Source organism: Diabrotica undecimpunctata, chromosome 6 (genome assembly GCF_040954645.1).
Source record: "Diabrotica undecimpunctata isolate CICGRU chromosome 6, icDiaUnde3, whole genome shotgun sequence".
NCBI lineage: Eukaryota > Metazoa > Arthropoda > Insecta > Coleoptera > Chrysomelidae > Diabrotica > Diabrotica undecimpunctata.
In genome coordinates this window covers 98732996-98805084 of record NC_092808.1, presented here as the reverse complement: position 1 = coordinate 98805084, position 72089 = coordinate 98732996, and the positions used below count along the sequence as shown (strand labels likewise).

The following is a 72089-nucleotide window of genomic DNA, read 5'->3' as shown; positions in this document are numbered from 1 at the left end:
TGGGGTATCTTCTAGTGGAACTGGATCATCAGTAGTTCGTAACTCGCTGACACTGTGGACCATTTCAGAACAGTTCTGATGTTCTGCTGAGTGACTAATATAAATTTCTGTGTCGTCTAAAATAAATTTGTATTAGTTTTTGCTTTAATCTAAATATACTGAAATGTATTCTCAGAAATTTATAACTACAAATTATACTTAATTACCTACCTAAATGATCTATTTCTATCTCTTCAATAGGAACAACATCTTGAGTAATGGTATTTGTACATTCTAAAAAAAATATTATGAGTATATTGTAATGTAAACAAATTTTTACCACCTGCCTTCATAAAACGAAGTACTGGAATCATACACATTTGGGAGGGGTTGAAATTGTTCTTTGAGTGCTCCCAACAATTTTTCCTCACCAGGTAATAATATGGTTGTAGTTTGCTCTGGACCACCTCCTGTTTTGTATTTTTCTACCTACATAAATTTTATTGCATCCATTAAAAACCTATTTAAAATGATTGTTATATTGTTACCTTTTCTACAGCTTGTTTCTTTTTAATCTTTCTTTTGATATTTTCGTAAAACATTTTTATTTGTTTCGAGGTACGATGCGTATTTACGTTCATGGCATTAAATTCTTTGGTAATGTTTTCCCATGCAATGGCTTTTTGTTTGTTTGTCACACCATCCGTTTGCTTATTTTCTATAATAAATTTATATTTAATTGCTACATCTAAAATTATGTCTTTCTCTAAACTAGAGAAGTGGCTTCCTTTATTTTCCATCTTAAGTAAACACTACACACACAAAACTGCAAGAAAACAATGTTATTATAACTTAAGCGTCTATATTCTTTGATAATAGTTCAACAATGTTCAATTGGGTTGGCATGACCTTACAAAACTTTCTTTGTTGACAATATTTTTGACAGATCACACTCCGATTCGAATGAAATAATCAAAATAATCTGTACTCGTTCAATGTTGCCACGTATAAATTGTCGGTTTGTAAACCAATAGTTTTTTAGAATGGTGCAACTCCTTTGAAAAATCTGTGACTGAGGTGAGTAAGCACATAAGTCAAATTTTCCGAATTTTTTTTTTTGATAAAAATGTGTAGGTGATTTGTAATACTATCATCGGATCTAAGCACTTTAGTCTACTATGCATTTTTACAGCTGTTATTGCGAAGTGTGCATAATGACCATACTGAGAAAATACCGACTTGAGTTTGTGAATAAACACTTAAGTCGACTTATGTGAAGGGAGCCAGTTGGATCTTGTTGTCTCGTGTCGTCCCGTTGGTGACTTATGTTACTAGGCGCGTATGAAACGTTACATGCAGACAAGAATTAACCTAAAACAATTCAGTTTGGTTTGATATTGCGACTAACACGTGTCCAGAAGTTTTCTGTTTAAAGTGTCTGGTTATTTATATATTTGTGTTTCTTTCATTTGGAAAAATATTTGTGTTTCTTTAATTTGGAAAAATATGAGTGGATTTTCAAGTAGATGGGAAAAAATTAAAGAAGCGTTGAGAAAAAGAGAAGAAAAAGAACTTAATGTTTCTAGTAAGAGCGATTCTTGTGGCCTGGTTATTTCTGAGAAGAAAGGTAAGTTTTTCAGTTTATTATATTTAGAAAGATAGATTGGTTAAAATTTTGATGTTATTTTAGATGATGGTGGTGATTACATGAGGCTAGAGCCCAATACTAGTTTAACTGGGATCATTTTGAAAGAAAGTGTAGAATATACCCTAGATTCATATGAGAAGCACTTTGTACCAGAGCCTGGCTATAATGATCCCTGCTGTAGTAATGGTACTGGTAATTAAATCTTAGATTTTTTTAATTTGAGTTGTTGCATAACCTAACTTACATAATTCGGCTATAAGCTAAATGTCATTCTGGTTACAGAGCAAAACTGCATATCGGAATATTTTCAAAGCTCCAAGGATGAACCAATCATCATTCAGGAATTAACTTCATCATCAACGTTTGTTCAACCAACAAGCTGGTTATCGGAATATATTGGAAGCGCTGAGGATGAACCAATAACTATTCACGAATTAACTTCTCCATCAATGTCTGTTCAACCAGGACAACACATAAACTCAAGCAGTACAGACGGAATATTATTTTCAGAAGGTTGGTGATATTAATATAAAATTACTTGAGTGTAAACATATTTTATTGTTCCAGATCAAAATTCAACTTCCCTGGTAAAACCTACAAATGAGTATAGTTCCGATGATGAGTTGATAGCAGATCCCCATTACATTCCTGAAAACAATTCTGTTTTGATGACAAATAATAATAGTACAAGCAAAAGCACTTTAGAGCGTAAAAAATCACGTCAACAGCTGAAAAAAACACCAGACACTAGAAAGGCTAGAGAATTACGAAAAAAAAATCGTAATTCGGGTAAGTCATATGTTACAAAAAATGGTAAAATAATTCCAGAGAGACCATTTCAACCTCTGCCACTATGCCGAGCAAAATGCAAAACAAAAATCACTGAAAGTCAGCTGAAGGCAATTTTTTCCGAATATTGGAGTTTAGGCAGTTACGACAAGAGAGCAGCTTATATAGCCAGTCTTTTCACCATACATGACAAAAAATCGCAGAGACCTCGTACAGACGATCCAGACAAAGAAAAATTTCGCCTCAAAACCTACAAATATTTTTTACGAATAGATGGTAGCCATATTTCTGTTTGCCGTAAATGCTTTCTTGTGACTTTCAATGAAACAGACAATTTCATAAAAGTTATCGCTTTAAAAAAAAGAGCATCACCTGCGGAAACAAAGACTGATTCTGCCCAAGGAACGAATATTCCACCAAACAAGTGGTCTGAAGAAAAATTAGAAGAAGTCAGTAAGCATATTTTGAGTTTCCCGAGTTACGAAAGTCACTACTCACGCGCCCAAACAAATAAAAAGTTTCTACCATCACATTTGACTCTAGAAGCAATGTATTCGCTGTACAAGGAATCATACCAAAACCCTGTGTCGTATCCATATTATAGATCTGAATTCCATAAATTGAATCTGTCGTTTAAAAAGCCTCAGACGGATACTTGCCATAAATGCGACAAGTTTGTTATGCTACTGAAATGCAGCGATGGAACAGAGAAAGAATCTGCAGAAATAGAAAAGGAAAATCATATGATTTCTGCAGAACAGGCATATCAGAATAAAAAACAAGACAAGCTTTTAGCTCAAAAGACCAAAGAAATGAAATGTTTTACTTTTGACCTCCAGCAATGTCTACCAACTCCTTTATTAAAGTCTTCAGTCGCTTTTTACAAACGGCAGCTATGGACATTCAACCTCACTGTAATGGATGAAAATGGAAAATCAAAACATTTTATGTGGCACGAATGTATTGCAAAACGAGGGGCCAATGAGGTTGGATCATGCTTGTATAAAGTGTTTCTGGAATTGCCTCCTGAAGTTACACATGTTGTTCTTTATTCAGATACATGTGGAGGGCAAAATAAAAATTCACATATTTCATCCATGATTATGTCAATATTACAGAGTTCAGATGTAAACGTGCAAGTAGTGGATCATAAGTTTATGGTACCTGGGCATACCCACATGGAGGTAGATGTAGCACACTCTATGATCGAGAAAAAAAAGAAAAGATCGCATATAGAAATTTTTCTTCCTCATGATTGGTACCAGCTGGTCAGATCAACAAGTTCAAAATTTGAAGTAGTGGAGATGGCCCGTAAGGATTTTTTCGATTTTGCTTCTCTGTTAAAGGGGCCATTGGTGTCTAGGAAAAAAGATGATCAAGGAGAACCTTTTCGCTGGCATGACGTGCAATGGCTACATTATAGAAAAGAGAATAATGGGAAAATATTTTTCAAAAAATCCTTAAATACAGAGGAGCCATTTAAGGAAATTTCTTTTATTAGACGAAATGGGTTGGGAAATTTAGTTCCCCCGTTGAAATATAAGGCGGATGTGCCAATAAATAAAGAAAAAAAGAAGGATCTTCTTGATTTGCTTCCTTTAATCCCTACAACTTTTCATGGGTTCTATGAAAATCTTCCATCGAGCGAAACAGCGTTGCTGGACTATCCAGGTATCGACGAAGATATTAATTAAATAGTAATTATGTTTAAGTGTTTCAGTTTTTTTTTTCGGTTTATTTTTTTATTAAACTTTCTTTTTTATAACAAATAAAAAATACTTTGTTTATTAATAATATTTTCATAACCCTTTTCTGTAAGTGCAATAACACATAAGTCATGGACACACTTGGGATCAAATAACATAAGTCACGAATTTCACTTTTGACATATTTTTTATTTCATTAGCGGTGGAAAGTTTGGAGAATGTTCTATATTAGTATAAGACATTTACATAGATAATTATAAAAACAACAATTAAAACCAAATAAAGTAAGTAACACGTAATTGTGGACCATAAAACGGATTTAGAGGTTCCCGGCGAACTTTAAATCGCTTCTACTGCAAAACTAGGCAAAATGACTTATGTGCTTTCTCACCACGGTCAAAGAAATAACCATTGATCGTTGATTTAAATCGTCGAATTGACGGTTAGCAAATCAGTTGATTTACAGTCTGTTGGTGCAACTGGGCATAAGTATTAAATTAAATTATAACAGTGTAATTAGTGTTAAATTATAACAACTAAAATATATTTTTGGACGATTTTCACATTTGGTCCCATTGAAGTTAGCTATAATGAGCCGTCAATTTAAGATCACAGAACAAATTTTTGACGTTTGGCAGTGTTGCCATGTCTTTTTAATAAATCGGGAAAGTGCATATATTAATAAAAATTCAATATATATTTCTTTTCAATATATTTTTTCTAAATTAAGATTTAATTTAAGTTCAAAAGTGCAAAATAACTTAAATTCTGTTGTTTTTATGTCTTTTTAATAAATCTGGAAAGAGCATGGGATATATAATTAATAAAAATTCAATATATTTTTTCTAAATTAAGATTAAATAAAGTTCAAAAGTGCAAAATAACTTAAATTCTGCTGTTTTTATGTCTTTTTAATAAATCGGGAAAGAGCATGGGATATATAATTAATAAAAATTCAATATATTTTTTCTAAATTAAGATTTAATTAATAATTTTCTAATTATTTTACATTAAAAGTCATAAGAAACGAAACTATTTGTAGAGGACTAAAATCTGTATTAAAAACAAATGTTTAAACTGTTCTACGAATTAATTGTATTCTGAAATTTTGCAAGAATATAATACATTTTTCAGGCCACCCCTTAAAGTTAGGCCACACGAGGTACAAGAACGTGTATGTGACAGGTTGGGCTTGGTCATATTGATATTGTTGATAATTTATTTAACAATATTTGAATTGCCAAAATTTTAATTTTGTGATTTATTGTTTAAAAACAATATAGTTGATTAAGAACTGTATTCAGTTGAGGAGAAAGTAGCGATAATAAAAATGTTTTATTCAGGCAATAGTAATAAGATATCCCAATAGATAAATTCAAAGTCATTCAACAATTCAAAGGATTTTACAAAATTTTAAAAATACTGGGACCGTGTTTTCTAATTGTACCTGTACAAACAATATTGATGAGATACTAAGAAATTTAGAAAATCAAAATGAAGTAAATGTAGCAGTTGTAGAAAATCCTAAAATAAGTTGGATCTTTGCAGACCAGTTTAATATTCATAGTTCCACGGCTTTAAAAATTTTGAAAAGAAATAAATTCCGTTCATACAAATTTCAATGTCATCAGGATCTAAGAGAATAAGAAGCTGAGCGACGAGCGGAATTTCGTTATGAAATTTTAGATCGGGCTAATGAAGACAGACAATTTTTAAACAACATTTTGTTTAGTGACAAATGTACATTTACATTCAATAATGAACGAAATGTTCAAAATCATAGGATTTGGTCGACACAAAAGCCTGAGGATATTACTGAAAGCTATATCCAATATCGTCGAGAAATAAATGGTTAGGAATATTTAAACACAATATTATTGGACCATTTTTCTATGACGAAAAGTTAAATTCAAAAAAGGTTTTAGACTTGATACAAGAAGAGATTTTACCCAGACTTGCAGAAATAGCTCCAGATGAAGAAGAAATTTGGCTTCAAATGGATTGGTGCTGTACACACAATAACTGGGAGGTCAAGGAATTCCTTAAAAACAGCTTAAATAATTGTTTGATTGGACCTGCCTGTAATATTAAGTGGCCCCCGAGATCGGGTGATCTAGCTTCAAACGATTATTTTATCTGGGGGCATCTAAAATCAAAAATCTATTCTGACCAACAATTTACAGATATTGAAGCAAAAAAATGCGAATTATTGAAGAGTGTGCAAAAATAACGCCACGCATTCTAGCTAATGTTGGACGAGAAATCTACAATCGAGTGGGATACTGCTTAGTACAAAATGGCTTATTGTTTGAACAATACTTATAGTTTTATGTTTAGAAATTATAATTATTTTTAAAAATTATCACAATAAAACTATATTGAAATTCTTTGAATTGTATAACCTGGAATTGAATTAGAGTGTTTTATGATATGTTAAATAAAGATCTGGCGGTGCTCGCACTATTGCCCAAATACAACATTATTGCGATTTTTCGTGAACTGAGTAGATTTCATTAATTTTATTGGTTTTTAAACAATATAATTTATTTTTTACAAAGTACTATTTATTGTTCACTAGTAGTATTAGTGAAAATTTGCTTATTTTAGTATTTGTGTATAATTTAATCATAAAATAAGAATATTGACAATTCAAATATTGTCAAATAAACTCGGTTCGCTATTGCCAGTCCGAACTGTCTAGTGAATTTAGTAATTATTTTTTTGCGAAGTTAGTTACTTTTGACAGACTAAAAGTGGCTGGAAATTACTATACAACCAAGCACACGTACTCATAGCCAATATTAAGAGTAAACAAACTAAATAGTAAATAAAATAGAACTTTGTGAATTACTGACAATCAATATTTATTTATCTGCACCATATAATAAATAGTTATGTTAAATTATAACAACTAAATATATATTTTTTAAATATATACTACCCAAAATTTGATGGGTTTAGTATACACTTCGACTATTTAGAATAATTCTTCTTTTTTTAAGGAAAGAAGTCTGTAATAATAGGATACTTGAGGTATTAATACTGAGAAGTAGGAATTGTTGTGTTGTAGGTTTCCGACAATGAATCTGTCAAAATATGCCCGAGCTAAGCGAATGGAGTTTATATCAGAATCATCAATATGACCAAACGCAACATGTCATACACATTCTTGTACCTAGTGTGGCCTGCCTTTAAGAGGTGGCCTTAAAAATGTATTATATTTTTGCAAAATTGTGGAATACATTTAATTCGTAGAACAATTTTAACATTTGTTTTTAATACAGATTTAAGATTACCTATTTGTTAATTAATTATATTAATATAAATATACATAGATATATATATATATATATATATATATATATATATATATATATATATATATATATATATATATATACATATATATATATATACATACATATATATATATATATATATATATATATATATATATATATATATATATATATATATATACATACATATATATATATATACATATATATATATATATATATATATATATATATATATATATATATATATATATATATACAAATGCAATAAAATAATTACAAATTGTCTAGTGCTAATAGTATATTTTTAGTTGAACTTATAGCCATCAAAAAAGCTCTATACCTAATTATTATAGAATTAATTCAAGAGAATAATATTAAAAAACGGTGCGTGGCACTTGGGGAGTGCAGACAGAAGTGAACACTTCTTATAGCGCCCTATTACTATATGCGGGTCAAATAAATTTTATCTCTACTTATTACTGAATTGTTAATATTTGTTTCTAATAACATCACATATTAAAGTTCTTTAAAACTTAAAAAATCTTGTTTGTTTTAAAAGTTTAAAATGTTTAAACATAAACCTAAAAAATGTTTTTCTAAAAATTTTGTTTAATGGTTTTTAGTAATATTGAAAATTTGTTAAATATAATAAGTATAGAATTTATTTATCGTTTACATTCTCGTTAACACTTATACGTGTTATACTTTTAATAAAGGCTTATTGAAAATTTGAAAATGGCAAATTTGCCGAAACATTTAAGCAATAGTTAAGTAGTTTTATTTACAACAGACCGACAAACCCAGGAAATAAAAAAAGTTTCTATTGTAATTTTCTAATTGTAAATAAAACTCCTTTTTTTGTACGTCTCTATATTTCGCTAATTGTTTGTTAGCTTCATCAGAAGAAACTACGATATAACATATATCATTATAACACAGTATAAAACTGATTATTTCTATTGTTTGTTAAATGTGTACTTTGTTTTTTATGTTTTCTTTTTGTGTTTTTAATCACTAATTATAATTATACACTTTGTATTAGTAGAAGTGATATTTGTCTGTCAGTGAGTAGGTAGGTAGGTCCTACTGTTTTGAACATTGAACTGTTTAAAAATACTCTTAATTCTGTAAGTTTAATAATTTATAATATTGTTCTTTTTATTTATAATTATATCGTAGTTTCTTCTGATGAAGATAACAAACAATTAGCGAAATATAGAAAGAAAGAAAAAATATACGACAGACTGCATACTTGCTAATTCACTACAAAATGTTTTGTTAATAATACAACCAGTTTTGCTATATAATATATATATTATATAGCATATATATATATATATATATATATATATATATATATATATATATATATATATATATATATATATATATATATATATATATATATTGTATATATTGCAATGTATAAAGAGGATAAGTATTACACTACACTTAGAAGGAGTCCTGTTCCATCTTTATCCCCTCCTAATGGACCAACAGCACAGCTCCTCACTGACATCTTAACTAATACTTATAATTTCAACAACAATTTTTACATTAAAGATTTATTTGATTTTAGGTCTTTCATTAATAATTTCCAATTACCACAAAATTATGTTTTAGTTTAGACAATGTGTTGAAAACCAGATGGTTCAGAAAACCCATGTGTAGTAGTAAATTTATAAGCTATTACTCTCATCATCCAAATAAGATGAAAATGAACCTTATAACAGAATTAAAAGCACATGTTTTAAGGCTTTCTCGTCCACATTATCTACAAGAAGATCTTCAATTGTTAAAAAAGATTTTTATTGAAAACTCCTATCCTCCAGATATGCTACATATGATGATTTTTTCTAATATTGTTAATATACATAACTTAACACCAGTTTTTGCTAAATCTCAGAACATTACATATAACAATCAGAACATCTATTATCATTTACTACCTTTAATACCATCATTAACACCTAAATTAGTACAAACACAAAAGGTTATTGACAATATAAAAATAGCAACAAAGAACATCAGAACTATTTCATCTTTCGTGCCAGTCACATGTGAGATTAAACGAGCGACAAGAAGTATTCAAAAGAAGTATTCAAAAAAGTATTCAAAGACTTCAAAAAGCTATGATAATAACACCGATTTCAGTTCATACAAATCTTTATTATTTTATGCAATATAAAAAAATTGTCTAAAGTGGAAGTGGTATATATACGGACAAAAAGACATGTCTATATAATAGGTAATCAGAGAGTGGACTGGCTGGCCAAAGATTACATAGCAAAGGGTGAGATTTTAACTCAGATGCTCATCAAGTGATGCAATAAATAACGATCAAGCTAGAATAATATACAGTATGGGAAAATTATGGAACCATATTTTAAGCATGTCATATAAATTCATATTTTTCTTTACATCAAGAACTTCCATCAGCACCTAATTATATATTTAAATATAACCTGGGCGATATTTCTATTGGTGTGAGATTAAAAACTCGACACGAAAAATATGCCACACATCTGCATACATTAGGAATAGTTCATTCACCTGTTTGCTTTTGTTATAATATTTCAAGGAATTAGAGATTTTATTCTATTAATGTTCCCTGGAATTAATACAGAATAAAGTTTCCATGAGATGAAAATAATTAACATACTGATTGACTATTTGAAAGAAATAAACATAATGAAACAGTTTCAGTAATGAAACAGTTATAGATATAACAAAACTTAATTAAAGAAAATAAACTAAACTTAACTAGAATAAAATAAACTAAACTACACTAGTTTTGGTATTTTTTTACATCACTAAGGATTGGTAAAAATGCGCATTTTTTGGATTTAGCCTGAAAAATGGAAATAGGCAAAATTTTCGTGTTATTTATTACGAAACATAAGAAAAGTGTAATCATGTTAAAAAACATTATAAAAAGTAGAAAATCCAAAAATTAGCAAGAGGAAAATGTTATCAAAATACGAAAGAGCCTTAGTTACATAAAGTATAGACATTGTAAATACCAATCATTTTTCCCCTTTAAATTATACAAAAATATACAATATTGTAAAATGGACAAAATTCATTCGATTTTAATAAAACTAGACAATTTTAAACATTCTAAAAAGCGCATTTGCGTACAATTAATACATTATAAAATATTCGACACATGTTCAATGTTGCCACATATATAGTTGTTTTTTGCGGAGTAAATATATTGAATTTGAGTATAATTTGAGTACAGTTGATAAGAGTATATCTAGTACATATTAGTAATAAGAGTTCTCGTTACTGACTATTTAATAACAAAATAAAACCTAACCTAATCCAGTCAAACCTAAAAAGTTAAATTAAAATAAGTTAAATAACCAATGCAACCAATGAAAAACAAAATGAAATTGCACTCATTCGCAAAAACTCGTTTATTGGTAACAAAATAAAACCTAAACTAAAGAAATCCAATCAAATCTAAATGAACATAAGTTAATGCATTAAACTCAGTTATATGAATCACTCTATTATGCCTTTATGATTGTAATCGAGAATTAGTATTTTCGCAATAAACAATATCTCTGAAAAGTGCGGCAACATTGGTTAAAAAATGTACACAACGAACACGCATGTCGTTGTGAGCAGCTATAAAATGGCGGCTGCAGTTTAAAATTTATGTCAAATATCAGTTTTTGAATAAAAAATAGCGGAAAACTACTACTAAGCGGTAAAAAATGTACTATGTAATATATATATGTAAGTCAAATTTCAGACTAACCTGACTAGCCTTAGTAATGTAAATAATTCTAAAGTTAACTAACTACTAACTAAAATTACTATTATACTAAATAAATTTAAACTAAACTACATATTGTTCCGTAACGCAAATCAAAAACTCGGAGAACTGGTTACTGTTTTTTACACGTTCTCTCCATAAAAACTCATCTAGATATGACTGAAACAGTTCCCTGGATGTTCCGCACTGTCTACGCAGCTTTTTTTTGCCCGCATCCATACACTTTCGATACTCTGTGTATGAACACTGTCGTCATCCGGATCAACAAAGTGTTGCTGATGAACAACAACCCTATGTTCATACACATCACCGTCCATGCGACCGATATTTGCGTAAGCTCTCCATCCATCCGAATTAATGATGGTTCCCGGTAAAATCATTCTAAAAAGAATATTACTTTATTCCCTGAATATATATTTTAACAATAACATACCTGGATATAATGGGCAGAAGTGTTTGTTCATCCCTTGCTTCCACCTGTTCAATAAAGACTGTCCCACTACCTCTCTCGACACCTCCAAAAACCCATTTTCCGGGCCTAAAAGCGCCTCGGTGGTATTTTCTGTGAAAGAAGTACGATTCATCTATTTCCACAGTTAGCGGTTGACCGTTCTCATTAAATCCTCCAATTTCTACAGGATGCTGAGTTACAAACGTCGTGCAAACCTCTCTGCAAAAATTGTACCAATCGACAATAGTTCCACTTCTCGCACTGATTCTTGCTTCCTCCCTGATTTGCAGTTTAGTAAAATCTTTGGCAAATCCATACATAATGGTCACTATCTGCTTCAACGACAAATTACTTCGCGAGAAGAAGGATTCATTGCGTATCGAACTTGCCTCACCACATCTATTACAAAACCACTTGTATCCGTCCCCGCGGCTGCTTCGCTTAATTAAATTTTTACTAATGTTACATAAATTGCATATTATGCTATTTTTTATTAGGCGCCGCAACGCACACCACACTAGCCACTGAAACTTATCAGTAAATGATAAATCCGCTAAAGTTATTCTGTCTTCCTTCATTTGCGCTACATTAAAGAGCATTTGAGGGTCCACAATATTAACTGGCATTTTAAAAAATTAAATTCAAACAAAATTGAAACAACAAAACAAAATTGAAAAAAAATCCAATAAATCGATTTCACAACTAACACTGAACGGTAACAATCTAACAGTAAGTAAGAAAGAAATTCTTTCAAAGAATAATAAGAATAGTATTCACATTCAGGTACTTTCTTTACCATACCATACATCTGGTGACCATCTGTAACAATCTGGCAACGGGTGATTTGAGGATTGCCAAATCTATCAGCTTATCTATCAAAGGCAAAAATTTGTAATAATTAACTGCAAATAATATGAGAAGAAACGAGTTTTTATTCGTTTGTGTTGTATATAAAAAAAAGTAAAAAATAAAAACATTGCATAATTCATATAATAATATAATAAAAATGTATTTTTGAAAGCTTTTCTATTTGTAATTGAAGCCTACAACACATACATTATAAAGACATGACAACACAGTCAAATGTCAAAAATTTGTTCTATGAACTTAAATTGACGGCTCATTATAGCTAACTTCAATGGGACCAAATGTGAAAATCGTCCATATTTTTCATCGAACTCGATGATATTTTTTAATATATACTACCCAAAATTTGATGGGTTTAGTATACACTTCCACTGTTTAGAATAATTCTTCTTTTTTTAAGAAAGAGGTCTGCAATAGTAGGATACTTGAGCTATTAATACTGAGAACTTGGAATTGTTGTGTTGTAGGTTTCCGACAATGAATCTGTCAAAATATGCCCGACCTAAGCGAATGGAGTATAGATAGGGATTACTATTGTTCGAATATCTATGACCATGATACTATAACTAACATGTTTGTTATATATCATGACCTGCCTATAACAGTTTTCTATAACTATTTTTAGTTTTTATTATGTAGGTATTATTTTGTTTTCATTCATGCATAAGTTAAAGATTTTTAATGTTAAAAATCATAAAATAGGATGCTAAATAGCCAGTGGCTGTATGCCATTGTTAATAATATTGAGTGATGAGTAATGCTTAGACAAGGAAAGAGAGGTGACGTGTGTCGATGACAGCTGCCATCTGTTGTTGTCATGAGAACGTGTTGTAATCAAAACAAACAAAATATAAATACTTCATTAGATAAACTACTGAGGATTATTTAATATATTTATACTTATAAATAACATGGAGCTTACAGTAGAAATGCTAAGAGAAGTTAATAAAAGAATATTTCGGTTAAAACCTGTAAAATCAAATGGGTATGTGTTATTTTGATTTTCTCTAGTAATATAGAAGCAAAGAATATAGACGCATATACGTCTTTGGCAATGGTCTGCTTATTTTATGCTATTCTGGATACATTTTTAAAATCTCAAGTTATCAAGATTCCATATACTAATCCTTCATAAAACTGAATCACGAAAAGTTTAATTAAAGAAAAAGTTTGTACACTAGGTTTATTGTTTAATAGTAGACAATTACTTAGTAAAAATACACATACCTACATATTCCTGTGACTAGATCTCTGTGACTACAAGATAATCTATTGTCTTCTTATTTTCTGCAACTTTTGTTATATTCTCTTATAAATTACCTAAAAAACTCACCTAGTTCATATCAACCTTATTATTACCAGTAACTATGACAGTTTCATCCACTATTTCAGCCCAAAAGATATGTCATTTAGTAGCAAATAACCTTGTGTTATATGGAAACTTTTTTACTTTAATTCTGTCTAACTATATCTAGCTACATTAAATACTACACAATTGTCCATACAAAATCTATTAATTTTACTAGATGAAACTATCCTGATAATGTATGTGTACAAATATATCTTTTTTTAGCTTAGTTCTTAAGGTACATCACACCTTGATCAATGCAAAGCTTAGATTTATATATTGCTGCTCACACCATACAAGCAATATTACAGCATTAGCAGACAACCAAGGAAATGTATTTCTTATTGACTACTCCATTGGAAAAGTTTGGGGACTACCAAAGTTTTCTTCATCAACACTTATAGAATTTTCACCACTAAACCATGACCATTTGTTTATTGGAATAGAAGGAGGTGACATACTTATTTGTAACAGTAATTCTGGATATATAGTTGAAAAACTTATGGGTCATCACTACAGTGTTTTTAGAGTTTCTTTTTCAAAAGACAAATTATTATCTGCTTCGAAGTATGAAGCTATAACATGGGATTTGGAAAATTTCTCTAAACTACAAGTTTTAACCTTAGAAGAGGATTGCTTACTGAAGTATGTATGTACTTTAACTGATAGTATTTATTTATTATAAAACTTATAGAATCTTATTTTCCTTTTAATTTTTCAGTTAGTCTAGCTAAAGTCGCCATACTTGGAATTTACTATATTTTTCATTTACAATGTATATTCACTTGGTTGAAGTTGAATATTACTATTCTCTCCGTGTGTAACCATGGTAGGGGTACGTTGAAACGATGCCAGCATGAATAGCGGAGAAATATGACAAAATTGGACCTATCTTTTTACCCATAAATTTTATCAAAAATAGGTGCAAATACATGTTGTTTATTTAATTGTGCTAATAATAGCAAACATAGTGAGTGTAGTTTTTATAGGTTTCCAAAGATTACATATAAATTAGAGAAAAGAAAAAGATGGATTCATGCTATTAATATGAAAAAGTAAATATCACATAATTTCATTTTTATGCAATTGAAATAGAAAGAATTTAAATAATATACCTTAGATATATCATAAGGCTTCAAGCTTATCTGCAACCTGCCTGATGACTTTAGCTTTTATATCATAACTTTTACTATTATTGTTTTTAATTAGATGCTCTTCCACATGACAAACGTCATTTGGCAGTAATAGATTTTTCTTTTCTTTTCTTTTTGGGGTTGAAACGATAAATTATGATGAATTTTTAGAAACCCAGTTCTTAATACTACATTCATTTTGTACATAAACTGAAAAAATATAATTAAAAAACTAATTATTAATAATTGTCAATTTCCTATGTATTTAACATATGTTTAACCTCAAATTGGTAGGTTCAATAACTCTATTGACCTGTTATATTAAATTTAATGATTAATTTTTTCAAAAATCAACATCTTATTTTTCTATTTCTTAGTTTTTTAATTACGTTCTAAGATGTCAGTTATTTTAATTACAAATAAAACTTATTGTATATTACTTTTTAGGTGACATTTGTTCCAAAGTCTGGTATTATTTTAGCATGTTTTCAAGATGACTTAATTCAGATGTGGTCCCCTAATACATATGAGACAATAAAACAATTTGCACCTACTAATTGGAAAAATTGTCTAGTTAAATCAGTTAGCTTTACCAGGTAAAATCCTGCAATAAATACAGGGTGTTTCACGACGTTTAGACTACCTCTACAGGGTGTTTCATAAAGGTATGTCATAAATTAAATCACACATTGCAGGGACAAAAATAAATTGATTGAATCCAACTTACCTTAGTACAAAAGTATATACAATTAAAGTTACAGCCATTTGAAGTTACAAAAGAAAACTTGTTTTTTTTGCAGTATCTCCTAAACAACTTGACATTTTGTAATAAAAATGGACACATTCCTTTCTTGTTCTGAAAGCATTTTTCATAAAAAAGAAACAACAAAATCTAATCGCACAGAAAATTTTAAGGGGGGTTTGCAGCCATAAATCCGCTCAAACTTTTGAGTATGTTCAAATCAAATGAATTTTGTGGCATCATTAGTTAGCAACACATTATTTTTAAAAATTTTTTGCGTCATCACCTTTTTCAAATACAGTTTTTATTGAATTACGGCCCTTTTCATTAACCTTTAAAAAATTATGTGCAACTAAATAAATGGCTTAAATGAATTAACAAGTACAAAAAATGTCTAAAACCTCTATAAATATGATATTACAATAAATGTTTAAAATGACCCCCATTTTCTTCAATACACATTCGGTATCGTTTTAATGAGGAAAACCGAATGCGCTAAAAAATCATATTTTTCTGACGAAATTGATTTGCAGCTTCAATTATTCTAACCCTCAATTGTTGTTCGTCCTCTATTGTTACAAAATATACTGTCACTTTCATAAACCCCAAAAGCAAAAGTCCATGGGATTAAGACCTGGACTTCTGGGTGGCCAAGAAATAGGTGCGTCACGACCCCTTCCAATCCACCGACCAGGATATTGACTGCAAATGTATTCCCGGACTTCATTACTGTAATGCGGTGGAGCGGCATCTTGTAGAAATCACATGTTTTGCCTTATTGCAATATTCACTTCTTCCAAATAGTCTTGTAAATCGTTTGCCAAGAACTGCAAATAATTATCACCATTTAAATTGTTGGGAAAAAATACTGGACCTATTATATTGTTATCCACAATTCCTGTCCAAACATTAACTTTGAAAGTTCTTTGGTGATGAGTCGTTTTTTTGGCGTGAGGATTTTCGTCGGCCCAAATGTGCTCGTTATGATAGTTTGTAATTCCATTTATACTGAAGGCAGCCCCGTAGGTAAACAAATTCTTTCTAATAAAATTAACATTTCTAGTGTTTTCCATTAAAAACCAATCGCAAAATCCAATCCTTTTAGGATTATCTTCAACCAATAACTCTTGTACCGTTGTTAAGTGATAGGGTTTAAGCAGCTGATCCTTCAAACGCCTCCAAACTCTTACGTGAGGAACATTAAGTTGAGCAGCTATTACCCTTTTACTTGTTCCAGGGACTTCTTCAATGATTTCTAAAATGTCTTCATCAGTTGCATCCATTACTGGACGACCACTATTGCCAGCAACTTGCGGTTGGAATGTATCCATTTCCCGTAAACGACGATCAATGGTCAGAAATAATCGTCTATCGGGTGTATTTTGATTGGGGTATTTTAATGCATAACGCCTTGCGGCTGCTGCATTATTTCCTTGACATTCACCTACGATATTCCCGATAGTTTATTGAAATCATAATTTAATCTGATCCAACTTACCCAAACGCATATCTGCCATTTCCTTAAATGTGTAGGCCATTGTCATATCAACATTTTTAATATTAATCTTATTCACACAATAAATGATAGCTTCAAATTATTGACTATTATTGATGGAACTGTTTGTAATTATTGTATCCGTAGAAACTAATTGTAATTTTATGGCCAACTAGGAAAAAACTAGTTTTTCGAAAAACTGAGTTTTAAAAGTTTTAAAAATAATGTGTTAAACTAATGATACCACAAACTTCATTTGATTTGAACGTACTCAAAAGTTTGGGAGGGTTAAGGGCAGCACACCCCCCTTAAAATTTTTCTGTGCGCTGAGATTTTGTTGTTTCTTCTATATGAAAAATGCTTTCAGAACAAGAAAGTAACGTGTTTATTGTTATTACAAAATGTCAAATAGTTTAGGAGATAATGCAAAAAAACAATTTTTATTTTGTAACTTCAAAGGGCTGTAACCTTTTTGTGTACACTTTTGTACTAAGGTAAGTTGGATTCAATCCATTTATTTTTGACCTCGGAATGCGTGATTTAATTTATGACATACCTTTTTGAAACACCCTGTATATAGGAAACTATTTACACGATATTTTTAAAAATTCCTTGTTGGGGATTGCAAATTACGACGAACTTAAAAGAAAATATTTTCACAGACAGGTATAACGGAAGTGAATTAGAACTTTGTTATTTTAAATGAAACACCCCGTATAATATTGCATATTCAGATTTAGATTTTCCGTAAAATTCTAGATAAGATTTGTATAAGGTACCATAGGTTAAAACTCTATAACATATATTTTCATAAATATCTTGTAAATGGTTTCCGATATATAGGTAGTGTACGCTCGTCATGAAACACCCTATATATATATATATATATATATATATATATATATATATATATATATATATATATATATATACATAAATGTATACAAACTAAACAGTTTATTAGGGCTGCAGTCAGAAGGTTTGGCCGGGATGTTACAGAAACACTCTTTTGCCTTTTGGTCTAGCTTTCGGAATTGTTTTATTCTTTTTTCAAGGCACTGTAATTAGAAGAATGTGTATATATTTACAATATATCACAAATTGTTAGTGCAACTTACTAGTCGTTGAGATTATTTATATACAGCTATGACACTTAACATTAATAACACACATATAAATTTTTACTATCATAACTAAATTTTAAAATGTATTTTGTTCATTATTTTAAATGTTATATTTTATATGTGTGTTATTAATGTTGAGTGTCATAGCTTTATATAAATAATTTCAACGACTAGTAAGTTGCACTGAGAATTTGTGATGTATTCTAAATATTTTCACATTCTTCTAATTACAGTGTCTTGAAGAAGGATTAAAACAATTCCGAAAGATAGACCAAAAGAAGTCAGAAGAGTGTTTCTGTTAACATCCCGGCCAAACCTTCTGACTGCAGCCCTAATAACCTGTGTTGTTTGTTTATATCGACAGTCAATAATATCCAGTATTTCGTATATATATATATATATATATATATATATATATATATATATATATATATATATATATATATATATATATATATATTGTTACGAACATGCTTTCGAGATGGCCCAGGTAACGGTTGCATTGAATCTCTAATACCCTTCCAGAAGCTTCTCCGTGTATCGAGTGCGAGAGAGAACAACAGGTCACGTAGGCAAATTAGAGGTGGGACAACTCCCGAATGTTCTGGAACTTAATACTTTTGGTATATATATGACGCGATTTTAGAAGTAGAGTTAGTTGATAATAGAGTACCGAACTGTAAACTTATAAATAAATATATGTATATAAATTCGAACCGCTCGTTTTATTTAATCTCGCTACAGTTGGTGTCCGGTGTGAGATTTGCAAATAAATTCAGCAGTGACTTTTGAAAAAGACTTTTGAACTTTTGAAAAGTATTGTTCGTCGGGAACATCCGCGTAGTTAGTACATCCGGTAGTGTCCTTTGTACGAAAGAACATTTAAAAAGTACGTGTGTGCCTGACCAAAGATGCTGCTAGTACAACTTTCAGTAAAACAGTTGCGTGAGCAACTGGAAGAACGCGATGAAGATTGCAGCGGGTCCAAAAAGATACTTCAAGAACGTCTGAAGACTGTTCTCAACAAGAATGGAGATGACCCAGAGACATTCCAGTTTCAGTCAGCGGAAGAAGCAGTTTTAATGAAGATAGAAGAAACTTCTAAAAAAATTGAAGAAACGTCTAAAAAAACTGATGATAAATTCGAGACTGTTTCCAAAAGATTCGATGAAACGTCTCAAATGATCGAAGAAACTTCTCAAATTATTAAAGAAACAGCCAGACAAAACGACGAGAAATTCGAAAATATGTCTAGAAGATTCGACGAAGTATGTAATCAAAACAATGAGAAATTTGAAGAAGTCTCAAGAACATTTGATAAGATACAGAAAAATGTTAACGATAAGATAGAAGACGTAGAAGAGAAGATCAAACAATTAGAGACCATGATAACTAACACAAAAGTGCTACCACCAGTTAATACAATAGCCTTAGATCCGGTAGTGAAAGAAGAATCACCCAGAGACGAAACTACACATAATATGAGATTCAAATTGCCACCATTTGATGGAAAGTCTGCTTGGTCCATATACCTTAGACAATTTGAAGCTATTGCGACAGCCAATCATTGGACAGAACAAGAAAAAGCTGTTTCCTTGACTGCTGCTTTACGAGGTGATGCTGCAGATATCCTAAGATCGATTCCTAAGGGTCAAGAAAAATGTTACCAGACCTTGTTTACCCGACTAGACAAACGTTATGGAGATGCCCATCTACAACAAGTCTACAAAGCGCAACTAAGAAGTAGAATTCAACGAGCAAGTGAAAATTTGCAAGAGTTTGAAGCAGATGTTGCTCGTATAGTGCGGTTGGCTTATCCGGAGGTACCAGACAACATTTTAGAAGAAATTGCTGTAGATACCTTCGTCAATGGGTTAAAAGAAAGTGAATTACAGAAAGCTTTACGACTAGCAAGACCGAAAGTTCTAGATGAAGCGCTCGCTATTGCCTTGGAACATGAAACAGCTAGTCAAACTTCACGGAGTCATCGAGTAAGAACCATTGAAGAAGGCGACGAACCAAGCGATGAACGTCTGGAAGAAATGGTACGAAAAGTAGTTCGTAACACGATGCCGAAGAGACGCGAGCCCAGATGTTGGAATTGCGGTGACTTAGGTCATATTCGCCGTAATTGCAAGAAAATGATACAACCGTCGGAAAACTAGAACGGGTCGACAACAAGGGGCAACTGCCGACCTCGAGAAACACAGCCCCCATAGTAACTGTGAACATTACGTCCTCAGGTGGAATTCATAGCTTGTACATAGAGGGTCGTATCAATAATAAAAGTAGATCGTTTTTGGTAGATACAGGTGCAACGAGAACTATTGCACGGCCAGAAGTAGTACGAGGCCATCTTAAATTATTGCCTGCAACAGTAAAGCTTAGAACAGCAACTGGTGAGATAATTAATACATATGGCGAGGCTAATATGTCAGTATCCATTGGCCAGACCACAGTGAAACATACAGTATTAATTGCAGAGATCTCCGATGAGTTCATATTGGGGATGGATTTACTAAGGAAAGTTGGGGCTGTATTGAATGTCAAAGATGGAGTTCTCGAGATCAGTGGTGAAGAGTTGCCGTTTCATGAAGACAAAGAAGATGTTATCAGCTTAATAACTACTTGTGACGTAACAATACCCGGTAATAGTGAGAAAATTTTGATGACCAGACCTGATGGTTACTGCCGAGAGGGAAGTTTAAGGATGGTCGAAGATGTGAATAATGCCGAGTTCCTAACGGCAAAAGCTTTGGTGAGAATTCGAGATGTCGTTCCTGTAAGAGTTATGAATTTAAAGGGAACTGCTATTAAGTTAAGTAAAAGAACTTTGATCGGACAGTGTGTTCCCGTGGCTTCGATTTGTTCCATAAATACTAATGAGAAACCGTCGAAATCTAAGTATCCAAAGGAGCTTGTTGAGACGATGATTAAAACGTGCCAAGATCTTGATGATGAACGAACTAAAAAAGTGAAGTCTATGCTGATAGAATTTCAAGATGTTTTTGCCATGGATAAGAAGGATAATGGCAAAACAAGCATAGTAAAGCATAAAATTAATACCGGAGACGCTCAGCCAATCAGACAACAACCTAGACGACTTCCATTTGCGAAAAGAGATGAAGCCGAAGACATCATCAAAGATATGAACAAACAAGGGGTAATTGAACCATCAAACAGTCCATGGACATCACCAGTAGTCCTAGTAAAGAAGAAAGATGGTTCAACACGTTTTTGTATTGACTACCGACAGCTCAATGCAGTAACTAAAAAAGATAGTTATCCTTTGCCCAGAATAGACGATACTTTGGATACACTTTCTGGTTCTCGTTGGTTCTCCACACTCGATCTGAAAAGTGGATATTGGCAAGTAGACATGGAGCCAGCTGATCGTGAAAAAACCGCATTCTCCATAGGATCAGGGCTTTGGCAGTTCACAGTTATGCCCTTTGGTTTATGTAATGCTCCGGCCACATTTGAAAGATTAATGGATGCAGTTTTAAGAGGTCTAACATGGAAAACATGCCTGGTTTATTTGGATGATGTAATTGTAGTTGGAAGATCCTTCGATGAACATGCCAATAATCTATCAGAAGTCTTTCAACGATTGCGGGCAGCGAATCTGAAGTTGAGTCCGAAGAAATGTCACTTGTTTCGACGAGAAGTGAAGTACTTGGGACATATTGTAGCAAGTAATGGTGTAACAGCTGATCCTGAAAAACTTGCAGCAATTAAGGATTGGCCAATACCAAGAGATAAACACGAAATTAGAAGTTTTCTTGGCCTATGTACATATTACCGCCGTTTTGTCAAAGGATTTGCCAATATCTCCAAGCCATTAACAAAGTTGACAGAAGAAGGCAAAGAATATACATGGAGCGAAGAGTGTCAAAGAGCTTTTGAACACTTACAAGTGGCTCTGATAAGCGCACCGATTTTAAGCTACCCTAGACAGGCAGGAAAATTTGTGTTGGACACCGATGCAAGCAACAGTGCAATAGGAGCTGTTCTTTCCCAAATCCAAGATGGGCAGGAGAAAGTCATCGCTTACTTTAGCAAAGTCTTGTCAAAACCAGAAAGAAACTATTGCGTTACCAGAAGAGAATTGCTAGGCGTAGTGAAGGCTTGTGAGCATTTCCATAAATACTTGTATGGCAGAAAGTTTCTCCTTCGCACGGATCACGCTGCTCTAAAATGGCTCCTACAATTTCGTAATCCAGAGGGCCAGATGGCAAGATGGTTAGAACGATTACAAGAATATGATTACGAGATCGAACACAGGGCTGGCAGAGTTCATTCCAATGCTGATGCCCTTTCGAGACGACCGTGCAGTGCAAATTGTAATCACTGTCTTAAATTAGAAGAACGACTTTGCCCCGTGAGACGAACCACCGTCATTAATGAGCAATGGCAGCCTCAACAGCTACAAGACGCTCAAGCAGATGATCCATGTATAAAAAGAGTATTGGATTGGATGCGTCGAAGTGAGAGACCTTCTTGGCAAGACATTAGTGCATGTAGTCCAGAAGTCAAGTGTTACTGGAGCCAATGGAATTGCCTAGTGCTGAAAGATGATCTTCTGTATAGAACCTTTGAGAACGATGATGGTACAGAAACTAAGCTTCAGTTAATTGTACCTAAAAGTAAAGTGTCAGAAGTATTGCGTCAGTTGCATGACGGTGCATCAGGTGGACACTTTGGTATCACGAAGACTCTGCAAAAGGTTCGAGAACGGTTCTATTGGGTGAACTGTAAAGATGATGTAAGAAGATGGTGCCGGAAATGTGAACTGTGTGCAACCAGTAATGGTCCAGCTGGTAAAAAGAGGGCACCCATGAGACAGTACAATGTTGGTAGTCCTATGGAAAGAGTAGCAATCGACATTGCAGGTCCACTTCCAGAGACAAATGATGGAAATAAATATATCCTGGTAGCCATGGATTATTTTACGAAATGGACTGAGGCCTATGCGATACCAAATCAAGAAGCTGCTACCGTTGCAGAGGTACTTGTTAAAGAATTCTTTAGCCGATTTGGTGTTCCTTTGGAGATCCACTCCGACCAAGGGCGAAACTTCGAGTCAACCCTTTTCCAAAACGTCTGTAAATTGATTGGTGTCAATAAGACCAGAACGACACCCCTGCATCCTCAATCAGATGGAATGGTCGAGAGAATGAACCGAACAATGGGTAAACACCTGTCCAAAGTTGTATCAGAACATCAAAGAGATTGGGACCAGCACATTCATTTATTCCTAATGGCCTACCGCTCGGCCGTGAATGAAACTACAGGCCAGACTCCAACCTGCCTGATGTTAGGTCGTGAAGTTCGTTTACCCTGCGACCTAGAGTTTGGCTGCAGACCTTCCGAAGAACATGTTGCAAGCGAAGATTATGTCGACCGCCTGAAGTTAAGAATGAACAACATTCATGAACTTGCCCGACAACACATCCAGATAGCCAGTGACAGAATGAAAGACCAATATGATTCTCGATGCAAGAGTGAAAGCTATGAAGTAGGTGATCTTGTTTGGCTTTATAATCCGCAACGTCGTCGAGGCTTGTCTCCCAAACTGCAAAGACAATGGGAAGGTCCATATGAAATTAAAAAGAAAATAAATGACGTAATATACCGAATTAAGAAGTTGCCGAAAGGTAAACCAAAAGTAGTTCACATAAATCGTCTTGCACCATATGCTGGCTCAAATGAAACAGAAGAAGCACGAACCCTTCAACATGAGATCAAAGATGACCGGCGACCAAGCTTTAATGAATTTATGTCAAATTACGCAGAGAGAAAGAGTGCTAGATTCGGCGTGACCAGAGAAGTTCAGCAGGATCTTTTTAGGGTTCCGCATAACGTCTCTCTAGCCCACTGTGTTGCCCAAGATCTTGAGATGACTAAAGGAATCTCATCTGTATTTTATAAGAAATTCGGTCGTTTGGACGAGTTAAAAAACCAGCAGCCTAAAGTTGGAAGAGTACTGAGATTAGAAGATGGTTCTCGATCTTTGCTGTATATGGTGACCAGGAAGTCGTATACAGACAGGGCAAGCTACGAGGATATATGGCGTGCTCTAATTAATTTGAAGAAAATTGTGTGCAATTACGACATCAAGAATTTGGCCTTACCCAAGATAGGTCATGCACTAGATAATCTGGACTGGAAGATTGTCAGAAGCATGCTTGAAGTGATCTTCCGAGAAACCGGCGTAGGAATTACTGTGTGTTGCATTAACCCGATGAAATCGTATCCTTCAAAGTCAGTAGACTGTTATTTCTTTCTAAAGGGTTCATGCAGAGCTGGAGAGTCCTGTAGATTCCGCCATCCTGTGCCTACATATAGAGTTGCTGATCGGGACGGTCAGATTTAAGAGGGGAGCAGTGTTACGAACATGCTTTCGAGATGGCCCAGGTAACGGTTGCATTGAATCTCTAATACCCTTCCAGAAGCTTCTCCGTGTATCGAGTGCGAGAGAGAACAACAGGTCACGTAGGCAAATTAGAGGTGGGACAACTCCCGAATGTTCTGGAACTTAATACTTTTGGTATATATATGACGCGATTTTAGAAGTAGAGTTAGTTGATAATAGAGTACCGAACTGTAAACTTATAAATAAATATATGTATATAAATTCGAACCGCTCGTTTTATTTAATCTCGCTACAATATATATATATATATATATTTAATTGCAAATAAAAATAATTATTGTAATCATTTTATAGGGATGGTCAAATGATGGTAGTAGCTGGATATCTTCCAATTATTTCACTCTTCCATTTGGAAAGTTCAAAATTGATAAAGACAATATCCTTAAATGATTATTTACATAGTATAAAACGAACAGAATTTGTTAACAAGGAGTTTGATGGAGGAAACAATAAAATTTTAGCCATTTTATCAGGTAGTGTTTGCATTTTTATTTAAATTTCATTTAAGTAATTTTGCTGTATGCGTACTTTTTATATTTAAACTCGATTGTTGCTTACTATGAAAAGTTCTATTTAACAGTCGAGTCAAGACAATCAAATTAAATATTATATATTATTAAAAGGAATACAATATACGCAGAGGAAAGATAAGTTAGGTGTACTGAAATTTTCCTTGCAGTAATTTGAATATATCGATGGCCTGGTTCCAAAAGTGGCTAACTACAAAATCGTCATTTTCAATTAAACGAAATTTTAAGTTTAACCCTGTCGATCAAATCAGGTCTTTCAAATCAAATTATTTCCCTATAAAATATTAGGTAGTAATACTGACTTTATCACCTATTAGGAAACACTTTAGATATAAGAATAATAAATAGTTCTTTAAATTATTCGTGTGGGAAGGGTTTTTCGTAATAAAATGCACGTAGCCACATTTGGAACTTAACTTTATTTTAAATTGAAAAATGAATACTGGTTATCTACAATATTACAACTACAGTAAAATTTATAAAAATAATTAATAAATAAACAACGGTGTAAACTTCTTGTAAAATAAATATTTAAAAAAAAATCTTGCTCTTATTGGTCATTTATATCGGGTAATACCGTCTCGTCCTCAATATTTAGATCTCCAATTAAGTCTCTGTAAAAGGCTCTACAATCGTCGGGGAAATTTTCGGCACTACTGATTTCTTTTCAGTTTTGAAGTTTTGCAGCCGATATTTTTCTTTTTTCTTCAAACAAAGGCTTTAAATAATTTTCCATGGTGGACGTAACTCTTCGACCCCTACGGGGAACACTCAATATTTTTTGAAATATTTCATCTAAATAGGTTTTAACGTGCATCACACCTTTTTCATAACGAAGCCAATTAATGTCCTGCCAATTAATTAGAGTTCCATCTTCAGCTTTGTTTCGATTAACCATTATAAGTTTTGCAAGGGGTTTTCAATCAATAAAGGTAAGGTCAGGTGTTGTATTAACTTTAAATTTTTGAGCATTTCGTTTTGCGTTCTTTTCAATCTTCTTCTTTGGGTGCCGTGTCCGTATTCAGACGTTGGCCGTCATCATGTTTACAATTTCCTGAAACCCTTTTCTTTCGGCTGCTGCGCGAAATAATTCTTCTACTGTGGAACCACACCATTGTCTAATATTACGCAGCCATGAAAGTTTCTTTCGACCAATCCATCTCTTTCCTTCCACTTTTCATTGTATTATAAGGCGAAGTAGATGGTATTTAGGTCCTCTAATTATATGGCCAAAGTATTCTTCATTGGAAGTGTGCGAAACCCACGATATCTTTGCAATAGTTACCCATTTATGCAGCAAGTATACAGGGATATATTATTTATAAGTATATAGGATTACTTCAATAGGTAAAGCCTGAACAGCAGACAGAAACATGGCAGCAACAAATTGATTTTTGTTCTGACACCGCAAGTGTCACTGAAGAGTATTACATTTTTAAATGTTTGGGGGAGGCTCCTAAGATGGTGAAACAAGCAAGACGCTACTACTGAGGGCCCACGTAAATCCTCAATCTCAGTCCACATGAAACATTTACCAGTATTATTTCCAGTATTACCGTCTATACAATCTGCAATCCTTAAGCTCTTCGACTGTCTTATAGCAAAGCAACTTTCTTGGTTATGTAAAGGCTTAATATCTTAATCACAACATAGTTTACATAGCAAAAAACCACTGGAACAAACTTGGTTTGCCATCAATCTGATATATTATCTCATATGGAAGACCGTAAACAGGTAGATGCAATATACACATATTTTTCCAAAGCATTTGATCGTGTAGATCACCAAATACTTTTGGGCACATGACAAAGAGTCAAGATAGGTTGTCATCTGTCTGACTATCTCAGTAACATCTGGAGTTCCTCAAGGAGGCCACACTTCTCCACTTCTTTTTAATATCTTCGTTAACGACATCACTTTCTGTTTCCTAACTAGCAAATGTCTAATGTTGGCAGATGACTTAAAATTTTGGAAAGTTATAGATAGCTTAAGAGATCAAGCCTTGCTATAAGATGACATAGACCGACTACAAAATTGGTGCAATCAGAATTTGGGTGTTATTTTCGATGAGAAGCTTACTTTCTGTGACCACATAAACTCTATTTCAATAAAGGCATTTAAACTTTTTGGTTTCGTTACCAGGAATTGCAAGTATTTCTCCAAGATTAGTGTATTGTTGCTTAGTTAGAACTTTTTTGGAATACTGTTCAGTTATTTGGTCACCTTATTTTCAGAACAATATTGATACCATAGAAAGAGCATAAATGTTTCAGATATTGTGCTTACCGTGTTCACACTACTATTGAACATCATGATTATTCCTGTATCGAACAACAATTATCTTTACCCTTACCCAAGAACCGTCGTGATATGTCAGGAGCTATATTTATATATAAAATCATACACGGATTTATTGTTTGTCCAAACCTGTTGAGCCAGATTAACTTTAATGTTCCCCATCAAGCTCTACGTTACCACAATGTTTTGAATATTCCTTTCCACAGAACAACCTATGTTATGTCCATTGTACCATAGGTTATAATAAAACAAATGGCGCTAACTTCACCTACATGGAAAGATGTTCATTCCAAAGGTGGCTATGTATTACTAACTACATATGGAATTGCGAACTACGTTCATTGTGCACATAGATACTAATGGTTGTATATATTCTGGCGCCTATTTTTAAGTTAATGCAATTCGCCAAATTTGGAACAAAACTTAAAATAATTATGCGGTTTACTGTGTAAATAGCTCGAAAATGGAAAAATTGTAGTTAGCCACATTTGGAACCAAGTCATCGATGTGTAAAAAGAAATTTAGATAAGAGGTATGAGTATACTGTTTTACTGTGATGATGACTATAGTTGAACAATTAACGTAGTATAATTTTGAATTGGTTTCAGTTTAGGAAATGTACAGTGCAGAGCATAGCTGTTCAAATATCCCAAAATAGTTATAGAGTAACATGTAGCCCCATCTCTGGTTAACCAATTGTAAACATTGTGTTCTGTGTTTTACAACCTTAAAATAAAGTTAAGTCTGTGCTGACAACTCAACGAAGTGCGTATCATTTCCCTGCAATCTCATTATAACAAGTTATGCACCCAGATTATCATTATAACAATAGACATATCCTGTATGTTCAGCTAACCTGGACAAAACAAATAATAAAAAGATATTCCAGTTTGAGCAGTACGAAAATGATTGAACATTTTCTGCTAAACATTTGCTTAATTTTGTTCTTACATTTTAGATATACTATAAAAACACTGTTTTTAGGTCAAGGTATTATTTACTTTCTAAATATCGAAGAAGACAAAATTGTAAGCCACTTACAATGTGATACAGAAATAAACAGATTTGTATGTACCACTAATGGAACTCATGCGATATGCTTGTTATCGTCAGGAGAAGTAGAAATTTTTAATATAGAACAATATCTTTCTCCCCCTGTGGAAATAAGAGTCCAAAAAGTTCGTAAAAAATTTCTAATTAATCGGAAACGAAGTCTCGCCGAAGTTCAGTTTGTTAAACAAGAAGTAGGTAAATTAATGCATAGAATAATTAGATAATAATCTGTACGTAATTATTTGCTTTGTTTGTAGAGAAACATAAAATGTAAAATTGTGATAAAAGGCAAAGACACAACTTTCAAAAATAACTTCTTCAATAACTGGAAGAGCTTGTGGTGAAAGATTTTGAGAATTTTACGTAATTTTATTGAACAAACACTATAAACAACAAACTATAACTATATAATAATAACTTAAATGTAATTTAAATTAATCTTCATCGAAGCGGGGTATCGTCATTCTCCCTTCATCTTGGCGTAAGCATCCCTCTGCCGATGAAGCGCGTTCGGTTCGATCGGGTTGGATCGGGAGCAGGTCCGTACTTAACAATAACTGCAATAGAGCAGAGTTGCTACCTAAGTCACACCTAGATGCAGCACATCCAGAATCATATAGAGTAATTTTTATAGCTTCTCGTGTCTTAAAAATTTTGAAAATAGTGATGAAAGTAAGACTAGGTCATTGGATCCAAAATAACAATAAATTATCTGAATTGCAGTTTGATTTTAGAAGAGGATGTTCAACCATTGAAAATAGAGGATTATATTTTTAGTAAGCGATATAAATATGACTTTTATTCACAGCCAATCAGTTCCAGCAATTTTTTTTGGACATGGAATTAGTGGATGATAATGTTATATTAGATATACTCTACGAAAACAATGTGAATCTTCAAGGCTGTGACTTCACGTATCAGGTATATTTTGATAGAATGAATATAAATAATGAAACATGGGGCTCTAAAATGACCAATATACAAACGGGCTATAACGGGCATACTAAGGAAACTCAATGGGAAATTCTAAATTGTTGAATTTCTGCTTCCCTAATTATTTTACACCAAAAGTCATAAGAAGGTATTTGTAGAGAACTGGTATCTGTATCGAAAACAAATGTTAAAATTGTTCTAGGAATTAAACGTATTCCAAAATTTTGCAAAAATATAATACATTTTTCAGGCCACTCCTAAAAGTCAGGCCACACGCAGTGCAAGAATGTGTATGACGTGTTGCGTTTGGTCATATTCATGTTTCTGATATGTGACAATATTTGAATTGCCAAAATTTTTTATTTTGTGATTTATTGTTTAAAAACAATGAAGTTGTTTAAAAAGTGTACTCAGTTGAAGAGAAAGTAACAATAATAAAAATGTTTTATTCGGGCAATAGTGCGCGAAATGTCAGTTCTTTATTTAGCGTACGATATCCCAATAGACCAATTCCAAGTCATTCAACAATTCAAAGGATTTTACAAAATTTTGAAAATACTGGGACCGTGATTTCTAATTGTACCTGTACAAACAATATTGCTAAGGTTCCAAGAAATTTAGAAAATCAAAATGAAATAAATGCATTAATAGCAGTAGTAGAAAATCCTAGAATAAGTTCTCGGATCATTGCAGACCAGTTTAATATTCATAATTCCACGGCCTTAAAAATTTTGCCTTATCATAAATTATTTTTAGGAATAAGGATCGCACTGAAACTATATTGCAATTCTTTGAATTGTTGTACAACCTGGAATTGAATTGGAGTGTATTAGAATACCTTACGTTAAATAAAGATCTGGCATTGCTCGCACTATTGCCTGAATACAACATAATTTGCGATTTTTCGTCAACTGAGTACATTTCATTAGCTTTATTGCTTTGTGAATAATATAATTTATTGTTTACAAAGTAATATTTATTGTTGAGTAGACGTAGTATTTAGTAAAATTTATTGTTTATAATTTAATCATAAAATAAAAATATTGACAATTCAAATATTGTCAAATATCTTACATCAATATGATCAAACGCAACACGTCATACACATTCTTGCACTACGTGTGGCCTGACTTTTATTGGTGGTCTGAGAAATGTATTATATTTTGCAAAATTTTGGAGTACTTTTAATTCGTAGAACAATTTTTACATGCGTTTTTAATACAGTTTCCTATGGCCCGTTTGACGATTCACCACCCGGTATATATTCCACCATTGTTCTACAAGTGTTTAGAGATATATCAACTCTCATCAGGAACACTTGTGGAAGTTCAAACTGAAATGAAATGCAGTCTAGTATTTGACCGTTATAATAAAAATAACATGCTTGGTACACTAGCAGCGACATCTATACGAAGCGGATACGACATGGATACAAAAAAAGAACTGCTAAACACGATCAAAGAGGAAAATACAATATTGGGTCATGTCTTGAGAGGTCAAAGATATGAGTTACTCTGAATCATATTAGTAGGTAAGTACAGGACAAAAAATCAGTAGGAAGACGCCAGAACTCATTACTGAAGGATCTGAGGATATGGTTTGACCGCTCATCTGCAGAAATCTTTCATGCAGTAGTTTTCAAAACTACAATTAGCAGTTGGATCGCCAACCTTCGAAAGGAGACGGCGCAATAAGAAGGAAAAAACAGAAATTGGCATATTCACTAGAATAAGAAAAAAGGCTTCCAACCGAAATAACATTCAATACAATATGTACCGTACGTGCATTCGTAAAATACCTAGGAATCTGACTGGATAAAAAAAATAACTCTTCATAGATTATCTAATCAGGAAAACGGAAAAAGAAATTAACATTTTACGGTTAGTACTTATATCGAACCAAATGTCGGTTAGATAAAAATGTAACAAATCTGTACACATCTTACGTTAGCTGAGTAAAAAAAGTTCGCGTAACCTTTTGGCTAAGGTCTATTTCTAGGGTATTTCAGTGGCGCAAACGCCCCTAACATGACTTAATGACCACTTACGTAGCTGAGACAGACGGCTTTACGTGCGCTCCAAAACATGGTGGCGGCTCAGGAAAATTGGAAAAATTTCGGGTCCCAGTGCTGGAAAACGAACCCGAGACCTACAACTTAAACAAAGCAGTTGAACAGAAAGGGTGGATTTGTGAGGTAGAGCCGCGAATAAGATGCGCCGACGTGACTCTAAAGATACCTGATCTTGTCGCGCAACAGGATGAGCGGGTAATTATCGTGGACGTTGCCGTCAGCTGGGAGGGCCCTGTACCCCTAAGTACACCGCCGCCAATGGCGCTGTACACTGAGCCTCGATTCCTTCAGACCACGCAGACCCGATATCCTGGAAAACCATTTGCATGGCACCTTTAATCGTTGGAGCTCGCGGAACATGGTGTCAGTCGAATTCTCGTGTCCTGAGAATTTTTAACTTTTCTAGGTTCGACGTCCGCAATTGTATCACTAAGGCAATTCAGGGTAGTATCCATATTCGTAGTCATTTTATGAGGTCTTAGCATAAGTGGCTTAAGGCAATTTTACTTGGAGTGTAAGTATCGGCTTCTTCCTATCGAGGGGTCTACGCTTGTCTAGTAGGGATTTTATCTTACTGACTGCGTAGATGTTTGTTTTGTCTTTATATGTTTGTGAATGTCCATTTTTCTATATATTTACTATTTTCAAACTTTTTATTAATTTATTATTTACCTTCGATTTGACATGGTCGAATTAGTAAGTGCAGAGGAGGGTGGTGGATCTCGTACGATTTAAGCTGGCCGTAAAAGGCCATACGCTCAGCAGGAGAGGGTCGGTTTTCGGATGGTGGGGGTTTGGTTACGTGATGATCGTATCCACCCAGCCGGCATCGCTCGGCCTGCAAACCAAAAGAGGTATGGCTCCACTCTGATGGCCACTTATCTACGGCGGTTATTTAAAAAGTCAATGCACTGTTTATAATGGATCTCATCTGAACCTGCTGGAACCCAAAAAAAGTTTTACTATTTTAGAATCATACGCTCTCCATAACGCACTAGAAGAAATATATTCTTCGATATAGATCCAGTATATAGTATAAATATTTATAAGTATACGAAAGTTACAGCAGAATCATTTGAAATTTTTTCAGAACTGAACAAATTTCAAGAACTGCGAAGTCAACAAGTAGTCAATATATCTCTAATTTAGATTAAAGGTCATTTTGGAATAAAAGAGAATTAAGAAGTTGACCAAAACGCTAGAACATGAAGATATGGAGAATATTTAAGGTATAAATGTCCACAAACTGCTTTGTCCCCACAAATTGTTTGCAACGTAGAGCCCATAACACTAAAAGAATGGAAGAAATAGAAGTCAAAAGGGAAAATTTTATAATTATGGAGTTCCCTCAGCAAGCTGGTTCTCAAGAATATCAGGAAGTAAACGGATTTTCTCCGTATTGCGCAGATTAAAGTTCAACCACGTTTTAAGGCCAAAGTGTAAATTTAAAATAAAATTAAATGATTCTTCAAATTGTACATGAGCAGAAGTAGTTAGGTACTACGGAGCATATGCTCCGTATGCGCTTCTATGCTTATGTTCTATGTCTATTCAAGGTCCACCTGTCAACTTTAAATGCCCAGAATGAGCCCTGTACGTCTAACTTTTATCCCAGTCTATTTTCCAAAATAATATTAAAAAAAATTATATATCTTTCTAAAATTAGAGTCTAATATTGACAGCAAAAACCGTCTTTAATAATTTGACTTTGTAGTACAACTCCTCTATCCAAGTGTTACACCTACGTCGAGCCTGATAGCTGCAAGGTATAGTTCAACTCGTCTTATCAAAATCACGTATTTTCCACAGAGAATAAAAATTATATGGAATTTCCGCTATAAGATGCTTCTACTGTAAAATAGAAGATTTAAAGATATAGTTATTGAAAATGTTCAAAAAAATGTGAAAAATGTTCAAACTCCTATATAGATGTATAAAATTACATTTTTTTGTGTACAACTCATCTTTAATAATATTATTAATACATATTATTTGCGTTGTAGATCGATAATATCCTGGACATAAAAAAACTAAAGTTAATATTAAAGGAATATGGCGAATATCCAGACAGTTGTAGAACAAAAATATGGGAAAGGTTACTGGATCTTCCAAATAATGTAGGCAGCTACAACAATGTCATAAACCATGTGACTGTTGTAGCTTTCGTAGATTTACATAAAAAATATCCTTTAGAGGATAAATTATTTTTAACGAGTTTAAAAAAGTTACTAAATAATTTGGTAACTTGGTGTCCATTCTTTGCTAATGTCGAATATCTACCGGTATTCGTCTTTCCATTTGTTAAAGTGTTCCATAATAAACCATTGGCATGTTTTGAAGTTGTGTGTACTATCATAGGTAAGTTAAAACAATGTATATAATGGTATATATTATCTTATAATATAACTTATTTTCCCTGACTATTGATATCAAAATTCCACACTAACTCATTTTTAGAGTAACTTTCTATTTCGTTACATTGGGCATCTTTGTCAAACAAGGTCAGATACATTGTGATCCAACCATTAATACCAAATATATGACTCATTGCCTTTGTCGCTCCATGTAATCTTTGTTTTTTGTTATTTCCCGCCCTCTCCCCTTTTATTTGATATATCATACTGATATAGGTATGCATTTCTCTGATCATACGGAAGATTCACTCTAACGCTTTTTTGATTTGGTACCATCTATGCTTATTCTAGTTCACCATATTATACCTTCCCTTCATTTCCAACGAGGACACTCGCATTACTATTCGTCTTATCATCTTCCACCACCTTTAAAATTTTCCTTACTGAAACCACGTAACCTCAAAACTGGAAACTTGTAGATGTGCCAAATCACGAAAATGTTCTATAAAATAATTCAGGAAGAGGAAATATGTCGATAGTGGCAAACAAGCATTACTATATGAATATTTAAAATAGGCGACACAAAAAATCCACTGCAAAGGATAAAATAAGCCGAAGAACTAAGAAAAATAATCTCTATAAGCGAAGAACAACAAGAGTTTCGGAAGAACAGATCGACAACAGATGCCAACTTAGAAGAATAAAAAAGCGCCGAATTTAGGTGCTTCGTGAAGCTAACCATTTCGTTAATATAAACTTTGTATTTTGTTATACGGAAGTCGTGTTTTTCAGTGCAGCTATTCTTTCAAACGGGCTTCCAACATTATATTGTCTCATAGAAGCCCTCCTTTTTCGGCAAGACCCGTTGCTCGTAGCACAGATAGTACATTTCTTACAGCAGTCCTTTACGTCATCGGAACTGTTCATCCAATAAAGCCGTACCCGAATTCGCTGAAGGGTTTTCTTTACACCGAAATGCCCTCCTGATGGACTGTCGTGTAACTGACGAAGTACTTCGGCTATTTGGGATCACCAACTGTTTTCTCTTCTCTGAACTGTCATCATTTTCCAGTACTCGTTTGAGTAAGCCATCTTCCACAATAAATGAGTCCCACTGGGCCCAATACGTCTTAACTACTGAGCATAGGCTTGATATTTCTTGCCAAGGTGGTCGACGGTTTTCCTCCTTCCATTTTCAAATTTTCTGTACAACTGGATCTCTCTCTTGTTCTTTTCTTATCTTAGTAGGCGTCCAGTCGTCGTTGACCATCGTTGTTCTTAGCACTTCTGCTTCCTTGGATTCCGTTTTATTGCAGTGGGAACATTCTGCTGGGTATGACCTTCTGGAAAGAGAATCAGCGTTTCCGTGGCTAACTCCGGCACGGTGCTCAATCTTGAAATCGTATTCTTGGAGTCGTTCGATCCTTCTGGCTATCTGACCCTCTGGATTCTTAAACTGCATTAACCACTTAAGGGCGGCATGGTCGGTTCGGATTAAAAACTTCCTTCCATAGAGGTAGTGATAGAAGTGCTCTACTGATTTCACTACTGCTAGAAGTTCTCTTCTCTTGCTGCAATAATTCATCTCAGATTTTGAAAGAACTTTACGAAAATATCCAAGGACTCGTTCGTGTCCTCCTTGAATCTGAGATAGCACTCCTCCAATTCCCACATTACTTGCATCTGCATTTAAGATGAACTCTCCTTCTGGCAATGGTTACCCTAAAATTGGTGCTGTGATTAAATGCTTTTTCAAGGTCTCAAGGCATTTTGGCAGTCTGCATCCCAGCGGTAATTTCTTGCTTCCTATCTAAGCCGCGTTAATGGCTTAGCGATATCTACAAACTTGTTAATAAAGCTCCGGTAGTAAGTACATAGTCCAAGAAAACTTCTCAGTTGATGTTTGTCAGTTGGTTCTGGCCATTCCTTAATGGAATCGATTTTTCCCTTATCCACAGCCACTCCTTCTTTACTTACTATATGACCCAGATAATTGACTTTACCTTGAAATAGCTGGCACTTCTTGGGATTTAACATCAATTGGACAGCTTTAAGTCGATTAAAAACGTTTTAAAAACACTATTCCAAAAAAGCCGAAACATATATATCACAGAAAGTAGTGGAGTCGAAGAAAGCTGGTCAAAAATTTAGTATAATATCTTAGCCTCGGTCAAGAAACTTCTTAGTGAAAGAAATATCAATAAAAATAAATCGTTCCCGAGGCGAAGAACTCCATGGTTTTGTACAGAAGTGAAGGAAAAATGTACAGAAAAGAAAAAAGGTTAGAATAGGTCAATTCTTGATATAAAAAATGATGTGTGCATCTTTACTTAAACTTACTTTACCACGGAGTCATACATCATATTTAAAAGATTTAAGATATAGCATACGATTCACCCCAACATTGTAGCTCAATCTGTAAATACAAATAATATAAGTTATATAACTCTTCATCATCAAGAAATGGGTTATAAATCTGAACAAATACAAGCCACATCTGTAAATATTAATACTAAAACTTGTAGTAACTTTTACTCAAATTGTAGTAATGGCATTATATTGTCCAGCAAAATATTGTATAAAAAAGGATCACTATCTATACCTTCCTAAGAGACAAGGATATAGATTCATTGCAGGTGTGAACTTCAACGCAAAGCAAATCAACCTAATTAACCACAGCTAAAGGTAACAAACTTCTGACAGCAAGTAATCAGCTCAAATGTGAAACCTTGTCAACAGGTATGTCAGCAGGCGAACGGATCCAAGTAAAATTCCTTATCTTATAGATTTCTTTTTAATGAGGATTTCTTTATAGTGAAATGTTATATGTATCTACCCTATTATATGGTTGTGAGGCATGGCGATTAAAAAGCACAATGCTTAACAAATTAGAAGCATTCGAATTGTGGTGATATCGATGGATCCTAAAAATATCATGGATTTCGCACACTTCCAATGAAGTTGTTCTTAAAATGGTGAATTCAGAAAGCTTGCTCACAATCATCAAAAAGAAGAAAAACGGAATAATTCGGCCATATTATTCATCATCATCATCAACCTGTATTCGTCCACTGCTGGACATAGATGTCTCTCAGCTCTTTCCATCTGTCTCTGTCTTGTGCGGCTTGCATCCAGTTACTGCTAACACGCTTCAGGTCGTCAGTCCATCTAGTTGGTGGGCATCCTCTGCTCTGTAGTTATTCTTGTCTTGGTCTCCACTGGACAATATGTTTTGTTCATCGGTTGTCTGATAGTCTGGCGACGTGTCCTGCCCAATTTCATATTAGCGACGCGATTTTTTTTTATGGCGTCTGTTGTTTGTGTTCTACGACGTGTTTCTTCGTTTGGGATTTGGTCACTTATTCACTACCTTTTTTGTAAGTGTTAATGTTTTCGCTCCATAAGTGAGTACAGGTAATACACATTGATTAAAATTTTCCTTTTGAGGCATATGGGTAGGTCCGATTTAAATACATAGTTTAATTTACCAAACGCTGTCCAGGATAATCCTATGCGACGCGGGATCTCATATGTCTGGTTATCTTTGCCCAACCGAATTTCATGTCCTAAGTACTTTTACGATGCAGTCTGCACAATATCATTTCCATCAACAGCAATATTTCGATTTACTACCAGATTAATCATTATTTGAGTCTTGTTCATATTAATCTTTAGTCGAACCTCAAAGGAAGCGTGATATAATTTTTCAAACATTATTGCATCATCCATACGATCGGCTACAAGGACGATGTCATCTACAAATCTCAAATGACTGAGCTTCTCTCCATTTATGTTGATACCGTGCTCGTTCAGATGTGCCTTCTTACAAGTATGTTCTAAAAGCGTCGTGAATAGCTTTGGAGAGACGTTGTCTCCTTGTCGTACTCCTCGTTGTATACAGAATTTATTTGCTTCTTGTTCAGATAGTCTTACGCTAGCTGTGGCATTTTGGTAGATATATTTGATTATTCTGTAATCAAATAAAAGGCAGATATCGAGCACAGTTTTTTATTAAATTTTGCCGAAGTACTTTCGCTCCTATAGCATCTTCAGGGGCATTTCGTCAAAATTAGGTTATCCAACAATTTGGTGAATATCATAAACATTAACTAAGACATTTACACAACACGAGACAAAGGACAAACAGTTTAAAAAATTATTTTTTTAATCAAAAAGTTCAACGCGAGACAATATTAAATAGTCCAGCATAACTCTACACGATTTCGCAACAAATGTAAGCAGCAGTTATATAAGTAACTCGTACTTGTTATGAAACAGCAAACAATGTAATTGGTGTATATATAATAATATGGACTTTACCACGTGGAGTAAAGGTGGCGAAATACTGCCGAGTAGCGAAGACCACTATCTTCTTGGCAGGTCAGGAGCAAAGTGAGTTGAGATTGCACTAGAAATCTAAGAAGGAGACGTCTTTCAGCGCCGGAAATATAGCTGGGAACGCTAATATCCAATCTAATGTACCCGCAGTTAGATGAGGTTTTAGGTATGACATTGAAATGATTTCTCTTAAATATTTAATAAATATTTATACAAAGTTGCAAAATTGCAACACGAAACAATAATCAAAAAACAGATAGATTTGCTAAACCTTTACAAGCGACTTTCCAGACGAACGATGGAAAAAATCCGGAAGAACGGAATGAACCAGGATTGGTTAACGTTATAATTAAACGAGCTTCTTCCAAAAGAAGTTTCTAATGCAATCAAAAAACGTATTAATAAAAAGAAACCCTGGTTTCGATCTCATTACTGGCGAAATTCTAAAACAACTACAAAAAAGCCATTTTAAAACACTGAACAATCTTATCAATACATAATTTTGACTGAAGTATGAACCTGAGATTTGGAAACTACTAGAGGTCATTATGATTTCCAAACGAGGAAAACCACCTCATGCAGTTTCATCCCATAGATCCACTTCATTGCTTCATTGAGATGGAAGTTATGAAGTTATGTCAGTAAAAAATTACAAGTGTATATTGATGAAATTAGCATCTGAACTAGGAGATGGCATCTAAAATTAAATGACACGAAATCTGTTCATATTAACTTTACAAATAAAAAAGAATACTTATTTAGCTGACATTATAAACAATGTTCAGTTTCCTTATGCAAATACAGCAAAATACTTACGCACGACCCTTGATGCGAGACTTCACTGAAAATCTCACGCCAAAAAAAACGTGTAAAACTTGGAATGAATTATAGAAAGATATACTGACCACTAGGCCAAAGTTCAAAGTTAACATGTAATAAGCTGGTTCTCTGGATCTATAGCATACAACTCTGGGACTGTGCCAGCAGGACCAACATAGAAATTATACAGACATTTCAAAACAAGGTACAAAAGAACATAATATTCAATGCACACTACGTAACAAATTACTAGTAGTCATATATAGTGAGAAGGCTCAAAAGGATAAAGCATTTTTGAGTTAGTGAAACGAGTGTCACTGCAAACCAGAGTATAATAGCATATTTCCCCCACGGTATTTTTTTTATACATGTTTGTGCTCTTCTTCTTCTTCGCGTGCCATATCAGAATTATCCGTTGGTTATACTTTGGCGATCACCATTGCGAAGGCTTCTCGATCTTCTGCAATATGGAATAATTGTCCTGCATTTGATATCTGAGTCCATTCACGAACGTTTTCAACTAAGAAACTTGTTTTCTTCCTACACCTCTACGGCCTTCTATTTTGCCTTTAAGTACTTCTTCATTAGTTTTCCTTGCTCGTCTATGAACCCACATTTCCAATGCTTCAATTTTGTTCATGATCGATACGTGTAGCGTCCACACTTCTGCGCTGTACAAAAGTACGAACCAAACATAGCACTTAACCATTCTTTGTCCTAGTTCTAAACTGAGATGATTCTTACAAAGTAATGACTTCATTTTCATAAAAGTAGTTTTAGTCATTGCTATTCTACGTTTCATTTCTATGTCTGGATCTAGTTGGTCCGTTATCACAGTTTCCAAATATGTCATTTTGTGAACTTTTTCAACTTGGACTCCGTTTAATTGAATCTTTGCATCGGGACCTGGGTCACGACTAAACACTAAGATTTTATTTTAATGCCCTACCTCTCCTACCTCGTGAATACAATCAAGCAAAATTTGGAGACCTTCAATATTATCTGACAGAATTACTGTATCGTCTGCATATCTAATCACATTAAGTAGTTCCCCGTTGATTTTTATTCCATGTGGTTGTCTCTTATGCCTCTTTAAATAACTGGTCCGAGTAAACTTTGAATAATGTTGGTGGCAAAATGCAACCTTGTCTGACTCCTCGTTGTGTGGAGATTTCATTGGTGTAGTTATCTTCAATTTTTACGATAGCAGTTTGATTCCAGTACAAATTTTTAATGACACGAATATCCTTGTCATTTATTCCGATATTTTTCAGTATTTGCATTAATTTTACATGCTTTACTTTATCGAATGCTTTTTCGAAGTCCGCGAAACATACAAATACATTTTTTCTTTGGTCACAGCATTTTTGTAATAGGATGTTAAGCGCGAAAAGTGCCTCCCTGGTTCCCATAGCATTTCTAAAACCAAATTGCGCATCTTCGAGGTCTTCTTCGCATTTGCGTCTAATTCTGTTGTGAAGTATTCTTAGGAAAATTTTAAGAGAGTAGCTCAGTAGGCTAATTAATCGATATTCTGAGAATTTTCCCGCATTGTGTTTTTTAGGTATTGCGACAAACTGGACCACAAGCTTTTCTAATTTTAGCATTATTTATAGCGTGTTCTACCCCGCATTTCATAATTTCTGGGCTGTCAGTACAGTTTTGGTAGAATTCGGCAATATTATTCCTGTCATCTTTAAACAACTCTGATATATACAGCTGCCATTCTTTTCTTATTTCGTGATCATTCACAATAATTTTGTTATTATTGTCAACGAGTACAGAGGGAACTCGTTTTTTAAATATGTTACTCATTTCTTTTAGTTTTTTGTACACATTAAATAAGTCGTGTTTAGATATTGCATCCTCCATTTCGTCGCACCTTTCGTTCATCCTTTTTCTTTGGCTAATTTGATCTCCTTTTTTATTCTTCTCTACAGGTGTCTATATTATTTTTTTTTTTTTTTTCATTTTCATTAAATTTTATCAGTCGACGTTGTGCCATTTATTTTATTTATTTTTCTTGATTAAAAAAAATTATTAAAATCCTTTATAAATGGTATATAATTAAAAAACCCAATCGGGCTATATCATAAAGACAAAACGTTTTCGGAATCCATATTCCATCATCAGTGTCTAGGTGTACATGTTTTGAGCCACTAAATATCTGGGTAAAAAACCGTTAAAAGTTATAGGTTAAAATTAAGTTTACATTATTCGATCTTATATATTAAGATGTTAGAGTTACCAGTGAATTTGATAACATGGCAACGTACGACTCATATTTTTCTCTATTTAACAGATTCGTTCACATTTGCTAGATTTTATTGTGTGTATATTGCTCATTTTAAATTTAATTTGTTAATCTTTATTTTTTTATTTTCAGTGAACTGGTGTCAACATTGGTTTGAATATTTTCCATTAGCTCCAATAAATATTTTGGCAATAGCAGAAAATTTATTGCTTGAGCACGATCCTGAACTACTTCATCACCTTGTTACCTTAAAAGTAAACTCAACGGTCTACATTTGGTCTTTACTAGAAACAATTTTTTCTGAAGTTCTTATATCTACGGAATGGCTTATGCTTTGGGATCATATTTTGACCAATGAGATATCGTTTTTATTATGCGCCTCGGTGGCTTATAATATGGTCCAGCGACATGTTCTCCTCGTATTGAAAACTGCAGCTGATCTTACATCTTTTTATAAAAACCAAAATCCTGTCGACATAAAGCGATTAATTAAAATAACTTACTGTTTGTTGAAAAATACTAGTGAGAAATTTCATCCTAGACAGTATTTTACGAAATTTATTAGTATTAATAAACGAGAATACCCACAGTTTACTCAATATCCGACTCAGATAGTAGGATTTGAAAATAATGAATTGAAAAAAGTGGATGGTAGGTTTAAAAATTTACTTACGGAGTTAAAAAATCTTACGAGTGAAGACAAGAATAATATCGAGGATGTTTTAACAGACGAACAACAATTAGAGGAAAAAAGAAGATTAAAAGGTTAGTATAAATTAGTTAGTAGTAGTTAGTTAGTATAATCGTTTTCATCTTTCTTGGCGTGTGCGAGTAAAAACACTTGCAATAAGTTGTTTCATCTGTCTGTCCTTGTCTAAGCTCGATTCGTTTACCTCCTCCAGTGGCGGAGCAAAATGTAGCATGTCAAACGAAATAATAGTTATAAAAGAAAATTATAAATTATTTTTCATTAAATTTCTGATAACGGAATATACGTATAAATTGCGAAGAAGGATTTTGAAATATACCCAAAAAAGTGTTAATTATTTAACCCACTTAACTTTTAAGCACTGTAGCGAATTCTGAACTGTTACAACGTACTGACCTTGATTAATTAGCTAATCAGTCAGCGTCTTCACTGGAACTGTCTTCATCATTGGAATCTTCCGCCAAATCGATGATAATCCCACTTTCATTTTCATCATATGTGACCATATTTGCCCAGTCGTCCTGAATTAATTTTTCAGTATGGTTAACACAACTCGCCCACACTGCAGGTGTTGCCTCAGCTAATGCATCGCCCCAAACTTTTTTCACTGTTTCATCTCCACGTCCATGTTCTCCAATATGACGATCATAGTATTATTTAGAAATGCCCCAGACCAACTCAATCGGATTATATTGACAGTGATATGGAGGCAATCTCAAAACCTGATGCCCATGTTCTTGGAGTAACTCGTCTATAACGTACCTGGTATTTTTTGGTTTATTCTGGCGACAAAGACTCAATAGCTCTGTCTTGCCCGAATCGTCGTCAAAAATTATTTTTTTCGCTCGTAACCATTCTTGTAAGTTCGATTTTTTCCAACTGGCATTCGGTAACTTTTCTATTAAAGAGCTATGGTATGGGGTATTATCCATAATAATTAAAGATGGTTCCTCCAACATTGGTATCAGTTTTTCGGAGACCCACTTTTTAAAAGACTCTTTATCCATAGAATCATGATAGTCTGCACTCTTTGATTTCGTAGAAAACAGTAATCCAGCATCTTTAACAAATCCTTGCCTACTTCCGGCATGTAAAACAACAAAGCGTTTACCTGTATTTTCGTGTCCTTTTCTGATGCTTTTCACACAGTCATCTTGCCAAGTACGTTTATATGCCCCTTTTAGGAATATCCATGTTTCATCTAAAAAACGAACTGAAGTGGGCTTGGACTTAAAAAATTTCTCATATAATGCCTCAAAAAATACAGTCGTTTGGAGACAATACATGGTTTCTCACATAGCACTCGTCTACTATTTTCTAGTTTGTATGAAAACCCACAATTTTTCATAAGACGCCACAAACTTGTATCAGAACCGTCATAGAGATGCTTGTTTCTTAATTGTGTATTTAGAACTTTAATTGTAACGTGCTCTCCTTTTGCTTTCATGCCATACAGTACATTTCTAATCTCTCCTTTTATAGTATCGCTGATATCATTAGTCTTTTTTTTTGTACATTACGTGACTCTCCTGGTGTAGTAAGAGCTGCCCCTGTCTTGTATTCACTCTTTATTCTTGTCACTGTGCGAAGACTGATTTTCAAAGCGTCCGCTACTCGTTCATGTACCGATGATAACGAAAGCAAAGGTCCGTTGTTTTCTTTTTCTTTTTTAAATACTCCAATAAATGAACTACACATTGTCGCATTTCTCCTGTTATCGTTGTTCCCGGCATTTTTTTTTATTAAATAGAACAATTTGTTATTCACAACAAAAAATAATAAGTAAAACTGTTCGGAACAAATTCCAACAATGACTGACTAAAATCGACTAAAACAACATAAAATATCAATGGTAATTGCTACAATTATAAACCTATTAGCCAGCTCATTCAAGAACAATGCCACAAGTCATTATTGCAATGGGTATCGGAAGAGAGAGAGTTAATTTATAATAAACTGGAATTTTTAAGGTGTCGAGAGTATTATTTTATGTAATGGAATTCCACACAGTAAGAGCTCAAACTATTAATTAATTAAAAACTGTTTACTTATAAAAACTATTTCATCAGCTACTTCAAACCTGCACAGATCAGGATAACATGTTAAAAAAAAACACGTCACTGCCAGCTATCTGTATTCGTAAAGAGGCCGAACTTATCACCGACACCGTATCGGCCAAACGCATCGGTGTTATTGCTACAATACTGGGAGACGTGAGTGGTCTCTTCATTCCCTTCTCATCGCACTTTACCATGACGAACGTGACTCGCACAATTGAATTACGCATCTATGTATCAGAGAGAGACGAATATTAAAAATTCCGTAGTAGCTTATTTCAGGCACACGCCAAGAAGGATGAAAACGAGTATATATGATTTTTATTGATAAAATATGGTTGTATTTGTGGTAAATGTTTTCCTTATGTGTTAGTGGAAGTAAATGTGTATTTACTTATCCACTATTAAACTTTTTCAGCTAATAAGAGCAGTTTCTTCTCCCCACCATTTCTTTTAGCTTAAGGTATAAAGTTATGTATATTTTTTACATAACTACATGCTTAACTATTTGTATTTTTATAACCTCCAAAGGGATTATGATATGTACTATGTTAAAGCCCGAGTCCCAATTATTCTCGATTATATTTAAATGTCATCATTTAGACATATATGTGAACTATGTATATTTATTATAAAGAAGTAACGGAGTTATTACTATTACTTTCTTTGTCAACACAATATTTTCATCTCTTTTGGACTGCATTTCTTTCTCTTCTGTATTGATCTTTGGAAGAGTACAGTTTTCGTCATTGTTTGCTGTTCTATAGTGAAATTCACACTAAGAGTGCAGTAAGGCTAAGATAGGAAAGCGAATTTGCCGGATTTCACACCATGTGCGTGGCAGTTACAAACAGGTCCAAGTAGTGGTCATGTAAAGATCCTTACGGCAGGGCTCTGTTACGAGTAAAACTAACTTTTTTGATTTTAATTTATAATGAAAATTAGAATAAAACAGGCAAACATCAGATATTTATTATAAAATACATATATTTACAAATAATTGTCTTTAAGTAATCAAATAAGAGGCATGAATTTTAATAAAAAGAAGTTTTTAGCGTGAATTTTATTTTAAAAGTATTCTTTAATAAACTAACATATATATTTTTAAATTACATTTTTTGGTAGCTGTACAGAGTGGGCCGTCCAGGAACTGCATCGATCTATTATGGAAAAACTATGGTTAGTAAAATTTCGATAGGTAATAGATTTCGTGTATCATATCCTATATCTAAGTTCGATTGTTTTTTATTTATTGTCGTTTGAAAAGTGACAATTTTCACATTTTGGACAGATTTGCACATTCCTATTCCAACTTTCCAACGGGAAAATAGCCAAAAATACTTGATTTCTGTACACCCAACTCAATACCTGAACAGCTCGTACTCTGGACTGATAAATGCATTTCATTGGTTATAGAATAATCGAAATATTCAGTTATACTAGTCGCGCTCTACATCCGAAATGTAGGATTCGCTTTCGGTACTCTCACCTGTGTTCGCGTGTATAATCATTTGGTCTACGTCATCCTGCAGGTTTTCCGCGGTTATCTGAGTTTTCTTTTTCCCAACGACATGAATGACATAATTGCGTCATTCGTTTTTTAAAGTGGTATTATAGGTAGCTATGTATCGCTTAACTTGGTTCCTCATCATTTTATATGATTTAATTCGCAATGATGCGGGGGAAGCCTTAAAATAAAAATATGTTGTGTAACATATTCATCAAGATTATACTTAGCGTACTGATCTTTGAAAGTACACGCTGCTTCTAATAGGTCGTATTTCAAATAGCACTCCTCGAGAAAATGTCTCTTTTCACTAGCCATTTCTTGATTGCAGCTTTATTCTAGGAATTGTTAACGAATCTTTCATTAGTGTGCATTTTCGGTGCATTTTCCATTACAATGACATTCCTGTGACCATTATTTGCTTTTGGTATTAACGTCTCAATAAACCACGAATCAAAATATGCGACATCCATTTCATCGTCTCTATCATTATTCTTTGCCGTAAAAATACGCTGTGTGCCAGAAAGGAAACGTCTTGAAAAACCTGTATGTATGCAAAACATATCGTGGACCTCGTTTGGTAGATGCTTTAAACCAGTACAAACCTTTGAGGAAAGCATCGCGACTATTTTGTATAGTGGTATCGCACCATTCCTAATTAACAGATTGGCAAACATTAACTACACGATACGTCCAAATATATGACATTGCAATCATATCTTCGTAAACGTCGTATAGTTCTTAAATAATTATGGCGCCAATGAATAATATCCTCTCACACCACCATGGTGCTTCTTCGGCCACGTTTTTTTATAAACAAATCCGATTTTTTTCAGAAACCTGTATAAAGCAGAAAGAGACAACGGCGGTATATTCTCATTACCTTGTATAAATTTATGTATACGCTTTAAGTTAGTCGGCAAATTTTTTATAAAAAATTCACAATTAACTCTCCGTAGAGAACTTATTACATTCTCGTCATATATGAATATTCCAGAATTGGTTTGACTCACCCGTTTTTGTTTTTTTGGCGATTTCAACGTTCCACTTTGTTCTTTCTTTTTTGATATTTTAAATGCTTCTTTCGCTAACACGTCATTAATGAAGTACGCCTTACATCAGCATTCACATTAAGTTGTTCCGTATTTTGTAAAAAACAGAAAACGTTTAACACTACCAGTTTAGCGCAACCATTTAATGATTCACCGTGTTTAAATGTATGGGACTCAATGCTCTCCGCTCAAAGTCGGACCAAATACTAAAGGAAATGATACTTTTACAAATAGTATTCAATTTTGCATAAATGAAGTATTATTTGTTATGAATTTAATCTGTTCGTTTTATTTATTTTTATATTATATATCATATTGACGTTTTATACGCATAAATTCATATTTTTCGTTGTCAATACCTCATCAAAATGTTTAGGTATATACGCTCATGGACAAAAATATGAAATATTTTGGACTTTTCTATTTTTTTAATAAATTCCGATAAGTTAAGTCGTTTATTGTGAATAAGAGTTTATTTTAGCAATGTTTAATGAACAAGTTTAAGTTTATTGCGAAAAAATAATGTTTAATGTTATGTAATTAAGGTTATTTTACTCTAAACTTAAATGCTAATTTAAATTGCTTAAACAAATCTTTTTAATTGAACAAGTGCATGATTAGTAACGAGTATTCCCCCTCTAGCTCTTAAGGCCGCTTGAAACCTTCTTGGCATGCTTCCAAGTAAATTTTGGACATGTCCTTGGGGAATTGCATTCCATTCATCCTGTGCAGCAAGCCGAAGCTGCTCTATAGTATTTCGAACGGGATTTCTTTGTCGTATGCGACGTTTTTACTGATCCCACATTAGCTCCATTCGATTTAAATCCAGGCTATCCAATCTTGGAATTTGGACCTCATCAAGATAACTACTCACTATGGCAGCGGCATGTGGTCGAGCATTATCGTGCATTAACATGAATCTGTCATATCCAGTGTAACCAACAGATGACAAAACATGATCTTGCAGGATGTTTTGAACGTAAGTGTCACCAGTTATCCGTCCAATCACTTCCACAAGTGCGGTGCATCCCTCTCAACTAATACCCCCCAAAGCATTATGCCACCTCCACCAAAACTAACGATCTGGGCGATAGAGATGACTGTCAAAAGGTGCACCTATTCTTTTGAACCGAGTTCGCCGCCGTGACTCCGTGGACCTAGTTCGTCTTTTGTCCATAGGCAGGTGCAGGTGCAGAGCAACCAATTCCTTCGAATCATGTTTTGGAACTTGGAATATTTGGATTCGTTCGGCAACGGCCGATCGGATAGTCGGAATCGGAACGGAATTTGGAACTCGACTGGGATTAATAACTGAATAGTGAATCGATTATAGCCTGGCCCTGCTGCTGAGTTGGTCCGTTGTATGCTCTGATTCGAGATAGTAAAATCCGGTTGGTATTGGGTTACTTATAGCTGTTAGGGCATGGGCAAGGATGCTATTTGAGCAAGTTTGTTTTTTTTATGATAATTAATGTGGTGTCAAAAAAATAAATAGCTATTAAAAAATAAATTCTTTATTAAAAATATTTTTATATTACAATATTAAGTATAAAAAACAAATACGCAAAATGATATTTATAGGCTAGAATATCTAAAATTTAAAAAGTCATTGTTTATATGCAAAAATAATAATTTTTCTACTTTTTGAGCACTTAATCGCGTACGTCTTTCATTTAAAATTTGTCCAGCTTTCGAAAATAGACGTTCACATGGAACAGACGTGGCTAAAGCAAATTTGTTTCTGACTAGTGAACTTAAAGTGGGATAATTATGTCGATTGTTTTTCCACCAAAGAAGGGAATCTTCGTCTTTATTTAAGATATCATCTTCAATATAACGCTGCACTTCAATGATAGCTTTACTGATACCTGTCCCTATCGGTTGTTTTTTAGATATTTTGTTATCTAAAGAAGACCAAAGCGAATATTTGCTTCTCGTTGATTCACTGCCAGTAGTAGGTTCTTTTTCTTTTTCCATTTCTGGCTGCGGTGGAGCCCTAATTTGTACAACGAGATCTGCAGCCATATTTGTCACTTTTTTCTTTATCTGATCTGCAGCTACAGCGCTTTGAAATGGTAGAAGCTTGAAACGTGGATCTAAAAACGTATTGGCAGCCAGCGTAACATTAAATTCAATATTAGTGAATCGTGTTTGGAGTCCATTTTTTAGTTTAGCAATAACTTGGTTTGATAAATCCGATTTCAGTTCGCCAGAAGTAATCATTTCCTCCATTACATTTAATAGACATGCAGTAAATACAATTACTAATGACGCCGATATGTATTTTTCTCCACTAACTGATGAAGTTACAGTTTCAAAAGGGCGTAAAATGTCTACCAAATTTTTAATCAAGTCCCATTCTTCTAACGTTATTATAGGTAACGAAATGTTCAAGAGAGCAATTGTCGATCGTATTGATTCCTCTAATTCCACAAATCGCTGTAACATGACAAAGGTGGAATTCCACCTTGTAGAAACGTCTTGCAAAATTTTTTTTGGGCAACTTGTTCCTAAATTTTTTTGATACTGCATTAATTTAGCATTAGCTGCTGAACTTTTTTTGAAGTGGGTCACTATTGATTTTACTTTGGTGATGGTCGGCTCAACTAGTTTTAAAGCATCTTGTACAATTAAATTTAAACTATGTGCAAAACAGCCTAGATGCTTCATACCTAAATCTTCTATTGCTTTTTTAATATTCGCCGCATTGTCAGAAACTATGAGAGATACCTTATTTGTTAGTGACCATTCTTCTATAATAGTTTGCAATGCTCTTGCTAAATTAATGCTAGTATGTCGTTCATTAAGTTGGTGGCATTTTAGTAACATTTGTCGGACGTTAAACAATTTATCTACAAAATGCATTGTTACTGCCAAAAAGCTTTCACCATTTATAGAAGTCCAACAGTCCGTTGTCAAACAAACACTGGATATTTCCTCTTCTTGAACAAATTTTTTGCATTTATTTAAACATTGTTCATACATAGCTGGTATCATAGTTTGTGAAATAGTTTGCCTGGAAGGCAATTCATAACCAGGATTAAGTGCCTGAACAAATGATTTAAAACCTTTGTCTGCAATAACACTAAAAGGCTGAAAATCTAAAGTGAACAACTTTAACAGGTGGTCGTCAATTTTCTTCCTTGTTGCTAAAGTTATTTGCTTTGGTCTACAAAAAGATGATAATGAGCTTTGTTTTTGACAATGGCTGCTTAATTTTCTTTTCTTTTCTTCATTTACCTCTGTTGCAGGCTCATTTTCGGACTGAAAATTTCAAAAATAATGTTTTATTTTAAATTTAACATATTATATAGTTTTCTTACCTCCTTAGAAGTACTTGGTTGTGAACATGTTGAATCTGTATCATTGATTTTTGTAATATTTTCAGGCTCGCGGAAGCGACTAAGAGAATCAAGAGATACTGTCGGGTGTTTTCGTGTTACATGTCTTTTCATATTAGACGTTGAAGATTTGTAAAACATTTTTTGGCCACACATATTGCACTTTGCATGATCGGAATTATTATCTTCTACAGTAAAAAAGTTCCATAATGCACTTGTTTTTCTATTTAGACTCATTTTACTTTGTATTGCACACAAATACACAAGTATATAATACCCTTAAATTAACTTGTTACTACAACCACAGATTAACAGAACACACAGATGTCACAGATGCGAAACAGTCGCGTCAACACTGGGTACCGAGTTTTGGTAGACTCCGCCCACTCTCAGTTACCCAAAAAAGATTTGAGTTAGTACGTAGGCTCAAGCTTCTTATCAGTTCTTGAATAACCACACTGTAATTCAGACAGTACATGCGCTTATATCGGAGTGGTAAATTGATTTGGCTTATTGGAATTTTTTTCTTTTTGAAATAGAAACTTTTAGATAGAAAAATATGTAAAAAACAAAACGTCACAAACAAACAAATTTCTTAATAAATCATTTGCCGAAATTGTAAAAACTCAGGCACTGTTGCAGAAAAAAGTTTCAAAGGCCAGAAGATATTCTCAGGCATACAAACAATTCGCTCTCACATTATACTTTTTTGGACCCAAAACTTACCACTTTAAAAAAAAACCCCACTATTATCGGGTAGCTTTCATATCTGTTAGAAAAATTATTTCCTAGGAATTACCGGTCGTGTGACAGCCCTCTGCCATCTATTAGTGTACATATATGGTATTTATTTAATACCTTAAACAAGCAACTGTAACATTCCGTAGAGAATAAAAATAGTTTGGGTTCATATTTTTAATATACTATTAACATAAAATTAAAGTAATACTAATGGCTACAAACATAATAGTTTTTGTAAGTCCATATTACAACAGTAAACACTGACTGCAAAGTGTATACGTCTTTTTGACCTTTCTTCCGTAAATAGTATATATTTAAGAGACATTCTTTACTTTTCTGTATACTTTAAATCGTAGAAAGATATTATATTTTTCATAGCGTAAAGCGCGAAAAATTGAGATTGATCTGAGAAAAGTAGAACGTGATTTCTAGTTACAATTTGTTGTCGAAACCTGTCAAGGTTACCAGGTGCACCTGCACCTGCAAAAATGAACCGAGTCTGCAGTCGGAATCGGAGTCATTGCACCTGATCCCTTGATGGAACTGACTTTGTCATCTCTACTGGGCGAGATTGCAGGTGGCGAATCGTTCTCCAACTCTTCTGTAGACGTGGTTTCGACCATCTGGTTTCCATAATAGGATTCTGGTCTCATCAGTGAACATTTTTTCAGTTGTCGATATTTCACTGAATATGTGTTCTTATAAATTCTAAATGAAGAGCTTCGTGATTTTGAATAAAACGTGAAACTTTGGCAGGTCGTCAATGCTTTAAGTTTGCTTCTTTTAATCTTCGTCTAACTGTTTTTGAACTCACATTAACTTGTCTAACATTTAGTAGCTCATTTCTGATCTACATCGATGTAAATGAGCGATTTTGTGTAGAATTAAGAACCAAAAACTGTCATTAATTGCGGTTGTGCACCTTGTTCATCCCTAACCAGACCTTAGTACAAAATTTCCTGTCTCGTGGACCTTTTTAAAGAATTCAAAACTGTAGATTTACTTCTCCTGAGACGTCGTGCTATATATTTTTGTGTATATCCTTCATCTTACAAAATTACAATCTGTGTTGCTTGGGCTTGGTAGCATATTTGTTTTAAACTTAGTTAAATCAAAACAATATTTAATTAAACTTAATAAATTTGTAGCATTTTCGTTTCACCCCATATATCACAGAAAAACCAAAAAATATTCTTAATCTTTTTGCGTCTCTAAGATTGATAATCTAAACATTTTGGAGTCTGTTTATAATAAACAAATTGCTCGTTCGTTTGATATTGGTTCTGCCTAGATAATTGCGCAGGAAATAAATAATAATCTTGTCGCTTATACTCGCGGGAGACTGAGTTTTATTATGACTTCTTGGAGGAGCGGTCTGAGAAACGGTCACTTTCATTGTGAAGATCTGATGGGAAAATCGATACTGTAGTACAGTACTACGAATAAAGTACAACAGTTAAACCAATATAAAATAAAGTGATGTTTTAATTCAGTTGAAAACTAGTTAGAAAATTAGAGTTAGTAAAGTCTACAGCACTATTATATAAGTTGAAATTAATTTTAAAACTTGTCGGAATGTTAGAGATAAGATCGCTAAGTGTCTTCTTTCTGGTCAACTAAAGAAATATATATGTTAACTTTTATTGCCTAGATATCTGTGTTGTATACCAGTCAGACGTCGGATTCGGACAACTAAGTGTAGAAGATCATATTCACATCATTCAGCACCAAAGACTGATACACTCAACTGTGAACTACGTAGCATACAGAGTTTTAGTTACAACCAAACAATCAAACAAACTAAATTAAATCTGCTCTTTCTAGTTTTTAATTAAACTGTAGTTGTTTTATATTTCATATAATATTTATTTTTGATTACATTTCATATCTTATTTATATCTAGTATATATTTTTAAAATTATTTTCTGTGCAAATTTAAATAAATTTCACTTTTTTAAAACGTGTCTAATAAGTGAATTATTTTATTTTAGAATTAGAAAAGAGTTATTCCATGCAGATAAAAGTTAAACAACAAATAATTAACAAGGAACTAAATAAATTACAGCAAATGAAAGATACTCTTCTACAAAAACATATCAAGCAGCCTACTACAATGTTTACTAACAATCTCCACTATCCTTTTTTAAAAGATGAATATAAAAATTTGCAGATGAATAAAAAGGTATGTTTAAAACCAAAATGTGATTTCTTTAATATTTTTCTAATTGATATGTGTGTAATAAGTGTAATCATTGTACGCTACATTTTCAGTATACAGGAAGATGGTCTACGTTATCAAACATATAAAAATGAATAATTTTGTTGGTAACTATGGTAACATCTTAATAATCTGGATTAATTCAATACAATATACAGTACAGGTATAATACCTCAAGAATGGTTGCTGTCTACGTTTGTCACCATACCGAAGAAAACTAAGGCAACGCAACGTTCTGATCATCGAACAATCTCCTTGATGAGTCATCTGCTTAAAATATTTCTTAGAGTCATCCACAACCGAATATATCAAAAGTTAGATATAGATATTAACGATACACAGATGGGATTCAGAAAAGGATTAGGTACAAAAGAAGCTCTTTTTGCCTTAAACGTCCTAACACAGAGACGTCTAGATATTAACACGCCTGCTTTATAGACTTTGAAAAGGCCTTTGACAAAGTACGCCACAATATACTCAAAGAAATCCTGGAGGGTAAGAACATCGACACCAGAGACATACAAATAATATTAGATCTGTACTGGAATCAGCGAGCTAATATAAAAATAGAAGACCAAACATCGGACGAAATAGAAATACGTAGAGGAGTACGACAGGGTTGTATATTGTCACCCCTCTTGTTTAATATCTACAGCGAACAAATATGCCAAGAAGCTCTCTCACATGCAAACAAAGGGATAATAGTCAATGGAGAAGTTATCAATAACATTCGATATGCTGACGATACTGTGATAATGGCAAGAACATCGGAAGATCTACAACATCTAGTTGAAAGTATGAATGAGATATGTAATAACTACGGCATAAGGATGAACGTCAAAAAAAACCAAATATATGACCTTCAGTAAAAATCCAATACATGACACTAGTATCGCAATAAACGGTACCCAACTCGAAAAAGTAAACGAATACAAATACTTGGGAACCCTCATCAATGAAACAGGTGACCAAAATCACGAGATAAAACGACGTATTGAAATTTCCAGGTCTACCTTTATAAAAATGAAAAAATTATTTTGTAATCGTGATATTAGTACTCAGCTACGAACTAGAATGTTAAAATGCTATGTATTCAGTACTTTGCTTTACGGTGTTGAGGCATGGACTCTTAAACAGAAGAAGGTTAAAAATCTTGAAAGCTTTGAGATGTGGTGCTACCGCCGTATACTAAAAATAAGTTGGGTGGATAAAATTACAAATGAAGAGGTAATACGCAGAATAAATAACGATCCAGAAGTTATACTGAATATAAAAAAGAGAAAACTTGAATACTTTGGCCACCAAATTTAAGAGAGTGGTTTGGCTGTACCACTAACGAATTATTCAAAACGGCAGTAAATAAAATTAGAATCGCCCTAATGATATCCAATCTCCGATAGGAGAGGCACTCAAAGAAGAAGATGGTAACAATAACAATTAAACTCAAAACCAGTAGATATAAATCTGGTCCAATTTTATGAGCCCACAGCCAGCAGTAGTGAAGATGGCAGAGAGAATTTTTATGATGATATAAAGAAAGTAATGAGTCAGCTGAAAAACAAAAACATTACAATAATAATAGGGGACTTCAATGCCGAAGTAACAAAGGTTAGACAAGAAAACATTGTAGGGAATTTTGGACGTGGACAACGTAATGACAGGGGAGACCGTGTTATAGAATTCTGCGTAGAAAACAATATATGTGTTACAAATACATTTTTCAAACTACCCAAGCGTCGTTTATATACATGGAAGTCACCCGCAGATACTAAAGAGAAGATCATAAGAAATCAGATCGATTATATAACAGTTACCCAAAGTTGCCGAAATTCAATCAAAATAACTAAAACACTACCTGGAGCCGATGTCCCCTCAGATAATAACTTATTCATCAGTGACATAAAACTCAAACTTAAAAAAGTAAAACGTAAACAACCGACTAACCGAATAAACACTGACTGTATTCAAAATAATATGAAATGAAATGAAATTACAGACGAGATAGAAAAGAAGTTCGAAAACTCGGAAGGAACACATAACGTCGAAGACCACTGAAATCATGTCAAAACCATTATGCAAGAAACAACTAAAAAGTATAAAACTATAACTAAGTGCAAACAACAATGAATGACTGATGAAATATTGAGACTAATGGAAATCAGGCGAAAACAGAAAAGTAAAGACACTGAAGAATACAATAAAATCCATAAAGAAATCAGAAGGAAAATCAGGGATGCAAAAGAAAAATGGTACAAAAAGGTGAAAGAAATAACTGGAACATATACATCAACTGCAAGTAGTTTACTTGATAAACAAGGAAATATATAGTCAATGAACAAGACAGATTAGAAAGGTGGAAAGAATATATTGAGGAGCTGTTCGATGACGATAGAACAGAAATTCAAATCGAAAAGATAACGACTGGTCCAAACATAACACTCAATGGAATGGAAAGAGCTATAAAGCTATCAACGAATAGGAAAGTAACCGGTCCAGATGAAATTGCAAGCGAAATAATCAAACTACTCGACGATAAGGATAAACATTCTCTTCTAAGCCTCTTTAATAAAATATATGAAACGGGACATATACCAACAGACTAGCTACTGTCAACATTTGTAATGATACCGAAAAAAGTAAATGCCAAACAGTGTAGCGATCATCACAGTATCAGTCTGATCAGTCATGTACTGAAAATTTTCGTAAGAATACTGCACTCGAGAATTTACAACAAAATAGAAGTACAACTGTGAAACAACAAGTGAAACACAATTTGGTTTCAGAAACAACCTTGGTACCACAGAAGCACTCTTTAGTTTGCAGGTCATGGTTCAAAGATGTAGGGCTCTCGAACAATCGGTAAATATGTGTTTTATCGACTTTGAAAAGGCCTTCGACCGACTACACCATGACAAACTTATAGCTGTCTTGCAACAGGTGGGAAATGATGACCGAGACCTCCGTATTATCAAAAATTTGTATTGGCATCAATGTGCAAACATACGAATTGGACACAACACGACGGAAGCAGTGGAAATACGACGTGGAGTGAGGCAAGGATGTATTCTATCGCCTCTACTTTTTAATATTTACTCCGAATTTATTTTCAAAGAACCCTTAGTGAAGATACAGGCATTAAAATCAACGGAATTAATGTCAACAATATCAGATATGCAGACGACACGGTACTCATTGCCTCCAATGAAGAAATCTGCAACGACTTATGAACAGAGTAACCGAAGTATGTGATGAATGTGGGCTAAAACTTAATACTTCTAAGACGAAACATATGGTTGCCAGCAAAACGGAGGTACAACCAACGAACATCAGAGCGTATGGAATAGAGTTAGAAGGAGTCCACAATATTACCTATTTGGCCACAAACGTTAACGATAACTGGGATATAAATAGAGAAATAAGAATACGCATTGAAAAAGCCAGAGCCGCCTTCTATAAATTAAAGAAAATTCGAATTAATAGAGATATTACGTTAAACCTTAAAATCAGATTAATACTCTGCTACATATTCTCCACACTGCTGTATGGTATGGAAAGCTGGACCCTTACAGAGACATTAATGAAAAAATTCTATTGCGGAGTATTGCGGATAAGTTGGGTTGATCGAATAAAAAAATGAAATACGTTTTACATCGAATGAAAAAGAGCACAGAAGTAACAAAAACGATAAAAATTCGAAAGTTACAATATTTCGGTCATGTAATGAGACATCCAGAGAGGTATAACTTACTACACCTTATAATACAGGGTAAGATCGCCGGAAGGAGAGGTCAGGCCGAAGAAGAACATCCTGGCTCCGAAATATCCGAGAATGGTATCAAGAGACCATCATTTAGAGCCACCGTAAACAAAGTTATTATGGCCAATATAATCGCCAACGTTCGATAATCGGACAGGGTACTGAAAGAAGAAGAAATTATCTTTTCTAGTAGATACTCGGTTTTTGTAATTTTAATGGTGATACCCTACTTAAAATACTCTTTCCCTACCATTACTTTATTCTTGTACTTTACAGCAATCTACCCTTGGGCCCTTCCAATAAGCGTTTACAAAAGCAGTTCTGTCCAATTTCAATTCCCATGTTTCGACACTTTTTTTATATCATATATCATATCATGATATAAAATCAAGGTCATCATTTACCTCCTTTAAAACCATATTCACGGTGGGTATTTTGTTTCTTATAAAAAAATTATGAACCTGACTTATAATTGCATTTTTATCAAAATCATCTATTTCATCAAACTTTTTTTTTTAGTCTGACATACTTTTGGTCCAGCGAACTGATGATTAGTTTTATATTCCTTAATCACCGTAAATACACTTCGATTACAAACTCCAACTTTACTCGCCACTTTTTCTACAATACCTTCAACCACTAACCTGGGATTTTCTATTGTTTCATATTTAAATACAATTAAAATTATTTCTTTCCCTTCAGCACTTCTTGTAGTTCGTTTTCGAGAAGGATTCAATGTATTTTCAACTAATTCCTCAGCAGAATCAGTGGACGACATTTTTGTTTTCAACAACAGTAATCACGTATAGAGTTTAAAGTAGTTATACAGACAAAAATAAATACTTAAGTAGTTTTAAAACGCGCAACAAATAATTATTACTAGTTCAATATTAACAGCATAAACATAAATTGTCCTTTAACCATCAAAAAGACAACAACATTAACAAATCGATTCCAAATACAATACTTCAATACCAAAATAGTAAATCTGGTCTGAGCCTGTATTAGGTTATTTCGTTTAGTTTTTGATTATTCTTGGACAATCGGTACTTGCATAATCGTTTAAATGATTCATTAATTTAATGAATATGATTATTTTCTCACTAAATATGTATTCAGTGATTACAATAATAATTTATATGCTATGCAATAAAAACTAATAATCGAGAAAAGAAAGAAAATGAGAATGTGATCTTAATAAGATACTGTTACTATCGGAACGAATAGATAAATTTTGAACATATTCAACAATTCAAATACAATTTTATCGTTGTTTACACGCCGGGCATCACTTATTGAAATTTATTTCATATATGCTTACGTCTCATCTCCAGAAATATCAGTCCAGAAAGGGTCACACGTGCTTGGACCAATTAAGCGAGAAATCTTGGAACATTCGCCTCACACTTCCGTCTTGCCATCGTATACTTGGTTCATTAAAATAGTCACTAAAGGGATTCAATTGGAATGCAGAGCTAAAGCTTGCTGTTATGGGATGGTCTGCAAACAGATGAAAATAGTTTATCAGCAGAGTATTTATAAATTTTCAACTGCACTACTAATGTCATTAACATTACTGGATTTTGTTTTAAATCGCAGAATAAAAAACAGTTTATATATTTTAAACGTGTTTGAATTAAATAATCGTCGTATTGTGTCAATGTTTAAATAGTTTAAATATTTTAGTTCGAAATCACTGAAGATCAACAAAGGAAACTACAAATGGCTATTCAGTTTGAACTTGTTAACAAGTTTATAAAGAAAATCGAAAATGAATTAAGTTCCGAAGACCCAAAATCGACTGTGAAACTTAAGGAAGTTACGGTAATACAATTAGACACAACTCGATAATTTATATTTTACCCTTAGTTCATCAAAGATACAAGTACCACTTTAGAAAAGTATTAATAAAATCTATGTTTAAATTCCAAAATACAAAATTTTCTGTTGGTATTCTTGTGTAACATTCAAACTGTCCAATAATAATAAATTTTATGTCGGCAATTTACTGTGTTTTTAGAGTTTGATTTGAGTAGTAAATTTTATTGTTAAAAAACATTTCCGGGCTTGCAAGAGGACTTATATTGGAAGAATATTACTTTATAAAGCAAAGTAATTAATGCTGAATATTAGATATTTATTAATTTTCTTTTAATATCGTATAAAATGGTGTGGACTCCAAAGTACAATCGGGCGGTGAGATTTCTTTCAGCTTTGCAAGGATTTATAATTACTGGATCCTATATTGGATTCTATTGCATTCCAAAGCAATTTATATGCAACTCAAAATGGACAGATATTGAATCTGAAGAAGAATGAATTATTAACTTTCATTGGTATTAATATTCAAATGGATACCATAAATTGCCTAGTTGGCGCCACTACTGGTTGACCGCTCCCGTTTCAGGAATCCCGATTTAAGTTATATCAAATGCAATGATTCGAAATCGATTTAACATTATACTTAGCAACATTCTGATAAACTGTACAAAAGAAGACACGGAAACACGAAAATTGGCAGTTGATGAATCAATGATAATTTTTGTTTATAAGACAATATAATCCAATGAATCCGATTAAACGTGGTTACAAAATGTTGTGCTTATCAGATCAGCGCGGTTATGTCATGAAGTTTGAAATTTATGAAAGAAAGAATTCCGAGTTAGAAGTTTAAAAAATGTTTCGTTGGTGTAAGAATTATATTGCAACTCTCCTTATTCTTCTTCTTCTTCTTTTTCTTCTTCTTCTTTTTAGGTAGACATGACTAGGTAAACTTAAGTAGACACTGTTTTTCAATATACCTACAATAAGTTGCCATTCCATCGTCTTCGTGGTCTTCCTACTGATCGTCTTACTATTGGGGAAGCGTCTCTTGCCGTCTTTACTTCTCTATTTAATGTCATTCGGCTGATATAATCGTTCCATTCTACTCTTCTAGCTCTGTCCCATAGTGTCCTACCATCAATTTTTCTTCCGCGTATGTCATTACTGATCACTTGATCTTCCCTATTGCAACTCCTGAAGCAAGAATGGTAAAATAGAATAATAATGTTTGTTAACTTTTTAGTTCACTACCTTTACTAGAAAAACTAAAAGCTGACCACCACCCCACCAAAAACTTTCCTCAGGATATTCCTCTCCCAAATATTTTTTTTCTTTTTGATTCATTATCTAAGCCTCACATGCATACAACACTGTCGGTCTCACTACTGTTTTATGAGTTCGAATATTGGCTGCCCTGGACACGTTTTTTGCCGTTAACAGTGCGTTTAGTGATCGTACTTCTTTTTGCTGCATTTCAACAACCGCTTATCTCTTTGCCTCCTCTATTTGTAACTGTTACTCCAAGGTACTCAAATTCTGTTACCTTCTCAAATGTATACTCTGCCTCATTCGTTCTTAGAGTGATCCCTTTATTTTCTTCTGTATTTTCCCCTCTCATTTTTATATACTTGGTTTTTTTTATTTATAGTTAGGCCGTATTTTTTAGCTTCTTCTTCAAATTTTGTAATCATTTTTCGAAGTTCTATTCTTGAACGTGTCAGAAATACCAAGTCATCTGCAAAACATATGTATTGTTGTCTTTTGTTAATAATCGTGCCGCTTGTCAGGATCTTGGCTTCTTTAATTATTTTTTCTAGTACTAGGTTGAGTAAATCTTTTGACAGTTTTGATTCTCTTCTTTAATCCTCTATTGGTGTTAAACGGATTTAAAAGACTTCTTTCTATCATGACTTTATTGACTGTATTATTTATCGTCATTCTAACTCTTTGTGTCAGCTTCTCTAATATTTCTAGTAATCGCATTGCTGCGTATAGTCCGTTTCGTGAGAAGGAGTCGTAGGTATGTTTAAAATCAATCAAGAGCATATGCAAACATAGTTTTTGTTCATAATTCTTGTTTTGTAATAACTTAAACATAAAAATGTAATCGGTTGTTGTTCTTCCCTGTCTGAAACCATTTTGGTATTCTCCTATTAGCTCTATTCCGTAGGATTTTAATTTACCTTGTATAATTTTTGTTAACACTTTATATTCTAATAGTGTGATTCCTCTATAATTTTCACAGACAATTTTATCGCCTTTCTTGTGAATTTTTCTTGTGTGTTTTCCCAAATTTTTATAATGAGTCGAGCTATCTTTTGCTACAGTATATCTCTTCCTACTTTTATTATTTCTGCTAACACTCAGCTTTCTCATGCACTTTTATTATTTAAGTCTCTGTCTTGTGTTTGTTGTTGTTCTGTTCCTTGTGTTCGTTGTTGAATGTCTGTTCCTATTTGGCCTTTATCGTTTAATAATTCATCGAAGTACTCTGCCCATCAGTTTAAATTTTTGTATTGTCTCCTAGTAACATACCATCTTTATTTCTGCAAAACATTGTACTTTTATTATGTGTCACCGTGTCTTTTTTACTCCTTGATAAAAATTTTTCACTTCTTTTTGAACATAGTTGTCTTCTATTATTTTTAGTTGTTTTTCCAGTAATTTTCTCTTGTTTTGTCTGCATAATCATTTAGCTTCTCTCCTTTTAGAAGACTAAATATCTTCTCTACTTTTGGTTTTATAATGCTCTTTACTTTTTTCTGTATTGCGTTATTCCTTTGTGATATAATTCTTTTGCAGTCCTCATCAAACCAGTGTTCTCTCTTTTTTTCTGCTTTATCTGCTGTTGATGCTAAGATTGCTATGATCTAGCCGTATCATGGCTGTTTGTATATGTTCCCATTTCTCCTCTAGGTTACCCGTGGTGATTCTTCCCAATCTCTTGTTTATTTCTTCCTCTATTTTTTTGCTATCTCTTTATCTTAAAGCTGCTATACCTGGTATTTTTCCGTAGTTTTTCCTTTCTTGGTTGTTTGAGAATTTCTTGCTTACGTATGGCTATTGTGAATATGTGGTCAATGTCGGAAATCTTTTCCCCTGTAGTTTCTACAATACGTCCCTGATCTATTGTGTTTTCTTTCAATAAGAACATTGTCTATTTGGTTTCTCGTTTTTCCATCAGGAGAGATCCAGGTTATTTTAGGTACATCTTTATGATCAAATTGTGTACTTACTATCTTAAGGTTATGTTCCATTGAAAATTGTATTAGTTTTTTCCATTGTCATTACTTTCTTTATGCAGACTTTTACTACCTGTTATATTCACATGTCTTCTCTTCCTACTTTCGCATTCATATCTCCCACAATTATTTTTATGTCATACTTTTATACTTTTCTAATTAGCTCACAAGTTGTTCATCGAACTCATTTTTTATTTCCATGTCTTTATGAACTTTAATTATACTGATTTTTCTATATTTCCCGCGCATTATTAAATAGCACAGTTAAAGTCCATTCGCTCAGCTCGGGCATATTTTGACAGATTCATAGCTAGAAACCTACAAAACAAAAGTTCCTATCACACAGTAATAACAGCTTAAATAAACTTTTATTACAGCTTAAATAAACTTTTATTACAGACATCTTTCATTGAAAAAGGAAGAATTATTATAAATAGTGGAAGTGTATATTAAACCCATACAATTTTGGGTAATATATACTTAAAAAATATATTTCAGTTGGTATAATTTAACATATTCTAGTAAGTATTAATGACGCTTATAATTTTATTATTTGTTATACATTATGTGGTGTAAATAAATAAATATTGATTGTCGGTAATTCGTAAAGTTCTATTTTATTTACGTTTGTTTACATTAATAATGAATATGAGCACGTGTGCTTGGCTGTATAGTAATTTCAATCCACTTCTAGTCTGTAAAAAAGTAACTAACTTCGCAAAAAAATAATTACTAAATTCACTAGACAGTTCGGACTGGGAATAGCGAACCGACCATATTCTCTCTGACGGCATAAAACCCATCCCCAGGTATCTATTCAGCCCGCCACTTTAAAAAAAAGTACTTTTTTCAAGTTTCATTATCTCATTTCCCAGCTGCTTGGATTGTTGTACGACCATTATTTCGATTCTATATTTCTCGCTTATTTTATCTAAATTTCTTAATGCTCCTTACTCGTAAGTCCCTCTTACGTTCCATGTTCCCACGTTCAATCTATTTTTCATTTGTTTGTTTCCTTTTTTGTTATCTTCTTTTCCTTCTTTTAAAAACATCGTCCTTATTGTAGCCATGTCGTTACTAATTTTCCTTTGTATCTAATGCCCTTTTTATATCCCCTTTTACTTCCATTTTTTTCTGTCCATTGCAATTTTCATTCATCTTGGACTGTCATATCTCTTTAAGTCATCTGCCCACCTCATCTGTGATCTTCCTTTAGGTCGTTTTGATTCCGATTGCCTCCACTGCAGCACTTGTTTATTCCATCTATCGTCTATCGTTATGATCTGCAAATTTCTAAATTATGTATGTCTTCGTAAAATTCCATATCCACTGGTTATGTTGTCTGTCTGTCAAGTCTATTCTCAACATTTGCTTCCCTATCGCTTTCTGGGAATTCTGTAATGTATCCATGTTCGATCTTGTCCATGTTCGGCATACATATGTCATCCGATGAGTCATATAAGCGGCTATTGTGTATATGAACATTACAAAAACGAAAATATCGAGTTTTTATTTTGCGATGTATATTGTAGCTGCAGTATTATGGTTGGTACACTTAAAAACAATAATTTTGTACGCCAATTCGAGTGTATTTACATGCTTCCAGTCTACATGTTTGCCTTGTATCTTTTTTTATACTGATATATGAATAATTATTTTCTCGATTATCTTAATCTTTGTAGATCTTTCATTTAGACGTGTCAGAAATAGTATATGAATCTCTTTTAGAAATCTTGGCGTTAGTCCTTGACTTCTATTAGAGTATGACCAGAAATCCAAGCGTCATGTTTATCTATGAGAATGTTTTACTGTTTTTATATTTACAATTTTACAAGGATAAAGTTAATTTTCTGTAGTCGACTGTTTACTAGCGGAGAGGCTTGTACCTTGGGCAGGATTTTTTTAAACAGGTATTACAAATACAATATTGAAGTTATATTTTTAAAATGTACACTGGGGCAGGTATAAACTATTGTAGTATGTAAAATAAAAACAACAACTGATTACATTAAAAGAAATTATTACATTACTTAAAAGAAAAAAATTCCTGAACGCCTACAATTAGCCTAAGGTGCAATACGTATTATACCTTGGGCCACCAAAGGTTGTACCTTGGGCCACTGGTAAACATAATTACCAAAACTTTTATTTTAATAATTAACAGACACATTTAAAGTTACATAGGAACAAAATCATTTTAATATTTGTTTTATTAAGTTTTGTTTAGAATAAGGACCATTTTAAGCAAAATGAGTTACCAATAATATAAATCAATGATCTATTATTATTAAACATAAGAACAAACAATTTAAATAACGTAAACATTACTCAACCAAATACTTTTCAAAATCCAAGTTAAAAGTAAATATCCTGTTGACGTTTTGAGGATCCATCTTTCTTGGGTACTTCCACGACGCTTTCAATGATGTCTTCCTTTTCGATTTCATATGCCTTTATATCAATCAGGCAGAAGTTTTCAGATAAGCGGATTCTCTTCTGGTAATTAACCATTATTGTTGGAGTTAAAGATACTATTTTAGCAACATAAAATCGTACGATCCTCTTTCCAATAAGCTTTGTTAGGTATAATCTATCAGTTTCCAGTGTAAACTCTGTTCGTGTGTCTGGTTTGTTATTTTTAGACATATGTCCTTCCCAATCTATGTTTGACTCATGCTCAGAAGACGGATCCGAACTATCATCATAAGAGATGCGTTGAGATCCTTCGATTGGAGAAATACTGGTTTAGTCTTTTTAATTTTATTGCCTGTTAAGGCTGTTTTAGCAGTCCAAGCACACTGCGATTTGAAATGGGCGTATCACTTACTTTTCTACACTGCTTACGCGAGACCATCTTTACTCAGTGCCGCCGGTCGACGGGTAGTTTAATGACAACAAATACATTATTCTCCATTCAAATTAGTTTTAACACGAACTAACTGACCGTACGTTCATGAGATTTGACGTCACGAAGGCGATAACGATGAAACTAAGCGCCAATGATGAGTAACACGATTCACTATTAGATTTCAGTATTTTTTAGCAATTTTCTTTAAAGTTGGAACACGCTTTTCTCGATTATTACTGGACACAGAAAGGTGAAACAAAAATCAACGATTACAGAAAAAAAACTCTTTCGAGTGATGGGCGTAAAAAGTTTGGTTATAATAGAACGTTAAACAGTATATTCCAATTTTTCAACAGAAGTTTAAAAAAAATAAAAAAAGTAAAACCATCAGTTTAAAGGCAACATAATTTCGAATAACGTGACCAAATTTCGAGACATTTTGTCGGTAAATAGCAGAGAAAACACTGTCCCTAGGTTTTGGTGCACCGATAAAACAGCCTTAAATGATGCTTTCTCGGTTGGGCGTCCATAACTTTTCTTTTAACAGCTGTTTTGTTCATTCTTTTCTCGTGCTCGTTTTTTATTTCATTTTTCTCAGGTGTATCAGTTAAGAGTCGACACTTGTCCCTTCTACGACCTTTTTGTATGTTTGTTCTTGGAGGTGCCTGAGGTAAAGGGCGGACTACCTCTGGTGACTTGTATGGTACCTCAGGTTCTTCAGTCTCAGCGGTTATTTTATGATTATTAATAAGGGGTCTGAAATAAATGTCTTCATTGATATTATCTCTATCAGTGACCGAAGAATTATAGAACTCGTGTTCTTGAAATACATTTTCATTCACTGGCCAGATCCCTGAAACTCTGATTCCAAATTCAATATTTGTGCGATTAAGTGCTAGTTTATATGCCTGACCAGAAATTTCAGCAACATCGTAAATAGATATTGGTTTTGCTGGGTTTCTTATCATCCATTCGGTGAACGCGTTGTTATAATAAGTTTTATATGGGCCAAAAACACTGCGATCAAGGAGTTGGAGCTTATGGCTCGTATGAGGTGGAATAATCAATATTACGATCCCATGTTCTTTAGCTAAGTTGATGATTTCGGGGGTAATATGACATTCATGATTGTCTAATATTACTAATATTTTATAATCGCGAAAGGCTTTGTGATATGTATAAAATGCCTTAAATATTCTAAGAATATGATTCCATTGGACCAACCACTAGGATGAGCCGTTCCCACCGAATCAGTAGGTGCACCTTTCAGCATACAGGGTTTAAAATTCACTCTGGGAAATATGTACATAGGGGGGACAGCATTCCCTGAAGCACTTATAGCAGCGATAAATGTTACATTAGTACCCCTTTCTCCACTTGTAGCGTAACCAACTTGTTTAATACCCTTGCAAGCTACAATTTTTCCAGGAACGTTAACATTAGTGTTATCACTCTCATCAATAGTGTATATTTTACTGGGTGTGAAAGTATGCTTATTCATGACTTCTTTTGATTTTGAAAAAAATAATGAGACATTGTGTGCGTTGAAGCTGGTTCCGCGAGATAGGCTAGTGGCTTGTGGCTTTCCTAAACTAAGTTGCTTATTGCGACTCATAAAGTCAAGGAACCACTGTTTTCCGGCACGATAATTATTATTCCAGGACGGTGGGACTGGCTTATTGTTGGCTTTAGCGTATTCAAATGCTAAAGTTTGCAAAGAGCTACGTGAAAGTCCATAATGCATATGACTCGCTTGAGTTAAATACTGACATAAGTCGTTCTCCTCATCAGTGGAAAATACTTTTCGGACTGCGCAAGCACCATAAGAGAGGAAATTGTTGGGACCACGGACCAAAAATATTTGAAGTGTCGTGCGTGACATATAGAATTCCTTTGCAGCTAATCGGACCGATATTTGCTTTTCCTGAATTGCAAAAGGTTTTCATGATATGTCGGAGCTTTTTTTACGCCGGTTTTGCTTCTAGGCATCTGTAAAGAAAAAAGAACGGTTTTTACCTCTTTGTATTTATCCACCTACTAGATTGTACCTTGGGTCGCGGCCCGCGGCCCAAAGTACAGGACGTGATAGTGGTCCAAGATACAAGACTGGGCCGAAAAGAAAACGAATATTATGAATTTAACCTAAAAAAACTGTGTTGTTATATTTCTCACTATGTTGGTTAAGTACCTGTTAGAATAAGCATACACACCCTGTGATTTAATTTACCATATCTGTTAACATAAAAATTAAAAAAGAAAATTATCTATCGTATAAATACTTACTTTTCACAAAATAATTCACTATATTTTTAAGACAGCCGCAAATGATTTCTGGTGACGTTCAAGAACTAACCACAGAATGACGACGATTGTAGAAGAGCTTGACATAAGAAACAGAGAGAGTTCGCGCGCCAAATTAAAAAAATATGGGTGGCTCATGGCCCAAGGTACAAGCCTCCCCCTATATATTAAAAAAAAATTTATTTACCTAAATATATATACCTAAAATAAGTATAACCACTTTAATTAAGAAAAAGTGAAGTTAAATTTTGACTAAGGTTAAGGCAAATGTGGTTTCATACTTACTAGGTCTAGGTATACATCTTTAAAGCCACTAAATAACGCACTAAATATATGGATGAAAACCCTTTAAATTTTATTTAATTGGTATTACATTAAGTAATATTAGAAATTGTAAAGCATTGTATTGATTGGATGAAATTAAATCAAATGTTTCATGTTTTTTATATTTTGTTATTAGATTTTTTTTTATCAATATTAAATCTGTCAATAATATGATCTTATATTTTATCCAGAAAATAACAGTTCTTTATATTTAAAATAGAATGTAGTTAAAATATCATTGTTTTATAGGGTACATATTTATCATGTTATTTGTTTTAGACTGATTCATTAAAAACACAGAAACGTCGCCAGAAACAACCGGAATTGAAATTAATATACGCAAATAAGCACCTAGAACCGCAAGTGGTTTGTAAACGTCACGGCAATGAAGATTGTTTTTGTGAAGTTTATTCTTGTAAAACTGTACGTTTCAGTGAATCGACCACTGGTGGTAGTATCGACTAGAATTGTAGAAGTCTTGTTGTAAAACCCGAAACGACTATGAAACTTTTAAATGTTGATAATATTTTATTCTTACCATTACTAGTTTTATACTGCAGCTTTGTATGTTACTTATTATTAAATATACATATTTTTATAGTTTTTTAAAAGCACGATTCTTTTCTTATATACTGCTACTGCTAAGGTAACATGTAGTTAGTATACTTACATATTATATATCTGTAATCAGTGTACAATCAAAATACTTTTACCGTCTATAATTATTTTCTGTCAAAAGAAAAATAAAATTTGTAATAGGTGAACTAAAGCCATCTCCAGTCAAAGCCAACTGTACAAGCTGTGCTATTAGACTTGACAACGTTCAATGGCGGCTTATATAGGTCTAACTGCTATGGGCCGATCCGTCGATCACATAACCAATTGTGATTTCTCAGCCGCCCTGTCGAATAATTTGAGTGATTATATACTTACTAACCCCTTATGCATGTATGTATGTATACCTACTTACCATATATGCTGACGTACCCATGCAAGCACTCTATGTTTTAAAAAAAAATGGTGTTGGCATTTTTTGCTAAAGCTTGAGTGACAATGGTAGCAATGGGAGTGTCAGACAAGTTGTGGACCATTATGGTGGATTTCAAAGCTGTAAGATTTGAAGTTTGTTCGGCAATTAGCTGTGTTTGAGATTCGGTCGTGGATTCGAAAATATTTTAGACTGTCTGTTTATTTACACGGTTGAAACCGACTGTTCCGTAATATGGGATGTACATTGAAAGAATGAATGAAGGACTAGGTATTCAAAATGTGTATATTTTAGACATCTAGTTTTCGACTAGTCGAAAAGATAGCGCCACTAAGAAGAGCAAATCTCGTGTTTCTATTAATTTGGGAGAAAAGGTAGAAGAAGGATGGTATTTGAGTTATAGAAATTGGGAATGAATTTGTGATATTATTTAGTGAGTTGTTAAAATTATTTCCAGTAGAAGTAAATAAAATTTTCGGAAAGGTTTCTGCGATTAATAGAATTAAACCTATAGCCAATATTAATATCAATAAAATTAATGTCAAACTCATCTAGTTTCTTGATTTTCGACTTCCTCTCTGTAGTATGCATCCCTTTCTCCCCTATAGCACTCTGATGCGCGATAGGGGCACAACTATCAGCCAAATGGTCTTCATGTGGGTTAATAGAACTTCAACATGGTTCCCTAACCGATTCAAATTCAAGACAGCGTGACGCGTTTTGTTTCTAATATCCTCTAGTGACTTGTCCGCAAATCTAAAATTACTTGCTTGGGCCCCAAGTTTCCGCACCGAACTACGTCCGGAGACTTATTGCTCTTATTGCTAAGTGTTTGGACCCTACTTGCCCGGGTTTTTTGTTTTTATAAATTTTTTTGGTTGGCTTTCGCTGGATTATTATGTTTTTTTGTTGGCCTAGGCCGTTTTTGAATGTTTTTTATTATTTTTATTCTTGGATATCTGGATGAGGGTCCTATTGATGTTGAGCCTTGGAGCCCACACGGCGCAGCGATTAGCAGTGTTTGTCGACTTGTAGAGCTACGAACTATCCTCTGTTAGTATATTTGTGTTTCTCTCTAGGGTTTTTGTGTTTCTCTCACTCCTTTTTTGTTTAGTTTGTCCTCACTATTTGTTGTTTAGACCGCTTGTGTTTCCAACGGTGGAAAGCGTCATATCTCATGATCTCTCGCAGTATGGGACTAGGGTGGTTTTCCAGTTCTGCGAATTTTCTCCTGGCTCTTTCCTTCAATATTTCCGTCACCCTGACCCGTTGTAGGTTCTTGTATATGAAGCGTTCTGCTACATATCTGGGAATGTTAACTGCTTCTCTTAAGCAGTTGTTGTGAACTGCTTGGATCTTCTTCATTATGGTTTTACAGGTGTGTCCCCATGCGGGGGATACTGTTAATTAATCTCATCCTTGTTTTTATCCTTAGTTTACTTTTTCTAGCTGTGAGTCGTTCACTGTTTGCATATAATCGGTAAGAATTCATTTATACCATCGATGGTGCGTGGCGTTTGGGTTGGCGCGAAGATTATTGATGGCAGGAATTAGTTTGATCGACGGAGCTGACGAATGAATATAATATACAATACCACAACTAGTAACTAGGTACCTAACTCAAATATAAAACTCGAATTCCTTCGTAGAAAAACTCCCAGTTATCTAGGTTGTGTACTTGGTGCATTATACATTTCTTGTATTGACCTTTGTTCTTGTCAAAAAAATTAGAAGTAGTAGAAGTTATGTTTTATTTCTTATTTTAAAATTACATGTTACTTAAAATAATTAGCAGTGTAATAATAAAAATTTAGAATAAAAACTACCTACTGTCAATTAAAAAATTAATTTATTTACAAAAACTACTTTATAAAAAATAATGTTATGAAACAATTAGTACCTTAATAATTGATAGTGTAACCTCTGAAGAGGCATAAATAGTCAAGAATCACCTTCGTAGTCTTGACCATCATCTATTTTACTTAAATCCTCTTTATTGTTGTACGTGACGGGTTGTAAAATTGTTTGTATGAATCTCCCAAAGCAGAAGGTTTCATACAAAATACTGAAATCAGATCTTTATATCTTTCAATTAATATTGGAATTGATTGTTGGTACAAATGTTGTACATAGCGTTTGAATTGAACAGCGGGCCAGTTCTGTTAAATTCAAATATTTGAAACCTTCATCACAATTCAACTCCATAATGAATGGCTGTGACTTCGTAATCTCAGGCAAAACATCTATCTTTTGTCAGAGAACAGCATTTATATTTTCATCCTTTTTCCGAATAGTCGTGTATTCCTTTACACATTTTTTGAAATAATTTATATTTGTTTGATTCAAATCATAAAACAAGATTAAAGTTGTCTCCCTATCTGAATATAAATATATGAACTTCATATTAATGACTTTCAGCTTATTTTAATCATGTACTGCCTTCATTAACATTGCTGAAGTAAACTGATTCAAGTTTTTTCCTTCACATTTGTCATTAAAAAATGTGACATAATATGTTGTATCTGGTAGTGATTTAAGATAAATATAAATTGCACTGGCTATTCGCAACTTCCTCGGGATTATTGAATCTCGTTCCAAATGAAATAAACTCCTTTCTTGGTGACAATATTGTAAATGGTGAAGTTGTAAACCTACGTTTATTGGAGAGTGCATTATTTGTTGGATTAGTGGATACTAATAAAACTTGCTGGATATCAAAATTGGCATGTATGTGTGGTCCACTAAAAGATTCAGCATCAATTAAATCTTTAAGTTTTTCGGTTCTAGCTTGATCCTTAAGAAAGTGATGCGCGTCATGGTCTAACTTGAGCAACGCTTTCTCATTAATGCTTGCAGTGGTAATAATAACAACAAATAAGACACTGATCTTTTTTAGGATGGTGGAAACCTAGATTGAAATTTTCATTAAAAATTTTTCTATACATTGTCAAGCTTACTTTCTCTTTGCCTCTTGAATCACACAACTCACAATACATAAGAGTAATATTTAAGGATGAGTCAAGATAATGTCCTTTAGTACATGATCGACAATAATGGGAAGGCACATGAAGAAATTCGTGTACCCCCGACAATACACGCCGGCGGGACCCTCGTCTAAGATCTTTAGTACTAGATCCTCTGATATGCCTGCACTTCTACCCTCTGTATATCAAGGAGCGAGTTCAAGTCATTCACCATGAGTGACCTCAGGAGGGGATAAGGCACGCCCCCGTGTGGACATCCCCTAGCTGTTTTGTCCAAAATCTCCTCTTCTTGCAGGTCGCTTAGGCTCAGCCTATTTTCCAGAATTGCTTTGATCCAGTTGCATATTGTTTTTTGTTACATTGCATGTTTACAATCTACTCTATACACATACTAATAAGTAAATAGTCTGTTAGTAAATTAACGTGAGTTGGTACCGTCCGGTGACGGTTCTCTAAGTATTATTGCGGTAGGTCTTCTGGCCATACTCTCTTCAGTCTTCTTTCGGCAAGTGGATGGATAAATAAATTACTTATCAGTTCGTTGTTGTGATCAGTGGTGCTATTTTTATATTTTATTAAGAGATTCTTTATCATGTACTTAAATAATGGGATGTCCAGATCATTGTGAAGTGCTTGGTCAGATAATTACCATGGAGCTTTACTTATCATACGGAGTATTTTGGACTGGAATGTTTGAAGTATTTTTGTATTTGAAGGTTTACTGCAGCCCCATAGTTCT

General features: G+C 33.6%; 3 protein-coding genes across 4 annotated transcripts in view; 2 read left to right on the top strand and 1 right to left on the bottom strand.

Moving 5' to 3' along the window:
* LOC140443618 (uncharacterized) overlaps positions 1 to 1039 on the bottom strand; it is a 1475-nt gene extending 436 nt beyond the window's left edge. Inside the window, exons 1-4 of the mRNA XM_072534970.1 lie at positions 528 to 1039; positions 327 to 468; positions 211 to 273; positions 1 to 116 (exon numbers count right to left, since the gene is read on the bottom strand). The exon at positions 1 to 116 is cut by the window's left edge and continues 40 nt beyond it. Of these exons, the coding sequence (XP_072391071.1) occupies positions 1 to 116; positions 211 to 273; positions 327 to 468; positions 528 to 779 (573 nt within the window). The 5' untranslated portion in view covers positions 780 to 1039. The remainder of the gene's footprint in view (positions 117 to 210; positions 274 to 326; positions 469 to 527) is intronic.
* An 8-nt stretch (positions 1040 to 1047) lies between these two features.
* Positions 1048 to 4524, top strand: LOC140443617 (uncharacterized). Its single transcript, XM_072534969.1, has 3 exons — positions 1048 to 1813; positions 1910 to 2140; positions 2195 to 4524. The coding sequence occupies exons 1-3, from the start codon at positions 1687 to 1689 to the stop codon at positions 4108 to 4110; spliced, it is 2274 nt and encodes a 757-aa protein (XP_072391070.1). The 5' UTR covers positions 1048 to 1686; the 3' UTR covers positions 4111 to 4524.
* An 8810-nt stretch (positions 4525 to 13334) lies between these two features.
* On the top strand, positions 13335 to 68089 carry LOC140443625 (TBC1 domain family member 31). Of its 2 annotated transcripts, XM_072534981.1 has the most exons (10): positions 13335 to 13514; positions 14103 to 14526; positions 15458 to 15606; positions 25102 to 25280; positions 28620 to 28879; positions 33696 to 34050; positions 41590 to 42222; positions 52856 to 53046; positions 58526 to 58663; positions 67658 to 68085. In XM_072534981.1, exons 1-10 carry the CDS (start codon positions 13441 to 13443, stop codon positions 67841 to 67843), a joined length of 2589 nt encoding a protein of 862 aa, XP_072391082.1. In that variant the 5' UTR covers positions 13335 to 13440; the 3' UTR covers positions 67844 to 68085. The 2 variants fall into 2 exon arrangements, with proteins under 2 accessions (XP_072391082.1, XP_072391083.1); XM_072534982.1 differs by lacking the exon at positions 58526 to 58663 and having other exon boundaries at positions 67658 to 68089.
* Positions 68090 to 72089: the final 4000 nt, after the last annotated feature.

Excerpts from the sequence above, each read along its gene's own strand:
- LOC140443617 (XM_072534969.1), top strand. The coding sequence starts at position 1,687 with ATGAGGCTAGAGCCCAATACTAGTTTAACTGGGATCATTTTGAAAGAA. Across the intron at positions 1,814-1,909 it reads TGATCCCTGCTGTAGTAATG|AGCAAAACTGCATATCGGAA; the intron begins GTACTGGTAATT and ends TTCTGGTTACAG. Across the intron at positions 2,141-2,194 it reads CGGAATATTATTTTCAGAAG|ATCAAAATTCAACTTCCCTG; the intron begins GTTGGTGATATT and ends TTATTGTTCCAG.
- LOC140443625 (XM_072534981.1), top strand. The coding sequence starts at position 13,441 with ATGGAGCTTACAGTAGAAATGCTAAGAGAAGTTAATAAAAGAATATTT. Across the intron at positions 15,607-25,101 it reads AAATCAGTTAGCTTTACCAG|GGATGGTCAAATGATGGTAG; the intron begins GTAAAATCCTGC and ends ATCATTTTATAG. Across the intron at positions 25,281-28,619 it reads AATTTTAGCCATTTTATCAG|GTCAAGGTATTATTTACTTT; the intron begins GTAGTGTTTGCA and ends CACTGTTTTTAG.